This window comes from Capra hircus, chromosome 26 (assembly GCF_001704415.2).
Source record: "Capra hircus breed San Clemente chromosome 26, ASM170441v1, whole genome shotgun sequence".
Lineage (NCBI taxonomy): Eukaryota > Metazoa > Chordata > Mammalia > Artiodactyla > Bovidae > Capra > Capra hircus.
Genome location: NC_030833.1, coordinates 9043634 through 9114051, shown reverse-complemented (window position 1 = coordinate 9114051; position 70418 = coordinate 9043634). Strand labels below are relative to the sequence as shown.

Here is a 70418-nt window from a genome sequence, read left to right as displayed (position 1 = left end):
CCCCCCTGCACCCATGGATTGGAACTTGGCCTGACATTGCACCTGGTTGGGTTTCCTTCCCTTCTCCCTATGCGTTCTCTTCCCAGGACCCTTGGGAGCACCTCCTTACTCAAGAAATCCTCGCCTGAGGGTCTGCTCTGGGGGAACCTGTCCAAGGATAACTGCTGTCTAGCTGAGTCAGTTTGGCAAGCCTCGTGGCTTCTCTGGCCTCAAAGCCATCACCTACAAAACAGTAACACCCATCTCCATTGTCACGGACCCCTGGCATTTAAGGAGGGTGTGTCTGTGCAGGCACTTCCCATCCATTGTCTCATTCTGTCCTCTCAGCAACTCCAGGAGGAAGATACGCATAGTATCCCCATGTTACAGATGAGGGTACTGAGGCACAGAGCAGCCAAGTACTTTGCTCACATTCACACAGCTGGTAAGTGGCAGGGACAGGATTCAGCCTGGGCATGCCGTTTCTACCCTTCTCTCATGCTGGGTGGGTGCAGCCCACCCAGAGGAGCTATGAGGCAGATGGAGGAGAAAGTTATGAAGCAGCGGATAAACTGCAGAGGGCCTGGGATCATCCCTAACAAGGGACGCTTGCTCTAGCCTTCTGTCTCACCTTAGTCCCCACAGGAGAGAGGGGAGATTGTCCAGGTCCTGGGCACTGCCACGCTGCCATCGCCTCTGTGCAGACCTCATGGTCTTGTACTGCAGGACACCTGCCCCAGCCAAATCCTGCATCTTCTCCTGCCTCAAGAGGCTCATGCGTGGCTGGAGGACTCCCCTCCCACGATACACGCACAGCTTCCTGGAGCAGTTATTTTGGCCTTCTCCCTTAGTGGATAAAAAACACCTATGCAATGGGAATTCCCTGGCCAAACAGTGGTTGACTCCACCCTTCCCCTGGAGGGGGTATGGGTTCGATCCCTGGTCAAGGAAATAAGATCCTGAATGCCACAAGGCATGGCCAAAGAAACAGACCAAGAAAACACAAAACAAAACAAAAAGCAAGACAAAAAAAAAAAAAAACAAAACAAAAACCCTGTGCAATGGGGGAGTAGTGGTTACATTCTAATGCCACAACTAAGATTTGCTAAGAGAGAAAACAGCCAGGAGGTATCTGCATCATCTCAGGCCTCTCAGCTGGATTGACAGGGAAGGAGCTGGTGGAGATTTGATGCTCCAGGGAGTTCTTTGCTGGTTCCATCTGCCCAGATTCTCCGTGACCCTCCAAATCCAGGCAACCTGCAAGGTCTGACATCCCGAGCTGGTAGCTTCATACTTATGGATATGCTCTATCAGGACCTGGGGTGCAAGTCTGGCTCCTGGCTCCTCAAGTCTGGCTCCTGGTCTTTAAGTACACATGCCACAAATATTTTAGGGAGTTCATCTAGTCATATACACTTCAGAAAGAATCAATCAAGCTCTTCCCAAATCGACAGATAAATGAGAATAAGTTCTCAGGCTAGCCTAAGCAGAAAAGGGAAATTCAGCATAAGGATACACAGAGCTCAAAGGCAGAAATACAGCCAGGCCTCAAGAGGTGTGTGTGACTGCTTGAGGGATAAGAGGGATAAGAAAGTTGCCAGGATCAGGCCATCTCCTCTCTACTGGGCTTCTCTCTCCAGAACTACTTCCTTCACTTCAGCATTCAAGTGGTTAGTAAAACACATCCAAACTCTTCCAATCAGTGGGCACTGTTGTGGCTCTGGGAGTGGAGAATGGGGAGGGAGAAGGACAATTCCAAGGCAAGTGAAAGTGAAAATGTTAGTCGCTCAGTCTGTCCAACTCTTTGTAACCCCATGGACTGTAGTCCGCCAGGCTCCTCTGTCCATGGAATCCTCCAGGCAGGAATACTGGAGTGGGGTGCCATTCCCTTCTCCAGGGGAACTTTCTGACCCAGGGATTGAACCCAGGCCTCCTGCATTGCAGGCAGATTTTTTTTATTGTCTGAAGCACCAGGGGAGAGAATGGGGAGGGAGAAGGAAGGACAATTCCCAAGCAAGGAGGTACCTTAATAAATTCAGGTCCACTACCTGCTGGGAGTGAGAGCGTAAAGCTGTGAGCACAAGGGAAGGTAGCTGTGATTTGCAAAAAGATTGCCGTACAGTCATCCCTCAGTAACCAGGGGAGTTCCAGGACCTTCCCCATATATCAAAATTCAAGGATGCTCAAGTCCTTTATACACAACTTCCATATAGCTTATGCATATTCTCTGGATACTTTAAAACATCTCTAGATTACTTAAAACACATAATACAATGTAAATACTAGGGAAATAGCTGTAAACACAATGTGACTGTTCTGTAAATAGTTACAGAAGCATGCCAAAATTTAGTAAATTTATTAAATTTTGCTTTTTGGAACTTTCTGGAAGTTCCCCCCCCCCGAATTTTTCTATCCAGATTGGTTGAGCTGCAGAAACCCACATATAGAGAGGGCTGACTCTACTCAGAAGTCATATCTCCATTCCACCCATTATGACTTTGGGTCCTGGGGCAGGTTTGTCAATCTCTGCTTCCAAGTGTGATCTTGCAGAAATATAAGGATTCATTCAACACACGCCTAGCACAGCAGGTACCCTAGAGTAGGCAGCCAGGACATTTTAATGAAAGAATGATGGAGAAAAAGGTCAGTCTTTCACTAAAGGCTTGCCCTTACCACTAGGCTTAATCTCTAGATTTGGCAATCTGGAAATTAAACATACAGTTGAAATTAAATCCTGTGGGAGGCTAAACACTAGAATTACCAAACAAGAGAATTAATCTAATTCTATAAGACTTAGTATTTCTTATGTTCAACCTTTAAAAAAAAATTACCATTATCCCAGTTTATTTGTTTCAAAGTCTGAAATCTTATTTATCTCATTTCCTAGTTTGTCTTCTCCACCAGAATGTGAACCCAGGAGATCAGTGTCCTATTATGCCTTACTCACATCTGTCTCCCCAGGGCACAGGCTGGAACCTGACACTTAGAAAGTGCTGGAGAAATGTTACTCTTATTGGAGTGTGTGGTTCATGGTGGCTGTGATGCCATAGTGATCTGGTTGACAAAATAGGGCCCAGGTGGAATTGGACATGGGAACATTAAAAATCAGGCCAGTTTCGGGACATTTGTAAGTTGGGACAGAACACATCTGCATCAAAACTTTGAAATTACAATTTATATGCACATATGGAAACACGGGCTTCTCTGGTGGCTCAGCTGGTAAAGAATCCACCTGCAATGCAGGAGACCTGGGTTCGATCCTTGGGTTGGGAAGATCCCCTGGAGGAGGGCATGGCAACCCACTCTAGTATTCTTACCTGGACAATCCCCATGGACAGAGGAGCCTGGCAAGCTATGGTCCATGGGGTTGCAAAGAGTCAGACACAACTGAGCGATTAAGCACAGCACAGCACATATGGAAACATACTATTGGGTCATTTGATCAGTGTTGTGTTTGAAACCCCAGAACTATTGTTAATCTGGAATAGATCAGGCTCAGAATATTATGGCTAAACCACTGCTGACTATATCTTATTGCTTTCTCTTATCCTGATTGGTTTTTTCCTACTCAAGATATATAAACCCAGATTCATTGATATCAATGAATCATCTGCATGCCTCAGCTCTTGGTGCATAACAAACCAGCCCAAACCCAGTGACTTAAAGTAACAACCATTTATTATCACCAGGTATTACTATGGGATTTGGTTGATCCAGATTCAGCTGGGCTGAGTGACTCTGCTTCAAGCTGAGTGTTCAACAGGACTTAGCTCCTCACCGGGAGTTAGGCCCAGGTCTGAGCCCCAAGACAAAACGGCAGTAGCTACCCCAGGGGAATTCTCTCCATCTCTATGGTACAAAACATCCAGGTCCACTGTCCGAGCTCATTTCAAGCCTCTGCTGGCAACATGCCTGCTACCATCTCACTGGTCTAAGCAAATCAGATTAGCCAAGCCTGAAGTCAAGGGACAGCCACAGGCACTCATCAACCACAGCAAGTCCAGGGCCAAGCTTGACATCAGTGGCGTGGGAAGGAAAATATTTCCAAGGATGTCTGACTTATTTTCAATAACAATGCAATCTGTCACATCCTCAAACCAGGCTTTCCTCTTATGTTCTCTCAAGTAGAGTATTTCCCCCATCTAAGGTGTATATGCTTTCATAGTTAACATTTCTGAAATCAGGATATGAAGGACATTTAGCGTGTACACTTTTTCCGGCAGTGCTGGGTCTTCATGGCAGTGCTTGAGCTTCCATAGTTCCAGCTCTCGGGCTTAGTTGCCCTGCAAGAACGTGGAATCTTAGTTCCCTGATCAGGGATTGAACCTATGGCCCCTCCACTGGAAAGCAGATTCTTAACTGCTGGACCACCAGGGAAGTATGTACTTTTTGGTTAGCTATTTCTTGCTTTTTCTTTTGCCCAAAAAGCTGTTATTAAATTGATGGTGCATTTCAAGACTGACACTGTCTTAGAATGGTGGAAATTCAGCGATTTATGATCAACTTCCTGGATATTGGAATCTCAAGTACATTCGGCTCTTCCCTCTCCCTGACTCCGGTGCTGAATTGGTTACCAGGTCCTGTGGCTCTGGCTCCTCAGTGAATCTTAAGTCCAGCCCCTCTCTTCCCTCCCCATGGCCATGTTCCTGAACCTAATATCCTCTTCCCTCAACTAGAGCCAAAACCTTCTGCCTGGTCTCCCAGATGCTAGACTCTCCCTGCTCCCATCCACCCTCAATCAGAGGGTCGATGTATCTCTGTGAATTCCAGCTCTGATCCAACAGTGCCTCTGCTCCAACACTTTCTCTGGCTCCTGACTGCCACAGAATATCCCAACTCCCTAGCGTGGCATTTAGAGTCTCATGACTTGGACCCAACCTGGCTTTACAGCTAACTCTCACTCCCACTGCCCCCTGCCTCACACAGACTATGCCCCACTCACAGCAGGTGGGTCAGCCCCACCCTGCAGGTGCAAGTCTCTGGGTCCTGCACAAGCTGTTCCCTCTATCAGGAATACCCTTTCCTCCCCTCCCATCCACACTTGTCGAAATCATCTCCATCTTAAAATTGTTGTTGTTTAGGCGCTCAGTTGTATCTGATTCTTTTGGCGACCTCATGGACTCTAGCTTGCCAGGCTCCTCTGTCCATGGGATTTCCCAGGCAAGAATACTGGAGTGCATTGCTATTCCCTTCTCTAGGGGATCTTCCTGACCCAGGGATCAAACCTGCGTCTCCTGCATTGGCAGGTAGATCCTTTACTACTGAGCCACCAGACTATGCCCCCACTCACAGCAGGTGGGTCAGGCCCACCCTGCAGGTACAAGTCTCTGGGTCTCCACACAAGCTGTTCCCTCTAACTGGAATACCCTCTCCTCCCTTCCCATCCATGCTTGCTGAAATTCATCTCCATCTTAAAGACCTGGATTCAATGCCATTGGCCTCCCCTCCCAATAACCATGAGACTTTCCAAGACAGATGTTCCTTCCCTTCCTTCCCTGTGCCCTCTCTTCTGAACTCACCTCCCTCCAATTCCTCAGATCTCACCTGCTGCTTTCTCTCTATCTCTGTGCTAGCACTGATCCAGTTCCAACTTGACTTTAATCTTTTTGTGGTCCCTGTCTGCCTCCTGCCCTGGATGGTAAGGTCCCTGAGCCAGAGACCACATCTGTCAAGCTTGCACCCCTTTGGGGGCAGGTGTTGACATATAGCAGTTGCTTGATACATGTATTTTTCAGCATTCTAGTCACCCCCATGTTGCAGAAAAAGCACACACACACAGGGAGTGTCAGGGTGCAAATCACACAGATCACAGGGGCCTGCATACTGCAGATGGTCAGTTTATCTGATCAATCATTACAGCCCTTTCAGAGTTTTAGAAAATGCTCACATCTTTCAGAGAGAAACCTTCAGAGCTATCGTTGCTTTTGGACCTCCTATTTAAGAGAAAATTGGGGCAAACTCGTGTCCTGGGATGACTTCCTTCAGGTTGGCGTTCCAGAAAGAACCAGCCTCATGGAAGGTCAGTTATGAACTGCAAGTGTGGGAAGGTGCCCCTCTTTCAATTCTATCTAATCTACAGGAGCTTTTCAGGGAAGTAAGAAAAGGACACGACAAAATCACAGCACTTTTGAGCTGGATCCATCTAGTGTAACCCTTCACTTTACAGATGAGGAAACAAGAACAATCGAGTTCTAGAGGAGTGACATGGCTCAGTTAAACCACACGGGAGCCAGTGACAACCAGGACCGACTCAAAGCCAGGCTTCAAGCCCTTCCCCTCGAGTGAATGTTTGTGCCCCCTGGCCCCCCACACCCCTGCCCCCACCCCCACCCCGAATTCATACGTCAAAGCCCTAACCTCAGCTGTGATGGGGTGGGGGGGTGGGGCCTCTGGGAGGTGATGAGGTCGTGAGGAAGGAGCCCTCTTGAATGGAAGCAGTGCCCTTATGAGATACGCAGAAGGTCTCTCCTTCTCCCACATGATCATATGGGGAGAAGGTGGGCATCAGAAGGCACGAGGAGGGTCTTGCTAGAGCCCTGATCTCAGACTTCCAGCCTCCAGAACTGTGAGCTATTAGGGCAGCAGATGACGGTGTTTTCAAGGCAGTCTGAATCAAGACACCCTGCCACCTCCCTCCTGCCCTCTGTCCACCCCACAACCTTTAATCAGCTACCTCTTACTGAGCATGGATTAGGCGGACAGACTACGCTGACCACTGCTCATTCAGAACCTTATCTCAGCCCCACGACTGCCCTGAGAAGTGGGCAGGGTCATCACTGTAGCTCAGATGTGGAGACTGAGACGTAGGGGTAAATCGCTTGCCAAAATTCACACAGCCCACGAGTCCCTGATTTGGGATCTAAAGCACAGTCTGTCTGATTCTAAATTACTTATTCTATGCTTCAGCTGAATCCCTATTCCCCGCTCAAGCCCATAACAACCTACAACACGAGCAGAGAGCTTTCTTTCGTGACCTCTCAGGAGTTCTCTGAACCTCATGTGAAAACCTCGGTTCAGTCTGGCCTGACTCTGCCTTTGAGGGCCTTGTACTAACTTCTAACAGATGGATTTGAGCTGAGTTTTCAGGGAAGGGAAAGGCTGGGCAGATTGGATGAGAAAGAGGAATGCAAGTTGCTCATTTTTTTTTTTTTTTTGCACCAATATTTTGGCTTTATTTTCTGAAAAGAAATAATAAATATGTCTGATCATAGAGTCATGAGGAAGGTGTGGGAGGTGAGATGGGAAAGGGATTCTCAAAGTGCAGCCCATATATAAGATTTGTTAGCAAGGGACATATGTATACCTGTGACTGATTCATGTCGCTATATGGCAGAGGCCAACACAATATTGTAAAGCAATTATCTTCCAATTAAAAAAAAAAAGACATGTCTGGGATGGCGAGTGGTTCTCGGTTCAAAGGTTCTCCTGTGGGACCCTCAGCTCTGACTCCACCCAGACCCTCCCTTTCTTACTGCTAAGGACTGAACTGTGTCCCCACTGATCCCAGCAAATTCATGTGTGGAAGCCCAATCCCCATTACAATCATATTTGGAGATGGGGCTTTGAGGGGGGGGAGTAGGTCATGAGACTGGAGCCCTCAAAAAGGGATTAGTACCCTTATAAGATGAGACATGAAGGACTTCCCTGGTGGTGCAGTGGGTAAGATTCCGAGCTCCCAATACAGGGGGACTGGGTTTCATCCCAGGTCAGGGAACTAGCAGTTTGCAAGATCTTACGTGCGGCAACTAAGACACCACACAGCCAGAGAGATAAATAAACAAATAAATATTAACAAGATAAGACATGAGACCTCTCTACCACATGCGGATATATATGGCAAGGAGGCAGCTGTCGGCAAACCAGGAAGCTTGTTCTCATCAGACACCAAATCAGCCAGCTTCTTGATACTGGACTTCCCAGCTTTCTATCCTTCCCTCCTCTGACAAATCCTTCAGCTCATTCAAGCGACCTTTCCAGAACTTAAACCTGATCAGATCCTCTTGCTTCCTGTTGAAAATTCTTCCACTGATTTTCAATTATTCTGGGCCACCTTCATATAGCAGAAGAGAACTGATGGTTCCAGGAGAATGGGCCATTCCTCAGGCCCAGAAATAAGGGACACAGACTTCAAGGATGTTCGGGCTGGAAGGGAGGCAGCCAGGATAGCAGTCCTATGTGGACCATGGGGACGGTAAACCAGCTCAGTTCAGGTGACTCCACTGAAGGCTGAGAGGGCAAGGCTCCCCCATCTTGGTGTGTGAAGAGAGTGGTCTCACGCACAGGAGATGGAGCCTAAAGTCCTTGTGTGCCTCGCTCATTGCCCAGCCACCAGCAGAAACAGGAATTGAGTGGGAAGAAGTGAGGGAGCTCCAGGTGAGTCACAGGACCAGCTCCAAGGGACTCACAAGACAGGAGGCTTTGGAAAGTCTGTACCTGTGCCTGGTGGCTGGGAGGTGGACTTTTAAACAATAACTTGATTGGGATACCATTCATGTATCACACGATCCATTCATCTAAAGTATAGAGCTCAAGAGGATTTTGTATAGTCAAAGAATTGGGCAATCATCGTCACATCAATTTTAGACCATTTTCATCGTGCCCTACAGAAACCTTGTACTCATTAGCAGTCATTTTCCATTTGCCCTCAACCCCCCAGCCCTAGGCAACCACTTTTTCACTTATTGTCTCTATGAAGTTGACGACTGTGCCAACATTTCATATAAATGTAACCATACAATATGTGTTCTTTTTATGTCTGGCTTCTTTCCCTTAGCATAGTGCTTTCAAAGTTTCGTCCATATTGTAGCGTGTATCAGTATTTCCTTTCACCGATGAATAATATTCCAATATGTGCATATATTCCATTTTCTCTAATTGTTTCTGGAATGTGGATTTCTTGGGATACGAATCCCTTTGGAACTTGATGAATCCAACACTGATGAGATTTTCTTCTCAGGAAAGGACATTGCATGTCATTTCATACAATCAAGGACAGCATAGCTATGACCCATCTCCAAGGCCTGGGCATATTCTCAGTCACAGTCATTGACCCTTTCTTTGGCTGAATTCCTGGCAGCACTGGAACACAAGGGAAAGAACTTTCTAGGAAAGAGGGCCAGAGTACATGGAGCCTGGGGCAGTGTCCTCAGGCTAACTGCGGGCTTTTGTCTATTCTGCCTATAGGAACTGTAGGTCAGGAGAGTTGAAGTGTCCCCCTCAGGACCAATGCAAATCCCGGCTATGTTAACAGTGGGGAGCCCCCGTCCCTGGGGTCTCTGAAATCTTGGCTAGAAGCCTTAAACAGTCCTTCCCATTCCACAGATAAGCAGGTGGACTATCCCAGGAAGTCATGTCCGACTCTTTGCGACCCCAGGGACTGTAGCCCGCTAGGCTCCCCTGTCTCTGGAATTGTCTTGGCAAGAATACTGGAGTGGGTAGCCATTCCCTTCTCCAGGGTATCTTCCTGACCCAGGGATCGAACCTGGGTCTCCTGCATAGCAGGCAGATTCTTTACCATCTTTACCATCTGAGCCACTAGGGAAGCCCAGGTTTTGTAAGATGCGTTACCAAAAGACTTCAGGTTCTCATTAAACCCTTAAAAAAAAAACCACCTGCTTTGGGGTATGAATAGTCTATCTGAAGGACCCTAATCAGCTAGGCAAATCGTCTACAGTGGAACCTGAATTCATTCTTTCACTCAATCATTCAGGCATTAACAAGTGGTTACTGAGCATCACTGGTTGACCAGCTGTGCGCTGGGTTCTGGGAGGAGGAATGAGACAGCCCCACCGCCCCCGGCGCTTCCAGCAGTTCACATCTAGCCTGCAGACAGGGTGGGAACCTAAGGGGTCAGTTAAAAGCAGGAACATGAAATCTGCCCTAAAACAGTGTCAGGAAAGAAGGGAGGCAGTGGGAGAGACAGGGGAGAGCATTTGCTATGGTGGCCAGCTAAAGATCAGCAGAGATCCGCAGGTGTTTCACTCTCTGCTTGTCTCGGAATTCAGGGGGGGAAAAAGTGCTTTTTTTGTCCGCAAGCCAAGAGCAGGAAGAGTAAGCCCGCGAGTGTTTTTAAACGCTGTGTGCCAGGATTGTGGTTTCTCACCGGGAGCCCGCAGGTTTGGTTTAGAGGATGTCCCATAGAGGGCGCCGTTTGCCTGACTTTGAATGGAGTTGCGGGCTAAAGATAAACAGAGGCTCAACACCGCTCGCCAGAGGGCGAGTGAAGGTCTCTGTTCCTGTCTGGGACCCTAGATCCACGAGCTTTCTGGAAGAGGCAGGGGAAAAAAAAATTTTTTTTTAAATCTGTGCTCCTGGCTGTTGAAATTCAGCATTCCTGAAATTTAGGGGATGAGCTGAGGGTGCTGACGCCCGAGCATCTCATCTTTCTGGTCAAGACTCACATACCCCAGCCAACGCACCTGCGCGCCCTTGGCAGGGAATACACCGTGAGAACTTGGGACCAGAGAGAGTGAGGGAGTGAGGTTCCGGCAGCAGCGCCCAGGGTGCAGGGTCTACTGTTCTAGGCGGACTCTTCGCCCGCCAGCCTGCTAGTCCCCGGTCGCAATTAGCCAAGAGCCCACTTCCCCAGCCAGAACTTTGCGGCGAAGTCTGCGGAACGCTTCTTTCTTCTCGGGCGATGAGCAACTTTCCTGCTCGTTTCAGCTTAAAGAGCTCTCCTTGCGTCAGAACTTTTGCCAAGTTCTGCACGCTTCTGCCTGAGACTGGAGAGCTCCCGCAACGCGCGCGCGCAGAGACACGCAGGGGCCACTCCGTCATTGTCTCTGCCGCGTGGCAGGTCGGTGTGGGCGGTGCCCACTGAACTGGTTTAGACATAGACGCCTCCAGTTATTTCTGTAGTCTGGGAGGAAATGACTTCCGGGTGTCCAGCACTGGTTGGGTGACCTTGGCCAGGTCTCCTCTCCAGGATCATTTTTCTATCTATAAAACCTGAATGTTCGTCTTAGGGCTGTGACTGGTTCCAAAGTCAGATTTTTGGATGGAATAGCGTTTTAGATTCCAGCAAAGCCCTGTGCAAACTCAAGGAAGTGATGATAATGAGGCTAATAACTGTTTATGGAAGCACCATTTACAATGATTCCTGGTTCCCAAAGCAAATCAATACAGGGTTCACTACTGCAGGTGAGTATTTGCTGAAAGAAACATTAAATGCGCCCTTTGAGATTTGGTGGGGAAAGGTGGGAAGCCCCAGATCGGAAGATAAAACATGCCTACTTCTCAAATGGGTGACAAAAGCAGTCGCGCCAGCCAATGCAGGGCGGCCTTGAGTTAGGTGAGGACTAGATCTAACGAAAAAAAAAAAAAAAAAAGGACGGTAGTAGAAGAAGGGGCCACCAAAAGACCTCAGGTGTATGGAAGCTCATAGTGCATGGAAGGGAGTGACCGACACTTTCCCATCTTTCTCTGACCAGGGAACCCGCAAGCAATTCTGGTTTATTTGATGGTTCGAGTCTTAAATGCCTGCCTTTCTTGTGCAATTTGGAGAGTTGATTTTAAAGTCCATGGAGCAGAGTAACCTTCCGTGCAGCTCAGAAGTCCAGCAGGGTTCTCCAGGGACTTGACGGCAGTCGGGACGTGCTGCGGTGCCGTGCCAAGTCCGCCGCAGAGGAAGGCACGCTGTTGTGCCTACAGATCGCACTGCCCCCACTGAAGCGTTAGGCGGCTCCAAACGCTGGCGGGAGAGGCTTCCCTGGAGAAAGTGCATTCTCGGGGCAACGGGCTCAGAGTTGATCGGCAACGTTTGGGCCCCGGCGGCCAGACTAGAGGAATGCCCTGCAGAGCGTCGGTGCCCATCGCCCCACCGAGTGACGCCCAGGCGTCAGCCCGTTTTTCGCGCACACCCGGTGCGTAGAGACGCACAGCCGCTCCTACTCTCGAGGGAAGGCTCTCTCCTCGGTTTACCAAGGCCAAAGGCCAAGGCCACGCGGATTCCTGAGACCGCGGACGCGGTGTAAGGACTTTGAGTCCAGGTCCCTTCCTGTCGACGAGACGGTGGGTGGGGAACCCAAATCCCCTCTTCTTGGCTGCGCCTTTAGCTTGATTTAGGGAAAATGCTGGACCCCCAAAGGGTAGGCAAGTGCTGAGTTCACTGGAGATCGGAGGTCGCGTCCAGCCTCCTGGGCTGGCGCTGCTTGGCTCTCCAGCTGCGTGGGGGCGGCGGACCCCTGCCAAGCCCCTGGGGGGCGGAGAAGAGGCAGCTGCGAGCGCGGATAACCCCGAGGTGACCCGGGCGGGCCCGGCCCTCCCCTTACCCCTCCCGCAGGCCAGGCGGCTGGTAGCGGGTCCCCGAGCTGCAGGGGGGAGAGGGAGGCGCGGGCTCCGGGCGCCGCGGCTGTCAGTGCGCTCCTACCCGGGGCGCCGCCGGCTCCACGTCCCTCGCTCGCCTCCTGCGCTCGCCGGAGCGCTCCGAGTGCCTCTTTAGCAGGAGCCAATATCCTTTTGTGCTAATAGGCTTGTCCTCATTTGCTGCCTAATTGGACTATATAAAGCCAATAACAGGCGGGCTCTTATAGCCCGAAGCCAAAGCGCCAAAATCCGAGGCAAGGCGAAGAGGGGGCGGTGGCGCAGGCGGCTGCGGGGCCCGGCTCGGGCTGCGCCTTCGCCTGCCTAATCCCATTTGCCATTGTACGCGCCCAATCGCCGTATACTCCCCGCATTTAACTTGGATGACATTTTGATTTCATCATTAGCATCCGGCGCCGGATTGACGCAGCCCCAAGCCGGGGACTGCTCTTGCCGCCTCCTCCCCAGGAGCCGCAGCCGCCGCCGCCGCCGCCGAGCCGCCTCGCTCCCTCGGTGCCGCGGCAGGGCCGCTCCCCGCCCCTCGGCACCCCTCCCCCATGCGAGCCCGCCCCGGCCGGGCCCTCACCCCGCCCTCCTGCCGCTGGATTTGCGCCTGGGGCGGCCCCCGACTTTGCGCCCCGTAGTTGAGTTCCGTTTATGGTCTGATTTCCGGCGCCCGTCCGCTCGCCCAGCCGCCCGCCTGTCCCGCTCCCTCCCTCCCGGGGACTCGGAGGAGAGGGGACCATGCCTGAGCCCGGGCCGGACGCCCCCGGCACCGCTAGCGCGCAGCCCCCACCGCCGCCGCCCCCGCCTCCCGCGCCCAAGGAGTCCCCGTTCTCCATCAAGAACCTACTCAACGGAGACCACCATCGGCCGCCCCCTAAGCCGCAGCCGCCCCCACGGACGCTCTTCGCTCCGGCCTCAGCCGCCGCCGCCGCCGCCGCCGCTGCGGCCGCTGCGGCCAAGGGAGCCCTGGAGGGAGCCGCGGGCTTCGCGCTCTCGCAGGTGGGCGACCTGGCTTTCCCCCGCTTTGAGATCCCGGCGCAGAGGTTTGCCCTGCCCGCGCACTACCTGGAGCGCTCCCCGGCCTGGTGGTACCCCTACACCCTGACCCCCGCCGGCAGCCACCTCCCGCGACCTGAAGGTACCGACCTCTCTTTGAACTTTCGTTGTCTTCCCCCACAAGCCTTTCAGCACTGCGCCCCATCGCAGCCCTGGGACCACCCTCCCACCCCCGACCTGCATTGCAACCCACAAACGCGCTTGTTTGGCCAACTTTCTCCGTCCCCTAACTTGGAACTCCTGCCCGCGCGCTCTGTTGCGCTGCCCAGGAATCCAATCCCACTTGGTGAGAAAAGAAGTGGAATTGGAGCGCCGGCATGGCGCTCCCTGGGAACAGGGATCTCGGGCACCAATGGGGAGGAGGCTTCAGGCGGCTGGGACAAGGGGAACCTGGTCTGGATGAAGGGAGTGACCCGGGGGGGGGGAGGTGCCTAAACTGGAGGCGAATCTGTCCGCGGGCCCCTGGTGGGGGAACTGAGGGAAAGAAACCGGCCACGCCGCCGTCTCCGGGTCGCTCCAGCCTGTCCCTGGGAGAAGGTCGGATGTCGGGGCGCGGGGCCCCTCTTCTGGCCCAGCCGGGAAGGAGGCCCTCGGGAATGGTGAGGCCTCGAGGCCTGGAGCCCGGAGGCTGTCGCGGCGTGAGCCTGCGGCCCCCCCCCAGGCGCCAGGCCTCGCTGAAGGCTGTGTCCTTGTGCGTGTGTGTGTGTGTGACTGTGCGTCCGTCTGTCTGTCTCTCTCCAGCCTCGGAGAAGGCCCTGTTGCGAGACTCCTCCCCCGCCTCGGGCACCGATCGCGACTCCCCCGAGCCGTTGCTGAAGGCCGACCCAGACCATAAGGAGCTGGACTCCAAGAGCCCAGACGAGATCATTCTGGAGGAGAGCGATTCGGAGGAAGGCAAGAAGGAGGGCGAGGCGGCGCCGGGCGCGGCCGGGGCGAGTGTGGGGGCTGCGGCGGCGGCGGCGGCGACGCCGGGCACCGAGGACTGGAAGAAGGGCGCCGAGAGCCCAGAGAAGAAGCCCGCGTGCCGCAAGAAGAAGACGCGCACGGTCTTCTCGCGCAGCCAGGTCTTCCAGCTCGAGTCCACCTTCGACATGAAGCGCTACCTGAGCAGCTCAGAGCGCGCCGGCCTGGCCGCGTCCCTGCACCTCACCGAGACGCAGGTCAAGATCTGGTTCCAGAACCGCCGCAACAAGTGGAAGCGGCAGCTGGCGGCCGAGCTGGAGGCGGCCAACCTGAGCCACGCCGCGGCGCAGCGCATCGTGCGCGTGCCCATCCTCTACCACGAGAACTCGGCCGCCGAGGGCGCAGCGGCCGCGGCCGCGGGGGCCCCGGTGCCGGTCAGCCAGCCGCTGCTCACCTTCCCGCACCCCGTGTACTACTCGCACCCGGTAGTCTCGTCCGTGCCGCTGCTCCGGCCCGTCTGAGGCCCGAGAGGGGAGGAGAAGGGAGCGCCCGGCCCTCTTCCCAGACCCCGGAGGAGACTGGGCCGGGCAGAGGGCGCCGAGACGTCCAGCGGCCTTCGGGAACCGGGGCTCCGGCGCGCGGCCCCGGCCTCCCCTCCCCAAGTCGGTAGCGTTTTTTTGTAAGTATTTGCAATGCATTTTCGTGCAATTCACCCCTAATGGATTTGAGGCGCTTCCCCTCTTACTTTTGGTTTCGGTTTATATTAAGAGAAAGCAAGAAAGAGACATTTCCAGGTCAAATATTTCAGCTGGAAGCTTTTGTAAAATGTGCGATCCTCTCACCCCCCCACCCCCACCCCCACCTGCACCCCCACCCCTACCCCCAGATTCTCATTGCGCTGTGACTTTTTGGGTTTATTTTTATACAAGGAAAGTAAACGCAAAGCCTGAACCCTCAGTTTATTCATTTTCTAAAGAACTATTTTCAGAAGTCGAGAGGGAGACAGAGAGAATTCACCTTGTACTTTTATTCTGGATCTCTGGGTGTGGCTGTTCCCCTTCACTCCCAATCAATTATTCCCCAATTTTCAGAATCTGAGCAGCTTCTCATAAGAACCCAGACTCAGGCCACTTTTCTCTCTCCTCTCTCCGGCAGAGGTCTGTTGCAGTTCACCTCTTCATCAGTCCCTTTTTGTGATGGATGAATTCTCTAAGTGTTTAAAGGGAAAGGACAAGATAGCCCACAATCAGACTTCTGATTGTTGAAACACCCTCACATCTGGCCTGGTGTGAATGGTCTTATTTATTAGTAGCCTCTGTTTGGGAAATTTCATTTGTTGGTAAATTATTATTAATATTCCTATTGTTACTTTGTTCCTTGTTTTGAGAGAGTGATTTCAATATTGAAAAAACCCAAACAAACCTATTTTTTTATCCTCTCCCCCTACCTTTTTGTTCTGCAGTAACTGTTGTAGTTTTGACCTGTGCAATATTGTACAGAATTTCCTGAGAGCCCTGCTTCTTCCTCTGCGGAAAGAAGCAGACGTTTTCAATGTCTAGTCCCAGTCAATCGTTTATGAGGAGGAAATTAAGAAGGAGAAAAGGCGGAAGGAAGGAAACAAGGATAGGTAGCTATGTTCGAAGGAGTAAGATAGGCATACTGGAGCGCTTTAAGTGAAGGACAATCAATTTAGGAGAATTTTAACTTATTTGATAAATGTACAGATTCTTGTAAAGTTCACCCTCAACTCCTCAGGGCTCCTGGCTCTGCCACCCAACCTTTTTCTTTTCTGTTGGCTACACCTGTTGTTCCGCGGTAGTTTGTCCCTCCCACCCACCACCCTCCCCTCTGCCCGGATTCAGGCCCTTTTTAAGAAAAAGAGGAGGGGGGGATTACAAAATATTGTTACACTTCATGTTGTCGTGAAATGGAATTAATTAAAAAGAAAAGCGAAGCATTTCCTGTGGCCAGAGTGTGTAACTTTGGACGATTTTCCCCAGAGCAGGTGTCTCCAAACTCTTTTCTGCCTCGCTCTCTGGCTGCCTCTGCAGACTGGCCGAGTCCGACCTCGACGTACACCCCTCTAATCGGGAGGCGGCGGAGACAGAGGCGGCTTTGTTCGTGACCAGAGCTGCGCTCTCTCCCGGGTACCGTCCACCTCTTGAAAAGCCCGTGCAAGCAAGGGAAGAATGCGGGGCGGAAGGGGTGAGGACCTGGTCTTATCTAGTTCGCGAAATCGAGCGCAGCGACAGCCGCGAGCTGAGACCACTGGTTATTTCCGATCTCAGGGCAGCCGGCTCGAATTCCATTCCCAGGCCGCAGGGTCCTTTAGGAGCCGCGAGCTTCTGGGCAGAACATCCCTGGGCACCTTGGGCCCGAGCGGGGTCGGCTCCGGCTGCCTCCGGGATGCGGGCTGGGGAGGGAAGAAGGGAGTGAACTTGGAGTTTAGCCGGGGCTGGGGAGGGGCGCAGAGGCCGATGGCGACGTCCAGCTGGGAGCGGCCAGCCGCGAGAGGGCGACCCTAGGGAGGCGAGCCAGACCTGGAGACCGCGGCTCGCGACTCCGGTATAGGGAGGCCTTCCCAGGCCTGGAGGCACTGTAGCTCCCGGGGCGGTTCGGGTGTGGACACGGTCATGGTATGTCCAGTGCCGGGGAGCAGAGGCCACCCGACTGTGGCGGCGGCGGCGACCGAGAGGACTGTCTCCTCGCGGCCAGATCCTTTTCTGTGCACCGTGCCAACGCCTCGCGGGCGCATAGTTTCTTTGGGTCCCTCACCCTGATCCCGGCCGCTTAGGTTGGAAGCGCAGCGCTGACTGTTCCCAGGCTCCCGCCGGGCCGCGGCCTCCACGCTCCGCGTGGGCCGCCTGCCGGGCCCCGCGCTCCCGGAGCCGCTCGCGAGCGCGGGTCCCGAGGGTGGAGGCAGGTGCTCGCTCGGGCGCCTCTCGCCTGCGCGGCGCGGCTGCCTGCCCTCAGGGCTTAGGGTCTGCACGCCCGGCTCCTGGCAGGGCGTATTTAAAGCTGGGGAGCCAAGAAGGGGGAGATGAGGAGCCCAGAGACGGCGAAGATCTCGGCGAGCACACCGCGGGCGCGGCCGCTGGGGAGCGCCTGCACGCGCCCCCATGCCCTCTCCCAGAGCTTTACAGTTGCTCAAGCCCAATCCACACGATTGATTATACTGAGGCTGAAACGTCGAGTATCGTTTTCTATTGACGGGAAACTGCCTCCAAATAAACTGGCATGCGTATTTATGGCAAGATTTAGCCTGGACCTCAGTGGAAGACAGATCTGCCTTTATTTCCATCTGGTTTGGGATAAAAACGAGGGCATGTGTCACAAGTGAAAAATAAACAGAAATTCGGGGGCCAAATATGTTGTTCCATGTGTTACCTGCAAACACAGTGATGCCTTTTACTGTTGGCAATACTAACTGCGGGACAGACCAATAACAGCTCATTAAAAATAATGTTGCAATAGGAAACACGTTCTTAGATTTTACAGCCAGAACACGATGTTATCAACCGCCAAAATACTTCTTTATTTGTGTTTGGATTCTAGAAAACGGTTCTTGACTGACCCGGTCTTTACAAAGTCGAGAAATAACTGGTTCTCCACAGGCACAGTTGATTCTGCGTCCCGGCCTCCCTTTCCCTCCCTTTGAGGACTCCTGTTGCCCTAGGCCAGGGAGTCCCTCCCAGGAGCCAAGGTGCATGCTCTGGGGGAGGAACGCGGCTGGGCTGTGGCCTGAGACTGGCTGAGATGTGAGCCTAGAAGCCTGCCCAGGCAGCAAACCTCCAACTCGCTCCTGCTGGGTGGGGGTCACAGTATTTCTCAGGATGCAAGAGACAGCGTGGAGGCTGCTCGCTGAGCGTGAAGCATTCTAGGCTCTACTGCAAGCCTGTTAGAGGCCAAGACAGCACTTGGTGAGACTGAACTGGCCTGGGTTCATCAGCCCCTTGCCCCCCACCCCCACACAGAATGCTTCTGTAGGTGCTGCTTCTGTGGAAATTGCCAGGAGCTGCCGGAACCCCTCAGCAGAAGGGGTTATGTGGGGTGAGTGAGGGTACCTCCACTCAGCTCCTCCGAGACATCTATCCTGGGAAGCCAGAGCTGCTGGTATCCTCTAACCTAGGGCACTGAGCCAACATCCCTGACGTTATCCCTTTGGATGGTGGAATCCAGCCTTCTCTCTGATCCTAACTTCAGATCCTTTCCCCCATGGGAACCCCCAATTAAGTCAGTGCAATAGCACCGGCTTCCTGGCTTAATAGTTTCTGCACCATCCAAACAGACTCACACGAAAACAACATACAGGATACATTCACACTCATAGGTGACTTAAAACAGTCACCCCGCCACACACACACACTTTAGTTAGAGCTCCTGACAGACCGCATATGTAGGGGTTCCCAGGGTGCAACCTGTATATGCGTTTAGCATCACATCTGCTTTGTGATCATACAGCATCACAACAGCAAACGCAGTCAGGTACATGTTTTTCTGGGTGCTGGGGCAGCTGGGAAGAACCTTGGGGAGAGGATTGGGTAGGGAGCAAGGTGGCACTGCAACCTCTGCTGCACGAAGCCTGAAATCTTCCAAGAAGAGATGCCTCCTGTTCCCTCCTCACCAGCCACCTGGGACAAACTGTGGACGCCGCCAACATCCCACTGCAGACCCCCCCATATGCTTATAGGCCAGGACCTCACTCGGAGCCGGGGGTCCCCCTGTGCCGGGCTCTGAGAACCAGCGAGCATCTCCGAGCCGTGGGAGAGCAGTGAGCAAGCTCTCGAGCTGTTTCTGTTGGCAACACAGATGTATTTCTTTTATTTGGTAGTAAATAGAGCAGGTGTGTGTACATCAAATAAAAGCAAGACAGATATAAACTGCCCCCTCGCCACTGGACGCTTATTCTGAACCAGGACGTCCTTTGGCAGGCCCTGGCACGCCAGAACCCCAGAGCGCGCGCTGGAGGGTAGAGCGGGGAGAAAGAGGAGGAGGCACGCAGGTCGGTGGGATTTGCTTTCTCTTCCGCAAGCGCACTCTGGGGCAGCCTGGGCCCGGGCGATGGGAGTGGGGGTCAGAGCAGCGGTGGTCCAGAGGACTGAGCAACTTTCGACCCTCGGGGGCTCTGGCGAGAGCTGGCGTCGTTGGGCTGCCTGGGCCTGGGCCAAGCGTTCCTGCTTCTACTGCGCGGGGTACCTGAACTTCCCTGGAGAGGCCCTGCGGGTGCTGGAGACTTATCTGAAAACCTTCCTACCCGCCTCCAGGGCCCCATATCGCCCCACCCCTCGCGCTTGTCCACGCCCCGGGCCGTGAGACCCATCCCGGAGGTTTTTTCCTCTTAGCGAGCCAAGCGTGGACCAAGTGGCTAGGAAAAGACCCCGCTAGTGGGTCACGGCGACGGAGTCGGAGTGTAAAAGCCGTGAGCTCCATGGAAACCCTCACTTGGGGGTCCAAAGCACAGCTGGGGAAGCCCCTGGGATGTCGCCCTCCAGGCACTTGCACCTGGCTGGGCAGAGGCACTTCTCCGCCCCTCCTCCGGGCTTCCCGCCCACTCTGCTCGCCCACCCCCGCCCAGCCTGCTGGCGGGTCTCTGCCTTTTGGGTGCGAGCGATCCGTTCGCCGGGCCGCGCGCATCTCGCAGTGTGCACGGCCATATGTGCACGTGTGCCTGTCTGGGTGCGCGGGGCGAATGGTGACCTTTGGCCTGCAAACATTTGGGAGGGTGCTGTGGGCGGATGGCGGAAGAGAGAAGAGGGCAGCAAGGATAACCGGGAGTGCTGTACTCTGGAGTCCCACCTGGTGCCTCGGACTCAGATACTGAGATCTGGGATGCGCCTGTTCCCGAGCTTGGCGCCTCTTGCGGAAGCACCCTGGAGGCTTATGGGGGTGGGGGTGGGGATTGGGGTGGGGGTGGGGAGCTCCAGCTTCTAGGGAATCCGGTCTCAGACAGCAGCGCAGCGGGTGTCCATTTTTCCTCTTGGGATCTTTCCCCACCCTTCTGCCTCCAGGATCCCGTTGCACTTCCACCGTGTGTCCGGGCAGTTTCGGAGACCAGCGACAAGAGATTGTTGGAGGCAGCAGGCCTCCTCGGACAGTTTCCAGGAGATGCCCACTTGTTGTACTCGCCCAGCTCCCTTCCCTGACTGCTGCTCCAGGCGATGCCTCTTCGCAGCGAAAACTAACCTCCTCCCCCCCCCCCCCCCGCCGGCCCGACCCAATCTCTGTCGCCGGATCCCTAAAGGATCCCTTCTGGTTGCAGTGGACCGAGAGGAAAAAGAGTTGGGGGAGATGTGAGAGCGAAGAGAGCAAGAACGCGCCAAGAGCGCGGTGCTCCCTTCTTTTACTCTGGAGCTGCGGGGTGGAGTCACCTGGTGTGCCTCACCCGAGCGCTAAAGTCTTAAAGAAAAAGAAAGAATCCCCTTCTCTCGTGAGCTTCGCCGCCCTCGCCCCCCTTGGTGATGGAGTACACGCATCAGATTTTCATCAAAGTTCTATTAAGTGAAACATAGGTTGCAGGGCACCCTTTGATTGAAACAGTTTAAATTTTAATTGTGTTTTTAATTTGACATATAGTTGCAGAAAGGAATGACACTGCGTCGCCAAGGGGCGGTCGATTTTCTTAATTTCTCCCAGAGGAATTGATGAGTCTATCAGGCCACTAGATTGGAAACCCATTAAAGCTCTCTGGTTAGGCTGTTAATTGGAACTTGATGGATGTGGGGAGGGGGGTGTTGGGACTCGGCTATGCTGATCCAATCTTCATGACTTTCTGTTTTCCAATAAATTACACAATTCATTTTCCAGCCGCAGATTACATAAATTGTACACCTCTGGGGCTCTCTTTTTCAAATAGGGAGCCCTTTTCCCCAAAAGCCTATTGCAAGATGTCATTTGCACCGAAGAACGAACAGCAGAGGCCCTTGAATGAAAATCGAAACATAATCAACGTTTATACTTAGAAAATTTATTGAGATCATTTTCTCTGGTATTTCCTTATTTTAAAGTTTCGACGCGCCATATATCATAATCCACTCGCGCAAAGAGGGGGGGCAGACTGTGTTTAATATTTATCGAAGCTTGATTCCAAGATCAAACTTGTTTATGACTTCATCTGTCATTTCAGAGGGAGCCTTCTTCCACTATTACCCGGCTCAGCCAGCCTATTTCCCGACTGCCGCAGAGCAGAGAGGATCAATTTTTATTAGGCTCCTCGGCAAGTTTGCTCTGGGCCGCTTTAATATTGAGCAGCGGCATAATCTCGAGACCTAAACTTTAAGCGTCCTTTAAGTCTTGGAAAGTTTATCATTCTTTGAAACTCGGTTATGCCTAATTCCCAGGAAAAGCGGGAGGGGAGCCGGGAGCGATCCCAAGGAAGACGAGGGGCCTGACTCCCGAGGCAGCGGCTGTTAATCTGGTTGAACTAAGGAGGGGGCGGAGCTACCCCAAGACTAGGAGGGTGGGGCTGGAGGTGGGACCCAGTTGAAGGATTGCCACGCTCGAGGGCAGAGAGACAGGGTGTCTGTGGGTGGTGGTTCCTGACGCTGAAGGTTCTTGGCAGTGTGGTTTGCAGCTGCGTTCAGCCCAAGAGAGGGCGTCTGGGCCTCTGCCTTCGCCATGAAGTCTCGGGGACCCACCCCCCCCAAAAAATGCCCCCAAGGGAGGGCGGGGAGATTCTGTCCTGGCCCTCTGGCTCCTGCAGTGGAACTGCTGTCCGTAACCGAGAGGCAGCGGGAGACCCCGCCCGTGACCAGCTGAAAGGAGAGGAGGCGTGGAGGACCCGTTTGCCCGATCTCCCCCAACAGCCTCTCCGCTGCAACCTCCCCGCCTTCGGCCTGCGCCACCACCACCATCATTTCCCGGGCCCGGGGCAGTGTGTCTGTGGCGCTGCAGCGCACGTTTGCGGACCGAATGCGTGCCACGGCGGAATCGTTTATGCAGAAGCGAGCCTGAGGTTTACGGTGTTCGCGTCCGAAGAGGTGCCTGGGCAGGAGCGCGCGTCTGTGCAGACCAAACCGTCGAAGCGATCGCAAGGAGCGTAGCGAGCAGACGGAGAAACGGGCAGGAAGGCTCCTTCTGACTTCCCTCCCAAACTAGCCCACGGAAGCGGGTGGTGGCAGCGGCTGGGAGTCCCGAGCCTGCACGGTTTCCTAAGAGTCCTCAAACCAGGCTGCATGGCTCCTCGCCACCGCCCCCCCGCCCCCGAACCTCGCCAGGTCTGGGAGCTGTTTCTCCGGGGCTCATCCCCGAGGCCCCGCCGCTGCCACACCTGGCCACTGCCTTGGCAGAGGCCAACTCCACCCAAACACCTGTCCGGGCGGGCTTAAGATAGCCGGGGTCCTCACAGTCTACCCCGCAGCCACTCCCAAGCTCAGCATCAATGCTTGCCCCGCCCCTCGCCCCTTCTCCAGGGCCTCGTACAGGCAGTGGGACAACCTCGGGCTTCCATCTTGCTTCCTCTACTTGGGTTGGTCACTTTTTTTTTTCCTCCTGGGCCTCAGTTTCCCCGCCTGTATATTGGGCTAAGGATCGGCACCACGGGTTTGCTCTGAGGATTCAAGAGAAGACTGATTAGATGCACTCAGGATAGTCCAAGTTGCCGGCGTCGAGTATTTGCTAGCTCAGAAGGGTTCAGTGAAAGCCCTCCTCCTACCCCAAGGGTGTTTCTTCCCCAGGCTCCGCTCGCCGCGTCGGCCTGTTTCCCTCGGGGTGGGCGCAGCCCGGCCGGGAGACCCGCGCGGAGAGGTCGCAGGTGGGTGCGAGTCGGCTCCTGGTTTCCAGGATGCTCCCTTCTACCCCGCAACTGTGCGGGGGCGCGCGGGCCGGGCTGTGACGTGGCCGAGCTCGCGCCGCGGCCGCGCAGAGGAGGACGCGCAAATTGTATTTCAGCACCGGGTCCTTCCGGGTTAATGAGCTGACACCATGATTAAAGCTGACCATTTGTAATGTGTCTCGACCCCGCCGCCGAGCCCTGAAGAGGTTAATGCGGTGACGGAGGCCGGCACCTGCCCCTCGCCGGCCTCCCTCCCGGGCCGTGGCGCACAGCCTCCGGCCCCCGCCCCCTCGCCTGCCCCCTCGCCTGCCCCTGCCCCCGCCCCGCCGCCGACTCCTAATCAATTAGCCCATTAACGAGCCCTTGGAGGAGTTAAGTAGGGAGAGGTTCTGCCACGGGTAGGGCTGCAGTCGGTAACTCACCGCGGCTAATGATATTATAAGCGCTTTACTCAATAACCCGGGCGCGGCGCGGGCGAGGAGGGAACTGCACCGTCATGGGGGCAGCGTCTGCACGTTTGTGGGAACTGATTCAGTCTCCTCTCTCCTTTGGCTGCGTTGGGGGGTGCACCATAGGGTCAGGGCTCCTGGGATCATTTGGCCGAGCCGTACCGGAGGCTGCAGACCCGGGGCTGAGGTCGTCTGAGCGCCTTGGAGTCTTGCCTCCCCTTGGGTTCCTCCAGGCTTGTGTAGGCAACTATGCCCCCGAAACATTTTGCCTGCGTCGCGTGGGTTTCGCATCTGGTACCAGTTGATCTGGGAATGAAAAGAGCAGGAGTCAGGGCTTTGAAGGGGCCGTGCAAACACCTTAGGGAACTATGGTTAACTGAGCGCCTACCGTAAGCTGTGCTCAGAATCAAGCACTTTGACCTCATTTAGCTTCTTCGAGGCAATCGTTGCTTTCCCCTAATTTTAAAAATGAGAAAACCAAGGCTCAGAAAGTTTAAGAATCCTGTTCAAGGTCACCTTCCCATTTGAATACCCTTTCCCTAATCCTAAAACCATGGTCCTCACCTCCTTCTCCCCTGTCCTGGAGCAAATCGCTTCTATTTTTGCAGCAATTCCTTGACCTCCAATATTTAGGTAAAAATGAGTCAGGGAAGACAAGGCCGAGATTTGGTCTGTTTACAGAGTACCTTTCATTCCTACCTAGGCCATTCTCAAAACAGGTGAAGGAAAGGGGATATTAATGGGTGCGTATCACCTTTGAGAACAGTGAGGCTCTGATTAGGACTTAGTTTGTCGAAGCTCACCTAGCGTGTAAATGATAGTGCTGGGACTTGAACCTGGATCTCCTGAAACAAGATCTAGGGCCTCCGCCGCCCCGGCCCCCCCACCCCCGGCCCCGCCTCACAACGATCATGCAGTCCTGCAGGGCCTGTGACAAGGTTGGGGGCTGTGGGGAGGAAGGGCCAAAGTTGTCTGATCCTAGGCCTCCTAGTTAAGCTGCTACGAAGAGCATCAGTTCCCATGGGCACGCTCCTAAATCCCACGACCCCCAACCTCCCCCGCGGGGCGCAGAGGCCTGCCAGCTCTACCTGGCTGCTCAGGAGAGAAGGGATGAGAGGTTGGGGAGGGTCATGGCGCAGCCTGTGAGCCTTTTGAGGGTGTGAGGACCTGTCGCCTAAAGGAGGCGTGGGGCCACTCCAGTTCTGAGCCCCGAGCTGCCCCTGTCTCTCAACAGGGCCGGGGTCTGAGCCATCAGAGATGCCACAGAGGCTAAGAACCTAGCTGTCATCCATCCTGCTTTTGGTCCAGGCTGGTTGGACACAGCAGCTGCCCACTGGGCTCTTCGCGAGCTGGGGAGAGAACAGGGGCTGTGAGAGCCCGGCCTGCGCTTTTTGAAAATTTCCGGGGCCGCTCGGCGGCGCTGCGATTGGCCGCGTCCGAGTAACCTCTATGCAAATGAGGCCGCGCCACCTCCGCGCCGCCGGGGACCCGGCGAGCTGGCGGGCAAGGAAGGGGCATTCGCGCCGGGGCTGGGCGGGCGCACCTGAAGCCGGGCGGGCAGGGACCCCAGCGCAGCTGTCGGGTGCCCGCATTTCCCCCGCGCGGAGGGGACGCCTCGCCAGCTTCGCCGCCCCCTCCCCCTAACTCCCCTCCCCGCCCCTCCCCCCCGCCTGCCTGCTTGCACCACCTTCCACCCAGATCATTTCTAAAGGGAGTTCTTGGTTTCCTCCGATTTCTTATGAACCCAGGATGGGCAGCAAGGAAGATGCGGGCAAGGGGTGTCCGGCGGCCGGCGGCGTCTCCAGCTTCACCATTCAGTCCATCCTGGGCGGGGGCCCCTCGGAGGCGCCAAGGGAGCCGGCCGGCTGGCCGGCCAGGAAGCGCAGCCTGTCCGTGTCCTCGGAGGAGGAGGAGCCGGACGACGGCTGGAAGGCACCCGCCTGCTTCTGCCCAGACCCGCACGGCCCCAAGGAGCCCGGCTCCAAGCACCACCCCCCCATCCCCTTTCCTTGCCTGGGTAAGGATCGCAAGCCGCCGGGTTCGGCCTAGAGCAAGCTCTAGGGGAGGGAAACTGCCGGGGCTCTCGCGTCCGGCCCCCCGCCCCCGGCCAGAGCCACGGCCGCGCGGGGTCCGGGGCCGAGGGTGGGGTTGGGGGGAGAGGCGTGCTCCGCGCTGACTCCTCCGCCCCGCGGGCGCTCGGGAAGAAACCGGGAACACAGATGCCGCGCGGCGCGGTTTGGGGAAGGTTGGGTTGAAGGGAGTGTGTTTGCGGGTTTGGCACAGGGCCGGCCGCTCTCGAGGCTCTGCAATACCCCCTTTGCACATCGGATACTTTCTGCACACGAGGTCTGGAAGTCGGATCTGAGCGGTCCGTCCGTCCGTCTCTACGGCAATCTCTTTCTGCGTCCTTTTCTTCTCTCCCTTCCCCTCTCTTCGACCTCTGCCTCTCTCTCTCTCCCCTCCTCCTCCTCAGGATGATTAGCACTCCAAGATGATTGACAATGGTGCCTTTCAGAGATGGTTCCTCTTTACAACATTTGACCAAGGGGAGCCTCGTGTCAGCCCTTAGCTTGATTTCTGAACAAACGGCCTGTGAAACGATGCCACCCTATAAAGCTCAGGGAACTCTTCCAGCTCAGTTACTACAAGGCAAAATCATCTTTCAAAAAGATGCTAATGTTCCCCCTCCAGACCTCCTCCCCCTGTTGCCACACGTCCTTTCAGGAAGCTGGGAGCGCAGAGACCCCAGGCTCCAAGTAGTTGGGTCCCTCTCCTGTTGCTTTTCAAAAGCCAGGTGCCGCTTTTTGGGTTTCAGCGAGAGGTAGAGAAGAGTAGGGGCTGAGATCCAGGAACATGGGAACCACGGCTGCAGGCGCCAGCCAAGCCCCTGGTCCTGGCAGGAGCTGGGGGTCCATGAGGCTCCCCAATTCCATGGCTCTCTTATCTGTTCTCACTCCCCAGGTACTCCCAAGGGCAGCGGAGGCGCGGGGCCGGCGAGCTCGGAGCGCAAGCCTTTCCTTTCTTCTTCGCACCCGGACTTTAAGGAAGAGAAAGACAGGCTCTTGCCCGCGGGCTCGCCGTCGCCGGGGCCCGAGCGGCCGCGGGACAGCGGCGGCGCCGAGCGGCAGGCGGGCGCGGCCAAGAAGAAGACGCGCACGGTCTTCTCGCGCAGCCAGGTGTACCAGCTCGAATCCACCTTCGACATGAAGCGCTACCTGAGCAGTTCGGAGCGCGCCTGCCTCGCCTCCAGCCTGCAGCTCACCGAGACCCAGGTCAAGACTTGGTTCCAGAACCGCCGCAACAAGTGGAAGCGGCAGCTCTCCGCCGAGCTGGAGGCGGCCAACATGGCGCACGCGTCGGCGCAGACTCTGGTGGGCATGCCGCTGGTGTTCCGGGACAGCTCGCTGCTGCGCGTGCCAGTGCCGCGCTCGCTCGCCTTCCCCGCGCCGCTCTACTACCCGGGCAGCAACCTCTCCGCCTTACCTCTCTACAACCTCTACAACAAGCTCGACTACTGAGAGCGGCCCGCCGGCCCCGCGCCGCGCGCCCTCCCGCCCGCTCCCAGCTTGGCTGGCGCGGGCTGCCCCCGCCCCCCAACTCCGGAGCAGGCGGCGCGTTTCCAGAAATATTACGAAATACACCATGTGTATTCATTATCTCTTATTTATGGCTTCTGCCCTACTTTGGTTTGATTGTTTCTGGTATTTATCGGCATCCCTCCAGTCAGATCATTTGCTCTCTACCCGCCTCCAACCCCCAAACAAACCAATACGTTTTGAAAATCATTTAGGAGGGGACGTTCTAGGGTGGTGGTCGGACAGGGAGTTTCGGTCAGATCGACACTGGACGGTAGGACCAAAAAAAAAAAAAAATCAGAAAAATAAAAACACCAAACCAGATACATTCCTCTCCCCGTAAATATACCTGTATATGTGTACACGCACACACGGCCGGCCAAGCCAGTCCTTGGGGGCTTTGAACAATGATCTCAACGCCTCTTTTCATTTCCCTTGTCCCGAGGATGGATAGGGGAGAAAGGGGGATAGATTTCAGATCTGTAAATATTTTTAAAAAGAAAAAATAAACATTTTAAGCATCGTTGCTAACTTTGGTGCAATTGATTGGCTGGCGTGCTAATGCGCAGGTTCTTGTCGCTTTTCCACGGAACTGGTTGCAGGCGTGCGTCAGAGGAGGTCTGGATCTCCCCACCTGGAAGGTGGGGCGGAGGTCAGAAGTTAAAGGTCGGGCGCCGCCGAGATGGCACGTGGGCTGGAGGCGCACCCCATTCCACTAGCGGGTGCCCTAGTCTCCGCGCGGGCGGAGACTCAGCCCGGCCGGAATCCAACTCCCGGGGCGCTGAGAGGGATAGATGCGGGACTGCAGTTGCCAAAGCAGTTGCCTTGTGGAACGAGCTTCTTTCCAGCCCTGGGAGCGGCTTGGGGTTGGCGGCAGCACAGGGCCGTGCGACGTGGTCCATTCAGTGACAGGAGCCTCCCCTCCGAGGGCACAGGGCAGGTGGGGCGGCCCTGCCTGGATCTGGTGTCGAGCCCGGTTTGCTCGTCCCCCCAGCCTGGCGCGACAAGACTTACAGCCGCTCACAGTTCCCAAGCCGGTGGCAGGGTTGCGCGTCTGGCGCGGCGCAGGAACAGGGCGCAGAGAGGCGGCCCTTCGGCCAAGGAGGGAATCCAGGCCCAAGACCCGGCAAAGAAAGCTCGGGAGGCGAAGGCTCCTCCCCACAGTTTTTGTTGTTGTTGTTGTTCGTGGTTTCGCATGGAGCGTGGCTAAGAGGCCCGGTGTCGGGCAGGCACGTGGCAGCTGGCACTGAATGGAACCTTGATGCGCTGTCTGCGCGCCCACGGATTTCGGCTCCCCAACACCTGCTGCCGCACCCTGGCTTGGGAAGGCGCGGCATCAAGAGAACAGAGGCGCGCGAGTGTTATGCAAATCGCTGGCTTTCAGTGTTAGACCGCAGCCACCTGTTCCTCGTAAAACGTCGAGAAAAAAAAAAAAAAAGCCTGAGTTTTGAGGAGGCTGACCGTTCAGTGTCACGTGAGTCGAGCTCCCGGGTTCTCCGGCCCGAGCTACTCCTTAGCCGCTGCTAAGGTGCGGGGAGTCGCAGCGCAGAGGCCGGATCTCATCCTCTAGAAAGAAAATCTCGACTTGATGGACCGGTCTTTTGGAGTCAACAGACATGGAAATTATCTGCATTTTGTGAAAGTATGCAGGATATCTGTAACCCGTCTATGTGACCCACAGTATCATGTCTAAAATACCTGATGTCTTATTCATATTTGAGGTTTCTATTTTTTTCTTCTCACGTTAAATTTCTTGAAATTTACAATTTCAAGATGACACCTGAAGGATGCTACCCAAGAACCCATGTGCCAAAGTTGTTAGGTCAATTGCATTTATTTAATTCCAGCTGAGTTCAATATTTACTGAGCCCTGGTAAACAGGGCTGGGAACTATGCTAGATATCGCCAGTCAGAGAGAGAAAACTAACACTGCATCTTTCTTCTGATATTTTTGGTACACATATTTCAGTGACCTTCTCTCCTTCCAGATAACCGGCTTTAAATTTTTCTTTTCCTCTCAAGTTGCTCTTTGAATATTCTATGCAGATTTAACGAAATTGCCTTCAAGGAACTATTTGTAAAGAAATATTTCATCCATATCATTTTGGTTGGCACTTCGATAGATTGTTTTTTAAAAAGAGATGATGGTTTTACCAGTATTAGATCACTATATCTTTCTTGGGCTTACTTCTTTTATAGGAAGTGGTTTTGTGTAGACAGTTAACAGCAAAGTGGTTTTTGCCCTTAGGATTTTAGGGATGATCCTTTTCGTTTGTCATATAGTGGATACATCACTTTTTTACTAATCCAAAAATTAGGAGTCAAAGGTGATCCAACAGTGTGATTAGTTTCTAGGAATACCTCTTTCTTATAGGTAACTAAGTACACACACACACACACACACACACACAGAGAAACACACACAGCTTTGCATTTGGATTTAAGATGTTGTTCAAGACTCCATTGTGGCCAGATTTCCGATCTCAAGACTATCAATTCATTTGAATAATCAGCAAAATCATCAGCCTCCTTTCAGGCTCTAAACTGGATTTAAAAGATTGACGTTTCTTAAAACTCAAATCGAGTCCGGCTGCAACTGTCTGTCCAGAGGGACCTGAATCATACACACACTGGATAATGAAATACACTTAGATTTTATTAGTGGATAATTCATGCTCAGAATCTTGAACACTAGTAGAATTAAATAAACAACTGGGAGAGGGAACCAAATAAAATTATTTGGAGATAAAATTATTTAGCCAAAATTAGAATGGAGGTAAGGCACTGCACTTTAAAATTCTTAACCTAGCCATTAAGTTGTTGAAAGAGGAGAGAGAGAAAAACAAGTATGAGGACTGGTGAGGGTGCTGGGAAAGATTGAGGCAGGAGGAGAAGGGGACGTCAGAGGATAATATGGTTGGATGGCATCACCAGCTCAATGAACATGAGTTTGAGCAAGCTCCTGGAGTTGGTGATGGACAGGGAAGCCTGGCGGGCTGCAGTTCATGGGGCTGCAAAGAGTTGGACACGACTGAGCGACTGAATTGAGAGAGGGGAAGAATCTGTATTTTGGCAGGAATACCATCAGTACACTGGGCAGAAGAGTGGTGGTTGTATGTTTACTGTATCACGATTCACAAAAAGAAGTGCACTTGAGTCAGTGTATATGAACGCATAAGGACCAACAACACCTTTTCTCTATTGAGTTGCCTTAGAAATTAAACACTTTAACCTCAACAATTTTCTCCCACTTCATACAATTGTATAATAAAGTAAGGTTTTTTCCCCCACAATACAAAAGGCAGTGAAAAAGATGGTATAGCACAGATTAAATTGAAACATTTCAGCATGCTTTTGATATTCAATAGTAACTGAGTCACAGCATTCTAGTTATTAAATATTGCTTTTCTTTCATGGAGACCAAAGCATTTCTCATTACAGAAGCAACCTTCTTGATTCTCCTATTTCTGGAGGATTCTAGAAACAGAAAATAGAGCAGAGCCTGTAAGTCTAGAGTGCTGTTGGGGTGTGAGAGAGTGGAATAGAGAGAAGCTTGTGGTTGTCATTTTAAGGTCTTACTTGGACATATGTCTGTAAGAGGCTTTTGAGCTTTAACACTTAAGAGTAATTATTTGTTTCCCAGTCTGTCCAACCTTCTGGAAAAACAGTTCCTCCAGAGTAAGAACTGATCTGATCAATGCTTTTCCTCACTCTTCTCACTAGGCCTGGCACGAACTGGGTGCTCAATAAATGTTTGCAGAAAGATGGAATGAAGAGATAAAGCAGAGTATAAATAAGGATTAGTTTCTCTGAAGTCAGAAGATCTTCGACAATGGGAAATGTGAGCACCTGCTTCATAGGTGGAAAGTCCAGGAAAATGAGAAAAAAGTGGGGCAAAACATGCGTCAGAGCAAATATTTTCTTCTCCACTTTTGGTTAACTTCACCGGATATGTACGTCCAGTGGAAGGGAGACTAATTCAGTCCTATAAAAGTACAGACCAAAATGGAGTTCTTGTGTCCGAGACATGGGGAGGGCTCCAAGAGTCAAAAGGAAAGAGCATCTTTCCCGCCTACTATTGAGAGGACAGGACAAGCGTTGGCCACAAGGACTACATTTCCCAGTATGCCCCACACGAACTCTGGGAGTTGTAGTTTTCACGCGTCCAGCACTGGCGGGCCGCCTCAGCCTCGTGGCGGAAAGCAGTCACGTGATCGGAAAGGCTGCCGTTTCCCTTTGTGCCGGAACAGGTTGACTGGGTCGCCCGAGCCCGGGGCCTTGGGATGGACCAATCGGCTGCCTTAGAAGGAGACGTTGGCGTTTGAAATGAGCCAATGAGAGGCTTTGGCTGGAGCTTTGTCTCCGCCTACTTCGCTCGACGCGCGAGAGCGCCGAGGGAAGCTAGGCGGCGGCGAGTGGCGGCGGGCGCGGTGGCTGAATTGCTTCTGAAGGGAGCCCGAGGTAGCGGGGCGAGGTGGCCGAGCGCAGGCACGGGCTTTCCGGGGATGTCCCCGGGGTTCCCGAGCCGGCGGAGCAGTCCGCTGGGAACCGGGTTCACTTCCACGGCTTTTCCTTTTTATTTTAGGAGCACGCGGGGCGGGAGTGGGGAGAGGCTGGCGTGCAGAAGCCCGCAGCGGGGGAGGGTGTGGACCCGGCGGGCCAGGCTGGAGTTAGGGGTGTGGCAGTGCGGGCCCAGCCGGTAGGGAAGCTCAGGAGGGGCGGCGGGGAGGGGGGTCGATGAGGCCGGACCGGCGAGGGCGCGGCGGCCCTGCGCAGGCGCAGATGGCACGTTGCCGGCCTTCCCCTCGGTCCCGGTCCCCCAGAGACACCCCCACCCCACCTACTCGGCAGCCCTTCTGCGAATCGAGCCGCCCGACCCCGGCCCCTTGGGGGACCCGCCCCACCCCCGTACTGCCCGGCCCTTTCTGCTAGTCGAGCCTCGCGACCCCGGCCTCTTGGGGAGACTCTCACCAGGCCCTTGTTCCCTAGATGACCGGTTCTAACGAGTTCAAGCTGAACCAGCCCCCCGAGGACGGCATCTCCTCGGTGAAGTTCAGCCCCAACACATCCCAGTTCCTGCTGGTCTCCTCCTGGGACACGTCCGTGCGCCTCTACGATGTGCCGGCCAACTCCATGCGTCTCAAGTACCAGCACACCGGCGCCGTCCTGGACTGCGCCTTCTACGTAGGTGTTCTCCGTGTCAGCTCCTGCACCCTTTTGAGTTTTATGGTGTCCCTCGTGATCAGCGTCCCTTTTGCAGTGTTGGGCGAAGGCTCTTGTCTGTAGGGTTATTTGGACAGCACCCCTCTCTTTCCCCTCCCCTCCCACCCCCACCCCCACCCCCACCCCCACCCCACCCCCACCCTTAACCTTGAGGTTCCGGTGCTGCTTTGTTCTGCGTTTTGGCCCTGGGGACTTGACAGACGTCAGGAACTGGGTCTCCCCTTAAGCTTTTGATGGAGTTAACACTGAATTTTTCTGGACAGAATATATGTGAAACTAACAGCAAGACTGTAAAATTTGGCCGTCTTACTTATTAAGAGGTTTGTTTGCTAGTAAATGGGATTACATATTGGCTCTCAGCCAGTGTGGTGAACAGTTCTTCTTAATTTGTGTGCGTAGTAGTTTGGGTGACTACTTAGTTTGCTCAGTTTTTTTGCACTGTTTTTTGTTTATTTACAATGAGTGAGCCCAGGGTACTTCATTCTGAACATAAACTGAGGAGTTGGCTGGTAGAGGAATTTTTCAACGCTTTTTTTTTTTTCATTTAAAAATTATTAAACCTAAAAGAGTCAACTTTACAAGTAATCGAAGGATGCTGTTTAAAACCACAGATACTGTTTACTCCTAATAAACTCATTGCAATATAAGAAATTATAAGTAATGCTGAGCAGGATGTGGCAAGGCAAGTGGCTCTTTATATGGATGGGAAAGTAGATGGAGAGGATGTTTCTAGAATGGAATTTGCCAGGAAGAAGCACGAATCTTATAAATGTCCATACCCTAATTTCCCTTAATCTTGCTCCTAGAAAACACTACTAAAAATGCTTATTATGTGGTTTTTTATTGAAATAAAAATGTGAGAAAAATTGTTTGACAATAAGGACATAAGAAAATTGGAAGTTCACTTAAAGTATGGATTATCATGAAATCGCTACTGATAATATTTCTGTGGATTGATTAATGACATGGGCTATATTCCTGAAACTAAAAAGTGTCCAGAGTTTGATTTCACACTTTATTTTTAAATTATATCTGTTTTTATAAGAAGATTAGAAGAGACATGGTAAAGTGTTGGCAGTAGTTATCTCTAGGTGATTGGGCTACAGGAAACATTTTCCTTGTTAGTATTTTCCAAATTCCATAACCTGTTACACATGCGTGCTCAGTCATGTCCACCTCTGCTACTCATGGACTGCCAGCTCTCCAGACTTCTCTGTCCATAGAATTTTCCAGGCAAGAATACTGGAGTGGGTTGCCATTTCCTACTCCAAGGTTAAACACTTTTTTTAAAGCTCTGTAAGTTTTGAATGACTTGAAACTTTTACTTTGTAGGATCCAACACATGCCTGGAGTGGGGGATTAGACCATCAATTGAAAATGCATGATTTGAACACCGATCAAGGTAACAGAGCCTCATTTTTACCAGTTTATTGTTTTCTTAGCTAGTGCTTACTCACAAATCTTTATTTAAGAAGAGTAGTTCCTGAATTGCTTAGTTCCTGAGTTGCTTAGATAAAAGTAAAAATGGCTTGAATTTAGGACTTTTTTGTTTAAATGATAACCATTAAGTTAGAATCACAAAATATAATGTATGTATTTTAACAGTGTAACTCATTGTGATCTCCATCCACAGTGTTTACATGAAGTGGCACTTAAGTATTTGACCTTTACCCTGCCCTCAGAAGGGAACTGGATCTTGCAGTGTTCTGCCTTGCAGTAGAATTTTTCTAGGATAATGTTGATGTTTCAGAGTTCCCTTTTCAGAAACTACTACTATAGTTCAGACTGAAGGAAGACAGGGTTTTAAAAATCTAACATTATAAAATAGTCAGTCCTGTCTGGGTACCATAGTAACCCAGCTTGTATAATTGCTTAGCATAGAACATTATTCAGTTACATTTATTGAATGAAGGACAGGGTTACACGTTTTCTTTTAGTTAATTTCTAAGCAATGAAATGAATTACCCACATTTTTATCGTGCTTGGAAGTAGAATAGAGATTGGAATGGAAGTCAAATACACAGAGCTCTCTAGTAAAGGTTTTTATGTTGTACATGCATGTATTAGACATAGATGTACTTGAAGAACATAGCAAGGCACAGAGATAGGACTTAATGAGGATGAGTTGGACAGTGAGAGAATGGATGGAGGATGGGCACTATATTTTATCCAGAAAGAAAAGAAGGATCCAATCAGAAGAGGCTTTTATGTGAAAGCTGTTTTGTCGTGTAACTCACAGCTGCAGATGTTTGGTTTTGTTTGCTAGCAGTTTTTTCTAATTAGGAAGTTAGCTTGCAGGTTTAGGTTCTATTTGTTTGAAAACTCAAGAAAACACCAAAAAGCAAACAAAGATTTTTAATGCTGGGGACCATAATTAAAGGAATTAGCTGCTTATTCTTAGGAGATCTTTGCTGAATTTTATGAGATACTTTTCTTTCTTGTTTAAATGGAGTGTTTTTAAACAGGTAGTTTTCCTCTTTGAGGATCAGAACCACATACTCTTTGTATTTGTTGTTACCTTAGCATGTGGTATAGATTCTGGCACATAGTAGACAGTAGATGTTAGTTGAATGAATGAATGAGATAATGTGAAAAGTTGAAATTGAAAGGGAAGAAATTGTGTATTAGAAATTTGATGAGCTTCCCTGGTGGTCTAGTGGCTAAGACTCCATGCTCCTAATGCAGGGGGCCTGGGTTCAATCCCTGGTCAGGAAACTAGATCTCACATCCACAACTAAGAGTTTGAATGCCGCAACTAAGACCTAGCATAGCCAGATAAATAATAAAGAAGGAAAGAAGTATAACCACCATGAAAACCAGGTGGTTATTAATCCTGAGCCTCCCTGCCTTCCTCATCCCCAGCTTTCAGATAATCCTGTTACCGCTTAAATTCGTTTCTTTGAAACATCAGCTTAATGTGATAAGTTTTATCCAGATCCCTTGGACCAGAGTTCTCCACTCAAGTGTTCATTCAACAGGTATATCTTGAACACTTAGCATGTATCAGAACATGCACTAGATACAGTCAGAACTATAGAGTTGAAACAAGGTTCCTGATTTGAAAGAATCTAGAATCAACTGACGAAAATAACGGATACACCATCATTTTAATGTAGTCTGAAACTCAAGGTAGCCTTTCATGTTACTGTGCCAGTGAATCAAGCTATGCACTGGAAGATGGACAGAGGTCAATGAATGACTTTGTAGTCCTGGAGTTTTTCTGTGTATAGATACTTCTGTTGAGTGAGTGGAAGTGGATTCATTACAGTAGAATGAATGTTTCTTTTTGTTGTTCACCTGAGAAATCTTTAGTAAAGCTAGGTGTTGGTTGTTGGTTTATTTTTATTCCTACAGAAAATCTTGTTGGAACCCATGATGCCCCTATCAGATGTGTTGAATACTGTCCCGAAGTGAATGTGATGGTTACTGGAAGCTGGGATCAGACGGTTAAATTGTGGGATCCCAGAACCCCTTGTAATGCTGGGACCTTCTCTCAGCCTGAAAAGGTAGGCTTTTTATGTTCATGACAGGAATTATGGTTCTTGGGGTGATTTGACTTGATAAATGATGAAGATAATGTTGAATTTAGAGGTTAAGAGTTGATGGGTCTGTTTTACAAACCCAACTAAATATGTAAAGGAAAACTAATCATACTTTGGCCAGCTTTTTCCTGTCAGTTGTCACATTTGTACTGGATAGCACGAGTGATAAACCCACTTCCATGTATTGTAATGCTTTAGATCCTAGGGCTGAGAAGCAACTTTTCAGAGAAGTCATTTAGCAAAGACTGAAATTGAGTTTGACTTCCCCAAGCAGGAAGTGGGATGGAGCATCACTCATTTTCACTATGGCCTGAGCTTTCTCTTTAGTTGACTGTGAGGGGGTGAAATGGGTTATCATTTAAAGTTTAGTGAAAAAGATGTCCTTTATTCCCTGGCTTTTATAATTTATTTATTTTTAATACTGACAGAGGTAGTTGAAGGAAGCTTCTTAAAACTGAAATGTTGTGTATTATTGTAACCTTTTGATCTGTACAATGAAAGTGTAATTGAGCATTCTTGCTGTATCCTCATCAGACTTTATCAGGTGGTAGTTAATTTTAAAGATTGATTGTTTTAGCAGTTTAAAGGTATCCTTCACTTGAGTCTATTTCCTCAGTGTAAATATACTATTCAGTTCCTGTTAGCTGTCATTATATACTGTAGTGCATCCAAAGAGCCATTATTTTTGTCACATCACAGTCGAATCTACTCCTGGCAAGACCTTTGTTCAGAATAAAATAATTGCATTGTTTCTAGTTTTGATTTATGGTTGTATGTAACATGTTAAGAGCTGTGATAAATTGCTGACAGAATATCATATAATGGACAGCCACACTGAATCAAGCTGCTTATTGGTTCAGCAAGGTTCATTATGTCACTTTTTTTAATACGGTCTTTGATAAATGTATATACCTAGTCAGTAGCATGACAGTGTTTTTACTTGATTTACGATCAGTGGGGATAGAAAGCACTGTTAGAAGCTTGTGTGTCACCTGGATAGTAAGGATTTAAGATAAAATTCCCGTTCTGATTGTAGTGTTACAAATTGATCTTTTTCTGGATTCTTTGTTTTTTTGAATTCGGTGTTTCATGTGTCTTAGCTTAGCTAATTTCTGTTTTTCTGCAAATGTTTTTTGAATAAACAACAGTAAATCTTACTATATCTCATTGAAATACACTTGTATTAAATCTACTGTTTTGAGTCTTTTAAATTCTGTGTTTTTTCCCTTGGTCAAATTAGTTGTTGAATTTTAAGGCTAGATTGTAGAAATTATCAGGTTATTATGTTATTAAGCCCAGTCCCCCCGCCCTCCCTGGGAGGCGGTGGTGGGGGGGACGCTTACGTTGTTAATACGTTAGTGATAACTAACCGTAAGCTTTAATTACTGAATGTTAAAGAGATGTCTTAGCATGTAATGAGGCCTCTTCATTTTTTATAGTGATTTTTCAGGTTTTAAAGTATTAGATTAAATTAGTTGCTTATTAATTGAAAGTAATGATCAGAACACAGTTATATACCTGAAGTCTAGGTTTTTAAAAAATGATTTAACATGATCAGGAAAGTACATTTTATTACTATTTTCATGAATTAGCTATCTCTGTTTGGTCTCCAGATAATGTATTTGAAAGTAAGTCACCTTAAAGGCAGGAAATTTTGTGATTTATTATAAGGAGATAATTTGTGAAAGTTGTTTTACTATTGAAGAAAAGGAATTTTGAGGGGGGGAAAAAACCAGTTGTTTTTAGGGGATAAATGCTTTTAAAATTTTCCGTAAACATAACTCTGTCTTGAGTGTTTAGTGTGACATCAAAGTGTAAAAATTTGCTTTGTCATATGCCAGACCACTGACCTTGTCTTTTAATTTTGAGTTTGTATGCCACCAAAAGCAAGTAAGCAGGTAATTAATGTTAACTCTCTCACTCTTCCTGGAAAGGCTTATTTATTAAGTGTGACAGGTGGGAAAATCAAAGCGTTGCAACGTGAAATCTCTAAAAGGTGGTCATAGAAAAATAACTTTGAAAATGATTGTCTTATGAAAAGCCAGAAGCCCATTGAAAGGTATCTTGAGCTGTTTTTATGGTTTTACTATCTATTGTCTCCTTTTTGAGTATCTTTTACACTTTTATATTGTGACTAAATGAAACAAGAGGGCTATAAAATTATTTACTAATTTAGTTTGTTTTAGTAAGAAAGAGAATCGTCTTCAGAGATACTTTTGGAGAGTTAACTAGAATGTGCATTATTACGATACGTGGTTAAGCATTAATATCTTGGGTGTATTATTTTGTGCCAGTTACTTGGTTTGTGTAACTGAAGTATTTAAAATTTTGGTACCTGTGTTTGAGAACCTATCAGCTAACTTTTTTTTAATGGTTTTATGATCCGTGGACTTTATTTTGGAGCAAAATGCCATTTGCCCGCATGCATTTTTAGCAAGTTTTGGTCTTTTTTGAAAGGTGTATACCCTGTCGGTGTCGGGAGACCGGCTGATCGTGGGCACTGCAGGCCGCAGAGTGCTGGTGTGGGACTTGCGGAACATGGGCTACGTGCAGCAGCGCCGCGAGTCCAGCCTCAAGTACCAGACGCGCTGCATCCGAGCATTCCCCAACAAGCAGGTACTGACCTTGCCTCCGCCGCCCGCTGTGGGAATTTGAAAATAGTAGAATCCTTTATGATAATGATTTGGTCACTGCGTTTTACGCATTGCTTGCTTTCTTTCTCTCTTTTTTTTGTTTTTTTTTTTGGAGTGGTGATTGGAATTTCTGTTAGGTGTATTTTCAGTAGCCTTTTGTTAAAAGCTAGTGTGTTAACTCAATTTTAGAGAAGGCTTTGATGTTCACAGAGGGTAAGTAATCTTCCAGTGGTTTTCTGATTCCTTGGTGCTCCTCCTCCAGGAAGCTTGACAGGCATACAGTAATCAAAGAGAGTTTTGCAGGTATTTTAATTTACAAACCAGCGAATTCAAGTTTAAATCTGAAAATTTAGAGTTACGAAATTTGTTGTTTTCTTTTTTTCCCTTTTTTTTTCCTTCTTGTTTCCCTCTTTTGTACCCTAATACTAATAGAGGTTTTTAGCTAGTCTGAGAGCAGAACCTACGTTTTCTTTTTTTTAAAAGGAATGCCTCCAAGGTTAGAGGGGAGCTGTGCCTCATATAGTGACTAACTCTTGATGAGCAGTGTGGGTCACCTTCCATCATCATTACTAGATGAGGTGACACTTCACTAATGCTCCCCTGCCCCCAGTCCTGACAGTTCGAAGGGAAGTTGGTGGTGGGGTCATTTGCTCGGGGAATTTTATAAGAGGAAAGTCATTAAAAACAGCAGATATCTTTGGAATCTTACGGCTGTCCTTTAGTGGTTGTGGAGCTCAAAAGAATTAGGTCTGTTATTCTGTTCTCTTAGCTCTTTATTTCAAAAGGCTAGTACCTCAAATGGTGATCACAGTTCTTCTCAGGATATTGTAAGTTTCCATTGGAATTGAAGTTATGAAAAACCTTAAATGCATGGTCCAAATATGCTTGCATTTATGAATATTATGTTTTATATCCAAAATTTTTTGTCGGAGTGTATCTGTAGTTTATAATGGAAGCTTTTTAACTAAAAGTAACATTTTACTAATTCTTTTTTCATTACCAGTGTTAATAGTTTTTTAGAAATAAATCTTTTTCATATCTTGAAAAATTAAAGAAGTAAAATATAGATTTCATACTATCTTCCTCTCTTATCTTCTCTGACATACTGTTTCACAGCAAGGTGTGGAGAGGTTTGAAATTATAGAGCACTTTTGAACCTTGCTGAAAATCTGTGTTGTTTGGGTATAAACTTGACTTGTTGTAGTTAAAAGCAAGAGGCAGGATGACAGATGGAAGGCTGGTTTTCCAGTTGGTCTGGATTATTGATACACCCTCAGTGAAGAAGATACAGTTCTTCTTAGAGCTGTTAGAAGTGAGGAGGCATCAAGCCAAGAAAAATATATTCCAAGTGATGGAATGAATTTGAGTCCCCTTCTGGACAGGACAACAAATAAATTATATTGAAATAATTTAAAAATTCCTGTGAGGTTTGACAGAATACCTAGATGTTTTTGATTGCAGTGTGCAGAGTACTGGTAAAGTAAGTGATGGTGGCCTTTTTTGTTTGCTTTTTATAACAGGTATAAGTGTTAAACTTTTGGAGTGATCTTAACTAAGTCCTGCTTAAACATTTGCTTAAAATACAGCCATATTCTCTTTTCGTTTTAAACATAATTACCTTTCTTTAGTGTGGGTTGAATTTGGGAGTATATGCCTTGTTTTGGAATCTGGATTCACTAGTTTTGTCTTCTGATCTCCTCTTGTCAGGGTTATGTATTAAGTTCTATTGAAGGTCGAGTGGCAGTTGAGTACTTGGACCCAAGCCCCGAGGTGCAGAAGAAGAAGTATGCCTTCAAGTGTCACAGACTGAAAGAAAACAATATTGAGCAGATTTACCCAGTCAACGCCATTTCCTTTCACAACATCCACAATACTTTTGCCACAGGTAGAGTATGGCATGTTCACTTCTTTCTGCTTGTTAATACACTTTTGCTGTTAATGGAATGCTGCATATTTGTATTTGGGCAGGGGTGGTTTTTTTTTTTTGGTCATTCTGTGTTGCATGTGGGATCCTAGTTCCCTGACCAAGGATTGAACGTGCGATCCCTGCATTCGAAGCATGGCATATTAACCACTGGACCACCTGGGCAGTGGGCAGAGTTCTTAAAAATTGTGCTTGGTTTTTTATGATATTTAAAGCGGAAAAAAATCTAATATCATATTCCCTGGGGAAAATGCAACTTCTGTGATCTTAAAAATTGTCAAGATAATGGCTGTTTTATATCTGCTTTCAAGAACTATTTTGAAATCACTTGCAGGTGGTTCTGATGGATTTGTAAATATTTGGGATCCATTTAACAAAAAGCGACTGTGCCAGTTCCATCGGTACCCCACCAGCATCGCCTCACTCGCCTTCAGTAATGATGGGACCACGCTTGCAATAGCATCATCGTATATGTATGAAATGGATGACACGGAACATCCCGAAGATGGTATCTTCATTCGCCAAGTGACAGATGCAGAAACAAAACCCAAGTGAGTATGCTTCACCTGTATTTGAGCCTTTTCTTACATTCAACCCAGGATTTATTAATTTTTCTAAATTCATGAATAGCATTGTTGATGCCTGCTCGATATTACAGCTGACTCTAGGGCTGGAGTTGATTTTATCTTGTTCTCCCAAGCTTTCAATATCCGTAGGTTGATAGACGTCTGATGGATAAAATTGTGCCTAGTTGTTTTGTAGAGAAGAATGTCAAACTCTCATTCTTCTTGAATAGGCACTATTATTTGAATCTCTGGAGTTATTGCTAGCTCATTGCTTCAAAATTAAGTTGAGGAATTCAAGAATAATTTATTTTAGCAAATTCTATTTAAGATATTTAAGAATTTGAACTGCCAAAAATCTTTCCTCTCCACAGAGGTTGTTTCTGTAATATTTACACAGAATGAAATGACCTTCAGGTCTTACTGGAAATTCAGAGTAATATGGGCTTGCCTGGAATACTAGATTTCCTTACTTTTGAAATTTCTGGAGATGTCTTTGGCTCTTGGGTGTAACTGTTGACAGGGAAGAACCGTTTACATTTTCTTGGTACGTAGGGCAGAGCTTTTTACTTAGGTACCTGTACCAGACTCGAGGGAAACCTGGTACCTGGACACTTGTTTGACCATAAAATACCAGCCCCCAAGTGTCTCTGTCCCACTCCTTGTCCCTCTCTCCTCAGGCCCTGGAAGGAAGTCCTCAGTAAATGTTTATGGAATAACTGTTCCCAGGATTCCTGTACTCTTCTGAATTAGAATGGCATAGAGGGCCCTTGCTAAGTTGCTTGAGTCCCTGAGAGAGGGCAGAGTGTGAAATGCTCCGTACCGTGTGTGCCTTCACAGGTGGACCTTTAGAAAAGGCGTAGCATGTGAAGCCTGTTGGATAAAGGGCTGGGTTTGCATTTGATCTCTCACTTTTGTGTCTCTTGTCCTGGCCGGCCATTTTGATCTCATGCTGTTCTTTTTTCTTTTGAACTTGTAGGTCACCATGTACTTGACAAGATTTCATTTACTTAAGTGCCATGTTGATGATAATAAAACAATTCGTACTCCCCAATGGTGGATATATTACTATTAACAAAGAAGCCAGGGAACATTTTTTACTTTTAATATTATAAGAACCTGAAAATATTGGAAAAGAGGTTTTTTTTTATTGTTTGTTTTTTTTTTTAAATACTTTAGCGCATGAGATGGTTTGATGGTTTTTCTGCATTTAAAGGTATTTGGGCAAACAGAAGGGGAGGGCAGCAACAGCACTTCTGAGAGTCAGTTTTGACCTTGATTTTTGTTTCCACTGCGGAAATAAATGTTTGTAAATAAATGTAGGTAATAAAGCCCCCTTTGCGTTCTTTCTGGGCCTTAAATGGTAGAGAAGAAGGCTCTTGAGCCATTTGTTTCTCTTGCTGGTTATAGTTGCTAATTCTAAAGCTGCTTCAGACTGCCTCATGAGGAGGTTAATCTACAATTAAACAATATTTCCTCTCGGCCGTCCATTATTTTCTGAAGCAGATGGGTCATCATTTCCTGGGCTGTGAAACAAAGCGAGGTTAAGGTTAGACTCTGGGGAATCAGCTCGTTTTCAATCTTATTAGGGTGCAGGAGGAAAACTAATAAGAAAACCTCCTAACATCATTTTGTGACTGTAAACAATTATTTATTAGCAAACAATTGATCCCAGAAGGGCAAATTGTTTGAGTCAGTAATGAGCTGAGAAAAGACAGAGCATATCTGTGTATTTGGAAAAATAATTGTAACGTAATTGCAGTACATTTAGACAGGCATCTATTTGGACCTGTTTCTATCTCTAAATGAATTTTTGGAAACATTAATGAGGTTTACATATTTCTCTGACATTTATATAGTTCTCATGTCCATTTCAGTTGCCCAGCCGCTGGTGATTAAGGTTAAAAAGAAAAAAATTATAGTGAGAATGAGATTCATTTCAATGTAATGCCCTAAAGCAGAACATGAACTTAGCTTGGCCTATTCTAGGTAGTTCCAAATAGTATTTTTGTTGTCACACTTTTTGTTTTTTTATTTATATTATTTGAAAATGTATGTATCTGAATGGTACTTGGATCCTTCACTGAAATTTGTGTTATCCATGATGTATTTTAAAAATTTTCTTTTGCTACAGAGAGAGGTCTTATTTTTATTTGTAAGTATTTTAGTGAAAACTTAGTGTACATCTGAACCCATCTTTTGAAATGTATTTTCTTCATTGCAGGTCCACCTAACCATCTCGTGAAAGTGGTTTCTCTATGGAAAGCTTTGTTTTGCTTCCTACCAATACATGATTGTCCCTTAAGGGATGCGTTTTAGTCATTGTGGACACATTATTTAGTATGTGAATTTCTCTGTTCTCTTGTTGGTGTGCCCTTTCCTCCTGACTGTAGGATGAGGAGTCTTTGTGTCCTTGTGCAGTAGTCTGAAGAATTGTTTTTCCCTCAGCAAGCCCAGTTGCTGTGTATGAGCAGCTTGAGCTCTTTCTGTAAAATAACCTAAACCTGTTATTTCCATGCTGTCTAATAAATCAGAGATTCAAAACCCTTAAATGTTGGATGTTTTTAAATGTTGGTAATTAATGTAATTTACTTCGTAAAAGCCTTCTGTAAAGCAAACCTCCCTTCATCAGGGGTCCTGGTGGGGATGACATTGTACCTTTCGGTCCACACTGCCTTGTTTAATTATGTCTATTCGGATGTACTTTGGGGATTCAGTCTTGAATAAAGTGATCTGTTGGAGTTCTGCCATTTCCCTTGTGCCCTCTTGCTGGATCAGCAGGGCCCTCGAGCCAGCTGTGCGGCTTCACAGGACGGGCACAGCCTGCAGGCAGCTGCCAGGCTCCTTCTGGCCCGACTCCGGGAGTGCCAGGGCCGCCAGGGCCCTGCGGCTCCCAGCCCCAGTGCTGATGCCATCAGTGGGCGCACTCGCAGCCAAACGACAGACCCGTCTGTACTTATCCATCAAATGCTAAATCAAAGGGAAGCCCTTGGGATGGTGAATAATGTAATAGCCGGAGACTAACTGATGGTATTGGTTCTTGAGTGTGATTATGTGCTTTTTAAAATCATAACCACTTGGTTGGGGACAGAGCATAAATTTAAAACATGGTTTAACTGAAAGAGAATAAATACAGTTTAATAAAAGGTGACTAAGTTAAAGCAGTGAGGGGCCCCTGCTTTTGAGGGCGTGGTGTGGCCGAGCTGCTTTTGTAGTCTGTCTGTCTGTCCTCTTGTCTCTCGCAGCCTAACACATCTCACCCTGAGTGTGTCTCCTGCCTCCTCTGCGGACCTCTTCACCAGCTCTTCCTCACAGTTGGCCTGTCTGTCATTATGGCTGCCTTCCCCTCGAATGTGTAATACCTTAGTGTTTTCGTTGGGTTTCCCTGTCCAAATTCTCTCGTTTTCAAGTGTCTTTTTTTTGTTTATCATTCTTTTCTTTCTACTGTTACTATACACCACCTAAAGGGTCCCTCCTGGCCATCTGGGGGTGTGCTGCAGGCTCCAGCCTCTACCCTAAATCCTCTGTCTTCTAGAGCAGTAACTTTCAAACCTTCGGTTGCGACGCAAGTAAGCAGCACATTTGAACCGTAATCCAGAGCACGCAGAGGTCAGGAGTGTGTATAGTGGGCAGAGCTGTGTGAAACACCACTTGTCTTCTGTGCATCTGACACATCAGTTGCCTTCCTTCCTGCCTTTTTTTTCCCCTTCTTTTTTTAGGAAATGCTGGTTATGGCCCCCTGAATGGACTTTATGACTAATGCCTTGACACCTCTAATTTGAAAAACCATTGTATGCTGCATAAAACATGTTCTTTTCATCATGCTGTGCTTGAGACCCTCCAGTGCCCCCTGTTGCCCTTTGTTCACTTTGTAACAAATACTGTATGCTTCTTCCGAGGCCTGCAGTTCACCAGGAAGGGACTGCTGACTGTCAAGGTGCTCCTAGAAGAATGGGGGTGGAGCTGACCTTCCCTGGGGATTTCTGGGGGGTAAATGGGAGTGTTCTGGTGGCTTCAATGTCTGGTTCTGAGCTCCACCATGTAAAAACGTAGAGGTACGTTAGTTGTGGAGGGTACTGCTTTGTTCTGAGGGAAACCCACGAGACAGCCTGTATCTTGAAGCCTTTGAACCTGACTCTGAATCTTGACTTTGCTGCTTAATTCATTGCACCGTTGGCCATGTTAATTTCTGAGTAGCAGTTTCCTCATCTGTTAAATGAAGTTAATAATTCATGAGGTTATAAATGAATATATAAAATGTTTATTAGGGCATGCCTAACACAGTCATTGCTTTCTTGGGATAAAAAATATTCAATCCATTGCTCTCAGTTACTAGCTAACTTTTCAGTTTCTTTTTCATAAATGGATGCTCAGATATCTGTGGAATTCCTGGTTCTTAAGTTTGTCAGTTTACTTATCTTTTAAAAAACATTTATGAACTATTTAAAATGTTGAGAAAAAGTCAAAAGAGTAACGCCTATAAACCCATCTTCCAGATTTTAAAAAAGATTTATTTTTAATTGGAAGGTAGTTGCTTTACAATTTTGTGTTACTTTTTGCCATACATCAACATGAATCCGCCTTAGGTATACATATGTCCCCTCCCTCTCGAGCCTTCCTCCCACCTCGCACACCATTCCTCCCCTCTAGGTTGTCGTCATCCAGATTTTAAAATGTTAACATTTTGTCATATTTACTTCTCTGTTTCTTATTTTTTAGAATTTTTATTGGAATATAGTTGCTTTACAGTGTTGTTAGTTTCTTGCTGTATATACAAGCTAGTGAATTATAGTTTATATATACTTTGCTAATGAGTCAGTCATCTGTATTACATATATCCCCTCTTTTTTGGGGTTCCTTCCCATTTATGTCACCACCAAGTGCTGCGTAGAATTCTCTGTGCTATCAGTAAGTTCTCTTATTTATTTTATACACAGTGTATATATGTCAGTCTCAATCTTCCAATTCATCTCACCTGTGTGCGTGTGTGTGCGCGCGCGTGTGCTTGCTTGTATTCAGTCGGCCCCATGGACTTCAGCCCACAAAGCTCCTCTGTCCGTGGAATTTTCCAGGCAAGAATACCGATGTGGCTTGCTATTTCCTCCTCCGGGGCATCATCCCAACCCAGGTATCAAACCTGTCTTGCGTCTCCTGCATTGGCAGGCAGATTCTTGACCACTAGCGCCACCTGGGAGGCCCCCATAAGTTTGTTCTGTACGTCTGTGACTGCAAATTTACCATTTTTCTAGATTCCACATATAAGTGATATTATACAATATTTGTTTTTCTTCCCTTTGTTTCAAAATAAAACATTGCACATATTTGAAGCCTCATTTGTAACCCCTCTCTCACAAACTTCCCATTTTCCATTCTTAAATGTTACACTCATTTATACCTTTAAGCTCATGAGGCATCCACATACAGGCAAACATTGGCGGTATTGTGGGTTCAGTTCCAGACCACTGCAATAAAGGGAGCAATAAAGGATTCACGTGAGTATTGTGGTTTCCCAGTGGGTGTACAAGTTATGTTTATAGTCTGTTAAGTGTGCAAAGCATTATGTCTAAAAATACAGCATATGTACCTTAGTTAAATATTGCTAAAAATGCTAACCATAATTTGAGCCTTCAGTGAGTTGTAGTTTTTCTCAAAAGTATCATCAAAGATCACTGATCATAGATCACCATAATAAACATAGTAGTAATGAAAAAGTTTTGAAATACTATGAGAATTACAAAATGCAAATACTGTTGGAAAAATGGCTTTGATAGGCTTGGCATAAATCTTTAGTTTGTTAAAAAAAAAAGCAATATCTGAAGTGCAATAAAGTAAAGCAAAGTCTGCCTGTAAATGTTTTTAAAAATTTGCAGAAATAGTAATACTGTTTTCTATGTTTATCCTGGAGTGAAGCCACCCCACTTCTGACATCAGATGGCGTTAATAAGGTGAGAGGGAAAGGGGCAAGGCTACAGGAGAATCATCTGTAGGGAAACACTCAGCAGTCGTACTGTGGACAGTGGAGTGGTCAAGCTGGCTGCCTATTTTTTTTTGGCCACGCTACAGTGTCATGTGGGATCTTAGTTTCCTGGCCAGAGATTGAATCTGAGTCCCCAGCTGTGGAAGCGTGGCGTTTTAACCTCTGGACGGCCAGGGAAGTCCCCGTTGAGTAACCCCGTTTCTTTGACTGTGAGATCAGTTACTATTGGAAGAGGAATGCCAATTCTCTGATGTGTTGGGTCTTCAAGGGTGAAAGCTGCGTAATCGTAGAAGTTCCTTAGGAAAGTAGGTGAATGTGTTAATAGAACCCAATGGATTAGGTACATTAAAAATAAAACATCCTTGGTGTCATCCAGAAAATAAACTGCAGCACTCGTTTCGTGGCTCTTCTCTGCTGTGACTCCCCTGCTTGTCTTTGGAACGTCTCCGGGTAGCCCATCTTTCACTTGGTAAAGTGCTGATTGAAACTATTAGGACTAGTTACAGCGGTTTCCTTTAGAAATGGCGCCTGGCCACATTGCCGTGGGACTAGCGGTAAGAGAAATGAGAGCTGCCAAGCCTGGTGACCACAAATACCAATCGGACCATTGCGCACAAGGGCACTTTTCCCTCGATCAGTGGTGTGTTGCGACAAGGCTTTCATTTTTGAAGGATACCCACAGAACTTGTGGAGTTGTAACAGGCATTGGCTTCTTAGTGTTTTTGTGTCATGATGGAAAAGAATCTGGAGGTAAAAACTGGGTTGAACTGTGATTTATAAAGAACTGCTAATTGGGGGAACATCCGTGAGTGAGTTAGCTCACTTGTTTACTATAACTCAGGATTTGGCAGCCAGCTTTCAGAACTTATTTTAAATGAAAAGCAGTTGGTGCTATTTTGTTTTGCTTTGTGTGAATACACCACTGGTGGTATGACTTTTCCAATCACCTGACTTGAGTAGGGAAATGGAAAAAGAAATGCATTCCTTTTACTGAGCAGGGTGTCAGGCTGCAGTAATTGAAGGCTCATTTCCAATGGTTTATTTCATTAATTTCTCAAGAAATATTCGTTCACCTCTGACCATCCTAGCTAACTTTGTGCAGTTAACACAAACCTGAAGAAGCCATACAAATTGTACCCACTGGTTTCAGAAGCATCTAGGTGGCTTTTCCAATGTGGTAACGAAGTACCTTTCATTCCTTTATAGGGCTCTATTATAGGCTATTGCAGTAATTTAAAACCTATGTACCTAGACTCCTGACCTTGTTATAACATCACTTTATAATTCTCGAAATACTTGGCTCTTGAAGATTTTCTTAGCACCAGCCATGTATTCTTAAAGAGCCCAGATGATTTGTCTTTGGTATTACATTATCCATATCTGCTTAGCTGGTCAGACCTAACAGTCTTACTGTATTAACAGACAGAAACCCTTCCGTGGTTTTTTTTTTTTTTTTTTTTGGTATTTCATAGCTTAACCAGACTGTCGCTTGTTAGCATCGTCCATATAAAGAAATGACCTTTTTGGGAACAACGGCAATGTTCACCTTCAAGCTTTGGGTGTAGAAGCAGCCCTCCAGCTGGGTTCACTGTAGGCTCATCCAGACGGCTGGTAACACTGGAGAAGCACAGTGTTGCGTGGGTGACTATCGTGAAGGTGGTCATGGATTGGAGGGCAAGGGTGTTACCCATGGGCCTCGCAACGTGTTTGCTGCTCTTAGCTGCTGGTGTTCATCAAGTGAACGTGGGCCTGAGCTCCCAGCACAGGTCTGGAGTGGGTGCTGTTCGTTGAGAGCTTGGTTCTTCCCTGCTTACTTTACTTATGTTGATAGAATGTGCTAGGTTATGTGTTGGGCTTCACCTTTGCTTTTCAATAAGATCTACCATTTGTGCCATTTCAAAACATCCTGTGCTTATGCCTGCCAATTGTTATCCAGAGGATTTTTTTTTTTTTTTGACTCAAATCTGAAGCTATTGGAGAGTAAAATAAATCTCATTTATATGGACTTCACTATCAGAATTTTTGACAAATTTACTTGGGAGAAAAAGCAAATAAGATCAGAGAGAATATATTTAACTCTTGAAGGGAGACTCCTTTATGGAGATTAGCACATTGTTAATAATAGTAGTAATATTTGATCTGTACATTGGATAGGATTTCTGCATGGAAATGCTAGAATAACCATCTGCATTACTGATGTTGAGCACATTTACTATTTTTTTTTACAGAGGAACAATTATAAGTACTTTTTCCTAAGAACTTGCTATATATCTGTACTATGATAAATGTCTCATATGCATTAAAATCAGCCAGTCCTTATGAAAAATAGTGAAACAATTTGGGGACAAACCTGTGGATGCATACAGAGAAACTAGCCTCTTGAGATTACTTGGGAAACGGTAAGACTAAGCTGAAACTTAAAGTGGATTATCAAGACAAAATTTTAATTTGGCTGAGTCAAAATTTCAGAAAAGGTTTCTTACTCATTATTGATCCAAAATGAATACAGCCCAGAAGAGAGGGTTATTCTTGGTTTCTCTTGGTGAGTGTTTAGACCTGTGTTACCAACATCCTGATTGATGTCATCTTTTTAATTTAGTTTCTCCTTGGTTGGAGTTTCTTAGTGGAGTGGATGAGAAGAATAGATTAGAGAAAGTTAATTTTAATACTTTGTTGCTTTCAGCAGCTAATTGTAGATTTGCAATAGAAGGGACAGGAGTTCCTGTGAACGATTCTTTTTTTGTGGCAGCTCAGGAGGAGAGCCTGGCAGGGGAAGGCAGTGGGCATGTTGGAAAGATGACATCTGTGCCAGAGGCTAAGCCATAATGTATGTGGTTGGAATTGTCATCACTTTGGGGAGAAGGTGATTCATCTTTGTTTTTATTGGCCCTCCAGAAATATGGATAAAGGTGAGGAACTGGAAACTGAAGAGACCAGTGTGAAACAAGCCTTCTCTGACATATGTCAGAACTTGCTGAACAATGCATATTCCAACTCCTTGGGCATCCGGGGAGCTGAGATCTGAAAAGCTTCATAGGCCTGACCTCTTAATTGAATGTTGCTGCTGCTGCTGCTAAGTCGCTTCAGTCGTGTCCGACTCTATGCGACCCCATAGACAGCAGCCCACCAGGCTCCTCTGTCCATGGGATTCTCCAGGCAAGAACACTGGAGTGGGTTGTCATTTCCTTCTCCAGTGCATGAAAGTGAAAAGTGAAAGTGAAGTCGCTTCAGTCGTGTCCGACTCTTAGCGACCCCATGGACTGCAGCCTACCAGGCTCCTTTGCCCATGGGATTTTCCAGGCAAGAGTACTGGAGTGGGGTGCCATTGCCTTCTCCAACTGAATGTTGAGGACCTCATAGAAAATGTGGTATCATGGACATCCAGCCTACTAGCCCAGACCTCGGTCTCCTGATGTCAAGCCCAAGGTGGTTACCCCTTGGTTCTTCTAACGTACTTGTCCATCACTGCCAATTGCTTGCTGGAAAACTTATCAGGGGTCTCTCACAACAGCTTCATAACCCTCAGATCTATAGTTTAGACCATACAGTCCTTCATTCTCCCCCCACCCCTTGGTTCCTCTCTCACTTCCTTCTTCCTCTTTCCCTCTCTCTTTTCCTTAAATCAATAGGCAGATTATGAAAGCCTTTCTTGCAAAAGTTGACTTAGGAAAATAAGGCCATCAGTGGATTTTGGAAATAGATGCTCAAGGCACCATTGTGCTGTTTGATTCTGGCGATGGAGGTGGCAATGGATAGCTCAGACCAAGCTTTGGCTCTGGGGTGGCATGCGTTATGCTGTAATAATTGGGTCTTCTGAGAGTACAATGAAATAGCACATTTTACTTCCAGTCATTAAAAACCCATGTGTTGTGCCAGGCAGCAGTGTAGGACATGCACCTGTCCTCCCTTCTGGGCCCAGCTCTCGTTTAAGCAGAACATACCTCTGGAGCTTGAGAAGACAGTGTCTGGGGACACCACTGGATTGTGGAAAATGCATCTTAGTAAGCTGATCATTCGGATGGTGTGTAGACTTTCTGAGTCTAGTCATTTTGAAGAGGACTGTGTTAGGAAAATATTGTGAGCTTATTTGTTCTTGAAGCAAAATTTCTACCCTGAAATACAACTTCTTGGGGAAGTGTGGAGTAGGGATAACCGCCTTGGGCTTGACGTCAGGAGATGGAGGTCTGGGCTAGTTGGCTGGGTGTCTGGCATCTGTGCGGTACTTGAGTCTCTGGCGCTTCCTGAAAGGCTCTCTTGGGTTCATTCCCATGCTGACATGGCCTGACCTGATGTCTCTTTGCCTTCAAAAGGCAAAGGTTCTCAGCTTCTGCAACCGTGGACTAGTATTTCTTGATTCTTTCAGCAGATGAATTTTGAAATAAAAACTGAGATGTTTTACCTCTTCCTGCTAAGAGGCCTTCAGTAACTTCATCATCATCCCTGCTGAGGGACACTGGATCAATTTGTTTTCCATTATTTCCTTCCATAGTGTTCCCTCTCACAACAAGCAAATGAGAGTGTTACTGATGAGGAAACCAAAGCCTCAAGAGGTTGAGTAACATCCTTCAGGTCACCCTGCCAGTACCTGTAGGATCAGGATTCATCCCCAGCCTAACTTGAAACTCACTACACCATTTTGTTTTTCTGGGCCTATATAGTTAAGGATGACATGTATTATTTTCCTGTCATTTATTCATTCTTTAAAAATTTTATCATACTAAGATCCAGCTTCTTTGCTAGGTAATGAGTTCACACAGGGCCAGGACTGTGTCTAGATTTTTATTTTCCCTACAGTGTCTGGACCAGAGTAAGTGTTCAGTAGATACACGTGCTACGTGAATGACGGCTAGAAGAGGGGGTATATAGTTCATGGTTACAAGGGTTTGCTCAACACACCTGAGTTTACAGTTTCCTCCACAGGGCTTCCCTCGTGGCTCAGTTGGTAAAGAATCTGCCTGGAATGCAGGAGACCCCCGGTTTGATTCCTGGGTTGGGAAGATCCACTGGAGAAGGGCTGGAGAAGGGATAGGCTACCCACTCCAGTATTCTTGGGCTTCCCTGGTGGCTCAGCTGGTAAAGAATCCACCTGCAATGTGGGAGACCTGGGTTCGACCCCTGGGTTGGGAAGATCCCCTGGAGAAGTTCCATGGACTCTATAGTCCATGGGGTTGCAGAGTCAGACATGACTGAGTGACTTTGACTTCACTTCATTTCCACAGAGTATGAGTTCTTTAAACCCAGATGTAACCCTTGATGGAAGTTTTTCTTACTGTGTTTGAGGATTTAATGATGGAAGCCATGGGCACTCCCTTTGCCTCCGTTTGAAGAAACGTGAAGAATACTGAAGTTGATCCATTGGGAAGTCATGCCCAATTATTCCCGACTATTTCCTTAATTTATCTTCAACTGTACTCTTCCCTCCTCCCTGCCTTTTCCTTCTCTTTCTCTCTCACACACAAAATCCTTTTGATGTCTTACTCCAAAAGGCCTGTTTCCACCTCCTGCAAGGCGCCTTCCTATAGTCCCCACATCACGCCAGTCTCATCTCTTCCTGTATTCTCCAGAGCATACTTCCCTGTACTTCAGCTACAGCACTTATCAAAGCTCCAGTTAATCCTATTTTCAGAATAAATCTTTTTCACAAATAGTTTCTTTTTTTTAATTCATTTTTTTTTGGCAGCAGCGCATGGCGTGCACAATCATATTTCCCTGACCAGGGATTGAACCCACGCCCGCTGCAGTGGATGCGTGGCGTCCTAACCCCTGGACCACCAGGGGAGTCCTATAAAGTAGAATGCAGTAAATAGGGAACTAAAATGAAGTTTGTCCAGAGATTCTCCCCAAGTGCCATCGTCCATGTATTAGGTGCTGTGAGGGCCTTCAGAAATAACAGCATAGTCCCTAACCCCAAACCTGAAGAAATGAAGAAGATATTTTCAAAATGAATGAGTGAGATGAATGCCCTTGTCTTAGCAGAGGCCAGAGAAGAATGGATATGGATCTTATAAACTGGCTATAGTAATTTTTGCCAGATCATAACTTGAGCTGGAGATATATTCTTTAGATTTTCACCCCATATTCAAAGCCATGTAAATTTCTTTTCTTTTGGGTGTTTCCATGTCAGTGTACTTTTAAACATACCTGGTGGTGACGTTTCTTGGGAGATCATGCTTGAAGACCTTGAGTTACCTTCTGACCATATTTCAATCAAGGCTTTAATCACATCCTCAGCCATTTGAATTATTTAGCATCTTTTTGAGATTACATTTTTTATTCCTAATTATATGACAAAGATATATACCGTGAAATATTTATCATGTAATTATGATTAAAATGTACAGTCTCCCAAAAGATGTGAATAATTACGTTAAGCATTCTATATTTAATTAAAGGAGCCTGGGTGGACTGTGCCAAGTTGCCTTGGTTAAGCTGAGAACTACATTTCCCAGCATCCGCTTCCCTGCCTGTTTCTGGGTTAGAGTTGGCCCAAAGAGGAACATACAGGGATCTGGAGAGCCATTACTCTCCAGGGTTTTGTTGGCTGTCAGGTGAAGGATGGATGGCAGCACAGGTCTAATGGGTTCCTTGCTCTCTTCTGCATCCAGCATTTCTTTCTGACTCTTGGTTCTGAGGCCCACCTGGAGATTGAGGCTCACCACCAGATTGCGGGGGGTGGTCTGCAGACGGACAGGATCTCAGCTACACAGAGGCTTTTCCCCAGCTTCCCCGTGAAGTCCTTTTGGTGGCCAGACGTGCCTGCCTTCTCTGATAGATTGCTTGGTGACTGCTGATCCTCCAGCACCCCGCTTCCAGACCTTTGCGCCTCCTCCTTGCTCTTCCACAACTGTACACATTCCGATTCCTGTAATAAAGCCCTGTTCTGTGACTCGCCACCACACCGCTGCCCCCACCCCCGCCACCCCATGAGGTCTCTGCTCCCCTGGCTGAACCTGACTGACATGGGTAGGAGAATTAGAAGCAAGTGAGAAGTTTTTTTTCAAAAGAGATTTTATTCTTTCAGAGCCTTTTGCTTTTAACGTTGTTGTTAAGGGCAAACGTTTAGAGGTGAACGAAGGTGCTAAAACCTTCCTGACTCCTTCTGTGGTCTCTAGAGCCTAATGGGATGTCTTTGTTATGTGAAATGACCCTGCTGACCCACTAAGCGTTTGTGAAGGTGGGTTTGTGCTGATCTAGACAAATGCAGATTTGTGAAAGCTCCTGAAAGAGGACTGACCTGTTTATTTCTGTCCTTCATCCCTTCCTCCCAGTCTCTTAATCTCTCTTTCTCTATCACCCTTATGCTTTTAGGACCAGTGGATGGTATTTTTTTTTTAGGGGTTCAAGCTTTAGCTAGACTAGGAGCACAACAGATCTTACTTAAACTTCCTCAGGAACATGCCTTAATACTGCTAAGATCACTGACCACCAAAGTATTCCCTTTGAGGATCATTTTTTGTTTCCCTAAACTTTTCATTCATCTACCAGTCCAACCAGTCCATTCTGAAGGAGATTAACCCTGGGATTTCTTTGGAAGGAATGATGCTAAAGCTGAAGCTCCAATACTTTGGCCACCTCATGCGAAGAGTTGACTCATTGGAAAATACTCTGATGCTGGGAGGGATTGGGGGCAGGAGGAGAAGGGGATGACTGAGGATGAGATGGCTGGATGGCATCACTGACTCGATGGACGTGAGTCTGAGTGAACTCCGGGAGTTGGTGATGGACAAGGAGGCCTGGCGTGCTACGATTCATGGGGTCACAAAGAGTCAGACATGACTGAGCGACTGAACTGAACTGAACTGACCACTCCCCCACCCATCCATCAGTGCATTCCTCCATCTATCCATTTGCTCATCCATCCATCCATCCACCTACCTTCTTATCCTAACACTTTCAAATGACCTGATTTGGACACAGTGCTGTGTTCAGAAGGGTGGGCTGTGTAGCAGAACTGTTGGGTTCAAGTACAGTTGCTGTAACTAGCTAACTATGGAATTTGAGGTTGTTATTTGACCTCTGAGCCTCATGTCCTCAGTCTCTTCCATGGAAATAATAATGTGGTGTCCATTTTATAGGGTTAGTTCAGTTCAGTCGCTCAGTCGTGTCCTACTCTTTGTGACCCCATGGACTGCAGCATGCCAGGCTTCCCTGTCCATCACCAACTCCCGGAGTTTACTCAAACTCATGTCCATTGAGTCGGTGATACCGTTCAACCATCTCATCCTCTGTTGTCCCCTTCTCCTCCTGCCTTCAATCTTTCCCAGCATCAGTGTCTTTCCAATGAGTCAGCTCTTTGGAGTTTCAGCTTCAACATCAGTCCTTCCAATGAACACCCAGGACTGATCTCCTTTAGGATGAACTGGTTGTATCTCCTTGCAGTCCAAGGGACTCTCAAGAGTCTTCTCCAACACCACAGTTCAAAAGCATCAATTTTCAGCACTCAGCTTTCTTTATAGTCCAACTCTCACATTCATACATGACTACTGGAAAAACCATAGCCTTGATTAGATGGACCTTTGTTAGCAAAGTAATGTCTTTGCTTTTTAATATGCTGTCTAGGTTGGTCATTACTCTCCTGCCAAGGAGTAAATATCTTTTAATTTCATGGCTGCAGTCACTATCTGCAGTGATTTTGGAGCCCTCAAAAATAAAGTCTGCCACTGTTTCCCCATCTATTTGCCATAAAGTGATGGGACCAGATACCATGATCTTAGTTTTCTGAATGTCGAGCTTTAAGTCAACTTTTTCACTCTCCTCTTTCACTTTCATCAAGAGGCTCTTTAGTTCTTCTTTACTTTCTACTATAAGGGTGGTGTCATCTGCATATCTGAGGTTATTGATATTTCTCCTGGCAATCTTGATTCCAGCTTGTGCTTCCTCCAGCCCAGCGTTGCTCATGATTATCTCTGCATATAAGTTAAATAAGCAGGGTGACGATATACAGCCTTGACGTACTCCTTTTCCTATTTGGAACCAGTCTGTTTTCCATGTCCAGTTCTAACTGTTGCTTCCTGACCTGAATACAGATTTCTCAAGAGGCAGATCAGGTGATCTGGTATTCCCATCTCGTTCAGAATTTTCCACAGTTTATTGTGATCCACACAGTCAAAGGCGTTGGCATAGTCAATAAAACAGAAATAGATGTTTTTCTGGAACTCTCTTGCTTTTTCGATGATCCAGTGGATGTTGGCAATTTGATCTCTGGTTCCTCTGCCTTTTCTAAAACCAGCTTGAACATCTGGAAGTTCACGGTTCATGTATTGCTGAAGCCTGGCTTGGAGAATTTTGAGCATTACTTTGCTAGTGTGTGAGATGAGTGCAATTGTGCGGTAGTTTGAGCATTCTTTGGCATTGCCTTTCTTAGGAATTGGGATGAAAACTGGCCTTTTCCAGTCCTGTGGCCACTTTATAAGGTGGTTGTAAGGATTAGATGAGATAATGAGTATAAAGCGATTAGCACTAGTATATGGCCTATTTCCTGTATTATTAATTGTTGCTATTGAGATGACTTTCTTTGTCAACACTTTATTCAGCTCCAACTTTATTGAGACATAATTGACGTATGATTGTTTTTGTAATTAATCAAAGGTGAATTTTTGTGTTTGTCTTCAAGAAGTTTTCAGTTTACAGAGTTGGGCAGGCACATAAGCCAAATGACGTGGCCTGAAGCTGAGAGGAAGGAGATAAGAATTAGATATTTTTCTCTGAAGCCTAAAGATATCGGAAGTGGAGCGAATGGACATTATGTGGATACATACCAAATGTAAATATATTACAGAATCATAATAACAATCATTGTTAAAAAGAAAAATGTCTCTCAAATTACCACTCCCCAACATATCTTCTGCACAGTTACACAATTTACTTTAGTCCTGGACCAAAGCCCTGTGAGATGGACCCAAAGCCACAGGACTGTGTGTATAACCCCAGTTCACACTTCCACAGCACATTTAAATGGACTTCATGTTTGACTTGAAGGCAGCTGACTTTCTGGTTGTACCTGGGGTAGTGACCTTGGCCTGTTGTTGTCTTGCTGAAGAAAGATGAGTTGGATCAAGTGGAATTCACTCGTACTATATGAAAGAGACTGAGGCGATGGTGGTGGGTGGATGGAGAGTCCTGCACAGTTAGGGATGGGGAAAGCCACTTCTGGCCCATCTGTAAGGAAGTAAGTTGAGGAGGGAGCAGAGGTGTGCACTGAGGGGCGGGGACCGTGGGACCCCTGAGAAGTAGAGACCTTGCTTCCATGGAGACATTTGGCCTGGGGATAGTTTTGCAGTGCTAAGCGGGCTGTCTTCTGCATTTCTTACATCAGGTGCATTTCTTGGAGTCTCTGGGATGCGGTTCTACAGGTTCGCTTGTTCTCCTTTGTACTGACTTCGTCCAGTTGTACCAAGTTTATACTCACCTTATAAAGTAAATTGGGAAGCTCCCATAATTTTTCTAGTCTCTGAAATGATTTAAAACAATGATTATATATTCCTTGAAAGTTTGGTAAACGCTGCCTAGAAACATCATCTGCACCTTGTGGGTTTTAAGTGTTAGGGGTAGTAGACAGTCTTCATTAGCAATTCAGTGTGATTTATGTCAGCTATTTCTTTTGAGTCAGTTTTGGTAATTTTTAACATATGTATTTTAGAAACCTATTTATTTCATGCAAATTTTCACATTTATTGTTCATAGTATTCTCTTATGATTTAAAAAAATCTTTACTGTTTATTATTCTTGATATTGATTATTTGTGACTTTTATTAATCAGTTTTGTTCTTTGGCTCTGTTTCATGCTTCTTTAGTGGAACACAAAACTCACTAATTCTCAGTCTTATTTAAAAATAAATGTATATAAATCCTTATATTTACTTTCAGGTACATTCTTCATTGTATCTCACTAGTTTTGGTATGAGTTATTTCATACTTGTTTGGTTCCACATACTTAATAATTTTCACTGAGTTTTCCACTTTTACCTCTGTAGTATTGAGTTGTACATTTAAAATTCCAAACATGTGGGCTTTTTTAAAAATTGATTTATAGCTAAATGACAGCATAGTCAGAAAGAGTGGTCTAAATGATACCAATTTTTATGATTTGTTCAGTTTCCCATTGTGACACAAATAAATTTTGATATATCTACAAAAACTTTTCTGTATTTGCCAGGTGTGTGGTTCAATTTTTATACTTACTACATTGCTAACTTTGATGTTCAGATCTGTTATGCTCTCATTAAATTCTGAGCTGCATTATCTGTCAGGCTTCTGATATAAGCTCTCCCGCTATGTTGATTTGTCAGTTTCTGCTTGTAATTTTGATTTTTCTTCATGTATTTTTTTCTTTTGGCTTTATGCATGTTTATATATTTTATGAATTTCTATATCTTAAGGCTATGTTATCAGATATATACAAGTTTATCATGAAGTATGTCTCTTCATCCCTGTGAATACCTTTTGCTGTAAGTATTATCTAATGTATTATTACTCTGTGAGCTTTATTTTAGATACTGCATGTTAGGTACTTTTACATATATATATTTTCAGTCTTTCTTGTGAATTTCATTTATGTCTGTTTTAAGGGTCTTATAGTTGGATTAAAAATGCAAACGCAGTCTTATAATTTGTTGTTCAACTGCTCAGTTGTGTCCAATTCTTTGTGACCCCGTGGACTGCTGCACGCCAGGCTTCCCTGTTCTTCATCATCTCCCAGAGTTTGCTCAAATTCATGTCCATTGAGTTGGGGATGCCATCCAACCATCTCATCCTCTGTCGTCCCCTTCTCCTCCTGCCTTCAATCTTTCCCAGCATCAGGGTCTTTTCCAATGAGTCATCTCTTAGCATCAGGTAGCTAAATTCTTGGAGCTTCAGCATCAGTTCTTCCAGTGAATATTCAGGGTTGATTTCCTTTAGGATTGACTGGTTTGATCTCCTTGCTGTCCAAGGGACTCTTAAGAGTCTTCTCCAGCACCACAGTTTGAAGGCATCAATTCTTAAAAAAAAAATCTAATAATATCAGTCTATGATTGCTGATACATATGAATTTATTTCTGCAGTTTCTACTGTCTTATTTACTTGCACATTTTTGTTTAATATGCTTTTGCTTTCTCTTTCCTCTTTCTCTGCTCCCTGTTGTACTGATAGTTTTTCATATCCCTCCGTATTCCCCTACCTCACTTCTTGTTTGAAAAAGTTGGTGTGCTTAGCAGCTCAGTCATGTCCAACTCCTTGTGACCCCATGAACTGTAGCCTGTCAGGCTCCTCTGTGCATGGCATTCTCCAGGCAAGAATACTGACGTGGGTAGCCATTTCCTTTTCCAGTGGGTGTTCCTGACCCAGGGCTTGAACCTGAGTCTCCTGCATTGTGAGAGGAGTCTTTACCATATGAGCCACCTGGGAATCCCATAAGTTGGTAGTTGATCTTAAAATTTTAACACTCATAATTAGCTGTAAAATTTTCTATCACACTCTATAATTATTCAGTAGTTTTAGCATCTTCCCATCATCTACAGTGGCCTCTCACATGTTACCCACTTGCTGAGCACTTCACTTCACTATCTTATAATTGATGTTTATAGTTTTACCCAATTTTAAATTATCAAAGTTTTTTTTTTGTAGTCTAGCAGTTAATTAAATGTATTAACATATATTATGTATATATATCTTTGCCCATAGTTGTTTTTTCCCTTTTGTTAATTTTTCTTCTTGTTGAAAATATCCTTTTGTTTTATTTTTCCTTACTAATCTGAAAATATGTATGTATTCTAGATGATGTCTTTACTTTGTCCTCACTCTTGAAGGATAGTTTATCTGGATATAAAATTCTAATTTGAAAGTTACTTTTCCCTCAGCATCTTTTGAGAACATTTTTGTCATCTGTATTTCCATTTGACAGGTCTGTTGTGAGTCTAACTATTGTTCCTTCACAGAACATCTGTCTTGTTTCCCCCTCTGTTACTCAGGGTTCTCCAGAGAAACGGAACCAATAGCGTGTGTGTGTGTTTGTGTGTGTGTGTGTGTGTGTTTATGTGTGTGTGTATGTGTGTGTATGTGTTTGTGTGTGTGTGTTTATGTGTGTGTGTGTGTGTTTATGTGTGTGTGTATGTGTGTGTATGTGTTTGTGTGTGTGTGTTTATGTGTGTGTGTGTGTGTTTATGTGTGTGTGTGTGTGTGTGTGTACTTGTTTTAATGAATTGGCTCTTGTGGTTTTGATGGTTTGGTGAGTCCAAAATCGATAGAATAGGCTGCAGACTGGAGACCGAGGGAAGAGTTAAGTTCAAATCCAAAGGCAGCTTGCTGGTGAGCTGGAAAGAGCTGATGTTGCACACTAAATCTGCAGGCAGTCTGTGGCACAACCTCTCCTGCTTGGGGGAGGTCAAACTTCTGTTCTATTCAGGTATTCTGCTCATTAGATGAGCCCTACCCACATTATGGAGGGCAATCTGCATTACTCAAAGTCTACTGATTTAAACATAAATTTTATCCCAGAACACCCTTACAGAAATATCCAGAATAATGTTTGACCAAGAATCTGGGCATCATGGCTCAGCCAAATTGCACATAAAATTAACCATCACATTCTGCAAACTATTGTCTCTTTATTCTTTGTATTCCGTAGTTTTCATTGTGATGTTCCTAGGTGTGGATTTTATATTCCTGCTTAATACTCAAAATGTAGGAATGTTTATTTCTTATTTTAGAGTTTTAATCTGTCTCTTTTTCTCCTCTTATAATTTAGCTGGCATTGCTGTCATGTCTGGACAGAGGGGTGATCAAAATGTGAGCTTAATGTGTTATCTTGACCAGCTAGCACATATGGTTTAAACTTAAAATTTTTTTTTTTAGTTTTACAAATGTCATAAGGTAGATGACCTAACAGGAAACAATTAGAAAAAGAAAAATAGCAGTTCAAATATTGAGAATGTCCTCATATTGTCTACAATGAAAATAAGTGTCTATTTGCAAGGGGTTGTTTTTGCAAATCTTAGGCCAAGTGAGTCCTCTCTCAGAATGTATTCTGCCAGCACCACTATTATGATCACCAGGTCAGGAAGAAGAGCCACTCATCTTGGTTGGCTGATGGCAATATGGTTTTGTTCAGGTCCTTTCATGTTTTGATGTGAAATGGAGATTGTGCCATCCTGACTTACCTCATTGGCAATATCAGCTGTGAAAGCACTTTGAAAAACATTTTGAAGTGCTAAGCCACAGTGAGTGGGATTATTATTAATATTGTTTGTTAATAATTCTCATGGGAGAGAGTTGTGTGGCTTGTGGAAATGGTTTTAGAAGCAGGGGGAATCTGTGTTCTTATCAATTGTGTGATCTTAGTGGGTAGATCAGTTAGTCTGACTAATCTTTAGAAGAAAGAGATAGTAGCTGTCACTCCTCAGTCCTTTTACTTTATTCTGTTAGTTTAGGATCAGAGGTCAACGTTCCTTTGTCTCATCTGGAAACCTCAGTAGGGCCAGGTTTCATCTTGGAGTTAAACGGTGGACTTGAGAAGCCCAGGCACTTTGCCCTTTATCAACCCCCAAAGTGGTTTCTCTTTTCAGAACTTTAGCTATATGAAGCCATTCTCATCCCTGAGAAAACCCACCGATTGCCTCTCATTATTATTATTTTTTAAACGTTCAGATCCTCTGCCCATTTTCTTTGTTCACTCATTTTTGGCTGCACTGGGTCTTTGCACAGGCTTTCTCTAGTTGTGGCGAGCAGGGGCTACTCTCCGTGGTGGTGCATGGGCTCCTCATTGCAGTGGTTTCTCTTGTTGCAGAGCATAAGCTCTAGGCACACGGGCTTCAGTAGTTGCAGCTCAAAGGCTCAGTAGTTGTGGTGCACAGACTTTGTTGCTCCATGGCTTGTAGAATCTTCCTGGGATTGAACCTGTGTCCCCTTCATTGGCAGGCAGATTCTTATCCATTGTGTGACCAAGGATTCTGCCTTTCATTATTTTTTGATTCCTTGGCTACAGGGCCCTAGAACTTCAAAGAGGTTCAGAGGGACATGTCCACAGGGTCCAGGGAGGCAGATCGGGCTCAGCCATTCCCTACCCAGCACCCGCCCCTTCTTGCCTACCACCTCCATGCCTCCCCAGGGCAGGGGCTTGTGATGAGCATGCTCACAGTGCTGGTTCTCTGTCCTTTTCTCTTCTTACTGTCATTCACGAGGGCTGCACCAGGAAGGAATGCATGTGGACCATGGAATCTCCAAAAGGACAGAGGATTCTGATGTGGTATAGGAGCACCGTTCCTGCCGAGCTGAGAGGTGATTGTGCTTTGTATGCAAAAACTTGGACTTGGCTACAAAGAACCTGAGTGGGGAGCTCCGTGGCCTTGGGCTGATTTTAGCTTCCTTACTGGCAAAATGGGAGGTGGGTTGCAGTTGTCAATGCCCAGAAGTCCACAGCAGAAGGAATGGTACATTTTGCTGCTCTGATTGTGTCTATCTCAGGAAAGGGGCTGATCCTCACTCTGGGGCAGCTCCTTGATAGGTCCTGGGGCGAGATCCTCAGCATGATACTGCAGTATCCCTGACTCTGGTTTCTTCTTTAAAGTGGCTTCTCTAGTTCCTTCTTTGACTGTTTTCTAAGAATCTCAATTCCTTTCTGGATTCAACTTGCTCTGAAGTCAGGAAACTCTATACTGTTAAGTCTGTTTGTAGGGCAGCACTAGAGATCCTTCCCTGGTGGCTCAGATGGTAAAGAATCTGCCTGCAATGCAGGAGACCAGGGTTTGATCCTTGTGCTGGGAAGATCCCCTGGAGAAGGCAATGGCTACCCACTCCAGCATTCTTGCCCAGAAAATTCCATGGATGGAGGAGCCTGGTGGGCTACAGTCCAGGGGGTCACAAAGAGTCGAACACGCCTGAGCGATGAACACGAAACAACCCACAAATAGAGACACAGACATAGAGAACAGACTTGTGGACCCAGTGATGGAAGGAGACGGTGGGATGAATTGAGAGAGTAGCTTTGAAAATAGGTACATTACCATATGTAAAATAGATAGACAGTGGGAATTTGCTGTATGATGCAGGGAGATCAACCTGGTGCTCTACGGCAACCTAGAAGGGTGGGGTAGGAGGGAGGTTCAAGAGGGAGGGAACATGTGTATACTTTTGACTGATTCATGTTGATGTATGGCAGAAATCAACACAACATTGTAAAGAGATTATCCTTCAATTAAAAAGAATAAATTTTAAACAAGGGAAGGTATTGTAAACTGAAAAAAACAATAAAGTCAAGAAACTCAGGTGAAACCACCAGGATCAGTACATGTTCTCCTGGTTCCCTGTATGAATAAAGGTTATTGTTGCAAGCAGTTGGCATGGTTAGGGACTTCTCTGATGGTCCAGTGAAGGACTGGATTCCATACTCTCAATGCAGGGGCCCAAGTTCTATCCCTGGTCAGGTGACTAAGATCTCACATACTGCAAGCAGAAGGCTCCATGCCACAGTGAAGGTCCCGTGTGTCGCAGCTAAGACCCAGCACAGCCAAAATTAATAAACAAACAGTAAAACAAAACAAAACAGCGTTGGGGTGGTCACATTAAATCCACCGCTTTGAAGCTAACAAACATTAAAAGTGAAGGGCATAGAGGGAGGGGATCTCAAGCAAATCCAGGAGGGTTTTGAATGGCTGAAAAAATCATTGCATTAAGCCACAATAGACATCAATCTACAGGTATGTTATAGTTTTGTTTTTAAGAGAACATTGAATAGCTGTAACTGCTTTTGTATTGGAGCAGGAAGGCTGGACCCAAAACTGAAAATCTTTCGTCTCTTCTCCCTAATACATCCTCACAAGTACATCACAGTCTTGAGGAAGTACAATTAAAAAGGGGGTAATCCTTTTTTCAAGTCCTCAGCTTTAATTTTCATGATTACGGTAGATTATGAGTCATTCTGAGTCTCCGTCTCCGGGAGAGACAGCGCCTTCTCTTCAGTCCCTTTCAACAGTTGTTTATGGCAGTTTCAGCCTCTTTCTGCCTCTCGGAGGCTCTTTATTTTTAAAGCAAGGCAGACAAGGCCTAAAATTATTCCATTAAAGAGGGGCAATTTTTGTAATGGGACTTAGAGTGCTTTGCAGAAGTGCAGGCAAGTTTCTTCAATATCCTGAGCATTATTCGCTCATTTAGTTAAATGATGTTTCTAATTCCCTGGTAATTACGTGTAATGAGGCACTTTTTCTCTTCTTGATGAGACTTTAGCCTAATATGAGATGGCGTATTTTTTTCTTTTTTTTTTTTTCCATGAGGATAATTACCCCTTCCCAGGAAAAGCAGGGTTTGTTGCGCAGAATATAGCAAATTATTTTATTTCCTGCCATCTTGACTGCCAGTAAATTATAAAATTAAGTTTCAGTGGCGCATTAGCACCATTTTGGAAAAAGCTCCAGACTATTTTTCTTTTTCTTTTCTTTCTTTTTTTCTTTTTTTAAAAAAATTCATGTACTGCTGTCCTCTGGGACTGTGGAGGCTATTATTCACAGAATAGATGTTTTTCTGCCAATTCCTAGTATTCAGATGTATTGAAGCAGCAACATAGGTTTAATTTTTCTGGCTGATATCCAATGTAGAATGTTCTTGTAAGCGTCTTTGTGTTCACATAATTATCATCACGAAGTTAAGTAATATGTCCCCTCTTTGCTCTTCCCTCACTCCTCCTTTGGATGTCAAATTACCATTTTTTTGTGTAGTGCTTCAATTAGATACAAAGTAACTAAATTTGAATCACAGGAAGGTGGTGACACCAATGATTAAAAGGCAAGAAATTCAGAGTTAATATAGTCATTTTACTTAACTCTTCCTGTTTGTTAAAAAGCAAATTTGAAGAGAAAAATACGAAGAGAACATCATTAATTAAGGACAATGTCATGTCGAACTTTGGTTTTCTGTATTCAATTATTTTTTCTGACTTTAAGACAAGTGTGTGTGCATGCATGTGTGTGTGTCCATGCATGTGTGTGTGCATGTATGTGCCTGCATGTCTGTCTGCTTCTGCTTCTTTTGGTCTTTGTTTCTGGAGAAGAAAACATTTCTTAGGAAGAAGAAGCAGAATGGAATGGGAAGAGAAAAAGAGAGCCAAGGACTGGGAGTCAGGAGTTGAGTTTTAGGGTGGGCTCTGCACCTAACTCAGAAAAGGCACTGGCACCCCACTCCAGTACCTGGATTTTCTTGCCTGGAAAATCCCATGGACGGAGGAGCCTGGTAGGCTGTAGCCCATGGGGTTGCTAAGAGTCGGACATGACTGAGCGACTTCACTTTCACTTTTCACTTTCATGCATTGGAGAAGGCAATGGCACCCCACTCCAGTGTTCTTGCCTGGAGAATCCCAGGGACGGGGGAGCCTGGTGGGCTGCCGTCTATGGGGTTGCACAGAGTTGGACACGACTGAAGCAACTTAGCAGCAGCAGCAGCTGCACCTAACTGGGCTTCCCTGGTGGCTCAGACGGTAAAGAATCTGCCTGCAGTGCGGGAGACCCAGGTTTGGTCCCTGGGTTGGGAAGATCCCCTGGAGAAGGGCATGGCAACCTAGTCCAGAATTCTTGCCTAGAGAAGTCCATGGACAGAGGAGCCTGGCCGGGGCTACGGTCCATGTGGTCACAAAGAGTTAGTCACGACTGGGTGAGTTTTTCACTTTCTGCCCTAACTGACTATGTGGTTTGGGCTTGACTGCCTCTTTGGCTCTCAGTTCCCTCTGGAAAATGCATGGGTTCCAGCAGATGAGTAGTGTTTAGGAACCTGGAAGTTATTCATTTCAGTTAGTGAAAGGCTCATGTATGGGGATTGCTCCAAAGCAACCTAGACTTGTTTGTGTGTTTTGTGGCCTTCTCTGCTCCACCACTGTACTTTCTCGATGATGCTGATTCCCACGGGTCCAGTTGCCCCACGGCCCTGGCTTGCCAATGGCCTGGTGGGTCCTGTCTGGCGTTGACTAAGTTCCTGCTTCGTGTTGTCTGCTCAAGACAAGTTCTTTACATCAGCCAGGATGCTTCAGCCCAGAGGTTTCCCTTTGGTGAGAACCTGTCTCTGCAACTTCTCGTTGGTGTCCCAGTGTTTTCTCTTTATTGAGGATGACCAAAGACTCTATTTGTCCTTTTTGGATAAATGGAATGCACCTGTTTGACGTGGGCTGACCTCCTGGTATGGGGAATGTTCACTAAATTGATGTCTTTCTCACATGTGCATCAGCCTGCAATAAAAACCTCCCATCTGGAGCTTTTAAGAAAGTGCTATTTGGGGTACTTCTCTTTTAGGGTGTTTGTGTGGCTTACCTCACTTTCCCCTTGGGATCACCGAGGAGCTCCGTGTGCTGCTTCCTGATGGGCTGTGTTTGTCTCCTGTGTGCTGGATGACTCCATGCCCAGCCAGGGTCCTGGCACAGGTCAGCACCTGTGTCCTATGGGACTAAGTACCCCTGTGCCACAGTGAGAAGTGCATTCAACACTGGTGTGTAGGGTCCCCACAAAATGTATGCCCACCTAGAACCTGTGAAGGTGAACTTGCTTGGAACTAGGGTCTCTGCAAATACAGTCGTCACTGTTGTTATTTTGACTTCATGTTGATCAGCCAACCCCAGGCTTTGAAAAGGACACTGGAACACAGAATCTGTGTTGTAATCTCAGGTTACAACTCTGGAGTTTTATTGAAAGAAGAAAATTTTATAAGAATGCACAGCGGTAGAGGAAGCCTGCGTGGCACGGGGTAACTGGCCTCTGGCACTGGGAATGCTTCCAGTAGACCCTGCAAACTTTGAGTTCCTGTTCACCAGAGTGACCACCAAGACTACTTGCTGAGACATCTTCACCAAGGTACAGGTGACCGAGGCTGGAGGCTGAGGGAGCACGCAGAAAGGGAGAGGGCTGAAAAGTTCCTCTCAGCATTGGAATTCACACAGATTTGAATATTCAGTCCTAAGGGCTATAAATAATGTGAGTTTTCATTGACGGGAAAGCAGTGCTACATTTAGTACAATAATTAGTTATTTGATTACTTTTGCTTTAGCCTGAAGTAGAGGACAATTGACAAATGTGAATACCTCAGAGACTGATGGTGCGCAGTAAACTAACTTTATTTATGACAAAATGCAATTTTATTAATATGAATTGACAGTAATTAATTTGCTAGTGTTGTTAATAATTGCATGTAATTTATGAAATATTCATGCTAGGGCAGAATAAAATAGTGCACAGGTCCTCTGGCTTATTTGTTTAAAAGTCTGAATATTTCAAAAAGCCTTTCGAATTCAATGTGTCCATATTACAGTGGACTGAAAGCCCACAAAATAACAAGTATTTGCATTGTGCCTTTACAGTCCTTATTTTAGCTGTTCTTAACTTGACTTCTAGGCACTTCCAGGGATACTGTGCCTGTACTTCAGGGCACCATGACACTCCTGAAATTAAATAGGAGGGTGTAATTTTTACAAGGGCTTCCCTGGAGGCTCAATGGTAAAGAATCTGACTGCTAATGCAGGAGACACAGGTTCGGCCCCTGGGTCGGGAAGATCCCCTGGAGACAGAAATGGCTACCCACTCCAGTATTGTTACCTGGAGAATCCCATGAGAGAGGAGCCTGGTGGGCCATAGACCAGGGGTTCAGAAAGAGTCAGACACGACTTAGTGACTGAAAAAGAGCAACAAATTTTTATGAGCCTTCTCCAAAAGATTAAGTACTTACTACATCATCTATCTTCATTAAAGTTCCCCAAATAGTTTGTCCCCATTTCACAGTAAGGCAGACTGAGGCTAAAGAGGCCTTAACTCTTGGTAGCCACACAAGGTCAAGTGGCAGAGGCAAGCCTCGGCTGAGGTTCTCTGGCTCCTTCTTCCAGGACCCACAGAGTAAAATCTAATTTTGCTTTTATTCCATTTTTTTTTTCCTGAATGAAAGTATGGGCTGTTTCCCCCTCCTAATTCAGTTTGGCCCTCTTGTTCCTAGAAAAGGATTGTAATTAGAGAGAATCACAATTGAATTGAGCTAATGCGATCAGCGACATGGGGCTGGAGTCTGTGACCCGGCTCTGTCCAGGCCTTTACTCACCGTCTCGCTTCACAGAACCCCTCCCATGCTGGGGGCTGCAGCGCGGGGACCCCAGGGCAGCTGTGTTTAGGGGCCGGGAGAGGCAGCTGTTGGGTTCTGGAACATGCGCCCAGGAAGTCCTGGCTCCGTTCTAACTCCGTGGACTGACCTCACCGGCTGTAGTCCGTTCCCGTGTGCAGAAGGGCCCCGGGTCTGGTTTCCTGTTGTCGTCTGAAGATTCTGACGCACTTTTGAACAGGGGACCCCACATTTTCATTTTGCACTGGCCTCAAAAATTATGTAGCTGGCTTTGTGGTCCCTCTGGAACTCTGAGACCAGTCGTTTTGCCACTCTGAAGTCTCAGCTCTCCATCAGAGAAAGGGACATACGCTTTACTCCACAGGGTCCTCGAGGAGTTAAGTGAGAACACGCGCATGGATGCAGCCCAGGGTCAGTGCCAGCATCTGCATTAGAGATAGTGTCCCGGCGTCAGCATCTTCTAGCCCTCACTGACCAGAGCTGCTTTCAGAAGGAGGGCAGAGGGGGTCTGAGTCCAGTCCAGGGCTCCTCCTGAGCACCTCCCACCTCTACCCCGTCTCAGATCAGAGCCATCAAAACCTGACAAAGACCCAAGTCCATAGATAATTCAGGGTGATAAGTTTGCCCTGCATTCTTGGCTGGGGTCCTTGGAGCTCAGTGCTGAAGATAACCTAATGGGGGAGGGTCATTTAGGGTTCAAAAGACCACCTGCAGTCTACCTCTTTTCACTCCGCAGGCATGTGCCTGACTCATTTTGAGAGGAAAAGAAAAATGTTTTCTGCACGAAGTTGTCAACTCATTGTTTTTCTACGCCTGTGACCTCAGACACATTTTCCTCTCTGAACTCAGTCTTCTCATTTGTAAAATAATAATAATTTCAGTTACCTCCTGGGGCTGTGAGGGGCATTGGACAAGAAAACTCAGGTGGAACTCTTGGTACAATGGTTGCCTGAAGGACGCACTAAGAGTCAGCTTTTCTTTGCCGTCCTTGTCTGATGATTATTAGTTGATAACATTCGTGCAACTAGCAGATCTCAGCCCTCTTTGGCAGGGTGGATGAAGGGTTAGACTGAGGGCAGAGGAGTCACTCTAGACCTGCCAAGCCCCCCTGGCTGCCCCACTGCCCCCGGTTTCTCCCTTTGTTCATCCCCCATGAATAGGCTGGGGCCAGCTTGTCACCTCTGCTGTCTCCAACCCCCCAGACCTGGGGAGAGATTTCAAGTGAGAGCCGGGCTAGTGTACTGCAGGCTCCTTCTTCCTTGAGCCTTGCGTTTAACTCCCCAGATAACATCGTTACGACCTCCCTGAACTAGGATTGTGATCTAAGTGTGTGTGCCCAGAATCCACGTGAAGCTGAGCTCCTTGCGGACACAGAACCCTTGATTTCATTCTGCCCTGGAACTGGTTCCTAGGGAACTTGTGCTGAATAAAAAATGAAACTGAACCTTGAAAGGAAAGGACCTTCTACTTCTGGACAGCAATTTTTTTAAACCATTTTAATCATTTTTAAGTGTACAATTCAGCGGCATTAAGCAGAGCTGAGATACTGGGCCACCACCACCACCACGATCCACGTCCAGTACTTTCCCATCATCTGGCACTGAGACTCTGAGCTCGTTAAACAATAAGTCCCCGTGCCCCCTGCCCCCAGCTCCCCTGTCCCTGGCCACCACTACCCACCCTTCTGTCTCTATGAATTTGTCTGTTCTGGGTGCCTCGTGAAAGTGGAGCTACACAACATTCATCCTCTTGTGTCCAGCTACTTTCACTTAATATGTCTCCAAGTTTCCTCCATGCTGTAGCATGTATCAGAATTTCATTCCTTCTTAAGGCTGAAAAATAGTCCTTTGCATGGATAGGCTGAGTTTGGTTTATCCACTCATCAATCAATGGGCAGATGGAGCTGGTTGGGTTTTGCCCAGCTTTGACTAATTGTTAATAGTGCTGCTGTGAACATGATGTGAACATGCTCTTTGAATCCCTGCCTCCTGTTCTTCTGGATATATACCTAGGAATGGAATTACTGGGTCATATGATCATTCTGTTTTTGTTTTTTTTTTTTAGAACTGCCAAACTGTTTTCCATGCAGCTGCACCATTTTGCAACCCGCCCGACCATACATGAGGGCTCAGTGTCTCTACATCTTTGCCAATACTTGTTATTTGAGGTAGTACTTTAAACCATGAGGCAAACCATCTCCTGTTCTTCCTGTAAACATACCGGCATCTTTGCTGAAAGCAGACTTCCATTCTAAGCGGGGAAGAACTGGTGCAGGGAAGGAGAGAGTCTGGGAGAGATGGTCATTAGCGGTCGCTTGGGGACACTGAGGACCAGTCCCGCCCTTTAGTAATGGATGGGGCAATCTCTGTGGCTGGGCCACTGGGCGCTCCCTCTACTCTCTGCTTTTCCAGGGACAAGTGCTTTAGGGAAATGGAGGACGTAATACAGGGAAGATGGTGGCCTTGGCTGC

General features: G+C 47.2%; 3 protein-coding genes across 4 annotated transcripts; all 3 read left to right on the top strand.

Moving 5' to 3' along the window:
• HMX3 (H6 family homeobox 3) lies at nt 13024-15044 on the top strand. The gene is made up of 2 exons (XM_018041734.1): nt 13024-13423; nt 14083-15044. The coding sequence occupies exons 1-2, from the start codon at nt 13024-13026 to the stop codon at nt 14763-14765; spliced, it is 1083 nt and encodes a 360-aa protein (XP_017897223.1). The 3' UTR covers nt 14766-15044.
• HMX2 (H6 family homeobox 2) lies at nt 25161-28147 on the top strand. Its single transcript, XM_018041733.1, has 2 exons — nt 25161-25480; nt 26425-28147. The coding sequence occupies exons 1-2, from the start codon at nt 25213-25215 to the stop codon at nt 26979-26981; spliced, it is 825 nt and encodes a 274-aa protein (XP_017897222.1). The 5' UTR covers nt 25161-25212; the 3' UTR covers nt 26982-28147.
• Nucleotides 31395-43671, top strand: BUB3 (BUB3, mitotic checkpoint protein). Of its 2 annotated transcripts, none has more exons than XM_018041574.1 (8): nt 31395-31499; nt 32028-32222; nt 33594-33663; nt 35616-35767; nt 38261-38419; nt 40144-40321; nt 40695-40911; nt 43148-43671. In XM_018041574.1, exons 2-8 carry the CDS (start codon nt 32028-32030, stop codon nt 43155-43157), a joined length of 981 nt encoding a protein of 326 aa, XP_017897063.1. In that variant the 5' UTR covers nt 31395-31499; the 3' UTR covers nt 43158-43671. The 2 variants fall into 2 exon arrangements, with proteins under 2 accessions (XP_017897063.1, XP_017897062.1); XM_018041573.1 differs by having other exon boundaries at nt 41903-43480.

Bases quoted from the DNA above. Each gene is read 5' to 3' on its own strand.
- HMX2 (XM_018041733.1), top strand. From the start codon at position 25,213: ATGGGCAGCAAGGAAGATGCGGGCAAGGGGTGTCCGGCGGCCGGCGGC. The intron at 25,481-26,424 runs GTAAGGATCGCA...CTCACTCCCCAG, and splicing joins CATCCCCTTTCCTTGCCTGG to GTACTCCCAAGGGCAGCGGA.
- BUB3 (XM_018041573.1), top strand. From the start codon at position 32,028: ATGACCGGTTCTAACGAGTTCAAGCTGAACCAGCCCCCCGAGGACGGC. The intron at 35,768-38,260 runs GTAGGCTTTTTA...CTTTTTTGAAAG, and splicing joins CCTTCTCTCAGCCTGAAAAG to GTGTATACCCTGTCGGTGTC. The intron at 38,420-40,143 runs GTACTGACCTTG...TCCTCTTGTCAG, and splicing joins GAGCATTCCCCAACAAGCAG to GGTTATGTATTAAGTTCTAT.
- HMX3 (XM_018041734.1), top strand. From the start codon at position 13,024: ATGCCTGAGCCCGGGCCGGACGCCCCCGGCACCGCTAGCGCGCAGCCC. The intron at 13,424-14,082 runs GTACCGACCTCT...GTCTCTCTCCAG, and splicing joins CCACCTCCCGCGACCTGAAG to CCTCGGAGAAGGCCCTGTTG.